This window comes from Anabrus simplex, chromosome 6, assembly GCF_040414725.1.
Source record: "Anabrus simplex isolate iqAnaSimp1 chromosome 6, ASM4041472v1, whole genome shotgun sequence".
NCBI lineage: Eukaryota > Metazoa > Arthropoda > Insecta > Orthoptera > Tettigoniidae > Anabrus > Anabrus simplex.
In genome coordinates this window covers 149554681-149626769 of record NC_090270.1, presented here as the reverse complement: position 1 = coordinate 149626769, position 72089 = coordinate 149554681, and the positions used below count along the sequence as shown (strand labels likewise).

The following is a 72089-nucleotide window of genomic DNA, read 5'->3' as shown; positions in this document are numbered from 1 at the left end:
AATATATTTTCTAAGATTCCGTCACTTAAACCAGCTAAATATTTTCACTTTTCAATACATTTAGAAAGCGAATAGTCTAGTTTACCAGTTTACCGTATTACATAGAACTGCACTTGCCATCCTGCTCAAGGGTTCTTGAAAGATTCTAGAAACTGAAAGATAGGTCTATTTTTAGAGAGAAGAAAAGAATAAGACGCCATTTGTTGGATTCGGTGTAGTCTTCAGGTCGATCCCCACAGAGTCAATATTCAGGAGCTCTGGATTATTTTAAATACGAGATCGTAAGACAAATGTAAAGTTATAATGAACACGAATGACCAAGTTACTTATTTGGGGAAGAAACATTGGAGAATGAAGACTTAAATCGGTATCCGATTTTTGAGGCGTACACATTCTTTTGAAGCGAATTTGTTTCGTGTAAAAGGTGTGTAGAAAAATTGGCTGTCCGAAGAAGGAATTTTAAAAAAATGATTTAAGGTTTTCAATCTTTGGAAGAAAAGTTTACTTTGTTTTCAACCATTTTAAACTGACGTGTAAAACGTACAAGGTCATACGCCATTGCAGGTGATGACTATCATTATGACACAAATTTGAACAAAAAAAGTACCAGGTTAAGCATGCGGTTACGGAACATCTCGCTTCTACTACCACTTTAACTTCCTAATAGCTAGAAAAAGCTTTCGCGCTTGTTCTCGATAGCTGAATTGATGCCAATCGGAGCGAGTTCTTTACTAGCGATAGAGTTCTCTGTAGGTGAAGAGTTATTCTCATAGGCTATGCAAATAGTTTTCTGAACCCTAGATATTTACATAGACTGAAGTATTCAGCGCACCCAGTTTATGAAAATCGTTGCGAACTCTGTGAATTGCATCATTTGCATAGAATGCTTAAAGACGACGAACACAAATTTTTCGAATATTATCGAATGGGGCCAGTTACACTTTACTATGTTTTATATAATATACCTACCTTATTATAAGGCACGTAAATCACTCCATTTCAGCAGAGAAGAAACTTGCAGTAACACTGAAGTAAAAGAATGGATGAAATTAAAGTACAGTGTTTGTAATATAATGTGTTTTCTTTCATATTTGAAATATACGTTCTAAAATGTTAAGATCTTAGTCGAATGTAGTGAAATCAAATTGTCTTCGTTTATTCATTTTTCGCAATCCATGATTACCACTCTGCTGACAAGCGCTGGCGCTTGGAGACTGACAGAGGACCGTTTCACTCGCTTTACTAGCGCTAGATTGCGACAGCTCGAACAAAATGTAAATGAGAATTTTGAACGTTTCAACACTGAGCAATGTTCATAAAATGTAGCGCTAGCTCGAGCGGGTACCCGCTAGTTGTTCCGTAACCGCAGCCTAATACCGAACAGGTTAGCTCAGTGCGTTGCGGTATGGTCTGTTGTTGCTACCTCTGTACTCGGGAGACAGGCGGGTTCGAATCTTCCGTCGACTATCCTCGAAATTGTTCTTCGTGGTGTCCCACTTCATCTGCTGGGAAAATGCCACTTTCACCCACAGTCAACACGTACACAGCGTCGTATATACCTCAACCCCATTGGGTGTGCCAAGAAGAGCAGCTATAATCTTGGCGAGCCGAACATATTCTCGGACAATCCCGGCACTAACCGCCTTACGAACTAACTTATTTCAGTTCTGAAAGTACCTACCAATATGAGTAACTGTTCTAATTACAGTAATTTAAGGAAACGTGTTCCCTAATCCAGGTTGATAGACATACATCATGTCTGATATCGAGAATACAACATTAATCAGTATTACTGTTGTTCTCTCTAGCAAACAGTATTATTTATTTATTTTATTTATTTTTCCATTACGCATTGTTAGTTGGGATTGTGTATTTATGTTGTCTTTTATGTAACCTCTAAATTGAGGAAATGTTACTATATAATAAATATTGCTCGTGCCTTACAAATTAAATGACACCTTTGCGAATTAAACGACCTAAAACCCACATTATTCGGCCCAAAAGGGGTTTTGAGTTTGACATCCCTGCTGTACATGGATACTTAAGCGACTTTCCAGATTATCCTCATGTCGGAGCTGATAGTACCGCACCAGCTTGTTCGTGACCTACCTCTTCTTCCCTCTCCAAGTGGAATGTAACAGTCATACAGTAGAGTAATCACCCTACGTAACATGGACACACCAGCGTAATCACGACTCGCAGACCTTTTCACTTACAGGTGTCACGTTTAACTTACTCCTTATGGTTTCATTTCATATACACTGACTGACAGAGCAAATGCAACACCAAGAAGGAGTGGCCAGAACTTTATGCCAATTGCAGGGTAGACTGACGTCACTGAGGTATGCTCATGATGTGAAATGCGCCGCTGTGCTGCGCACGTAGCGAACGATAAATGGGACACGGCGTTGGCGAATGGCCCACTTCGTACCGTGATTTCTCAGCCGACAGTCATTGTAGAACGTGTTGTCGTGTGCCACAGGACACGTGTATAGCTAAGAATGCCAGGCCGCCGTCAACGGAGACATTTCCAGCAGACAGACGACTTTACGAGGGGTATGGTGATCGGGCTGAGAAGGGCAGGTTGGTCGCTTCGTCAAATCGCAGCCGATACCCATAGGGATGTGTCCACGGTGCAGCGCCTGTGGCGAAGATGGTTGGCGCAGGGACATGTGGCACGTGCGAGGGGTCCAGGCGCAGCCCGAGTGACGTCAGCACGCGAGGATCGGCGCATCCGCCGCCAAGCGGTGGCAGCCCCGCACGCCACGTCACCCGCCATTCTTCAGCATGTGCAAGACACCCTGGCTGTTCCAATATCGACCAGAACAATTTCCCGTCGATTGGTTGAAGGAGGCCTGCACTCCCGGCGTCCGCTCAGAAGACTACCATTGACTCCACAGCATAGACGTGCACGCCTGTCATGGTGCCGGGCTAGAGCGACTTGGATGAGGGAATGGCGGAACGTCGTGTTCTCCGATGAGTCACGCTTCTGTTCTGTCAGTGATAGTCACCGCAGACGAGTGTGGCGTCGGCGTGGAGAAAAGTCAAATCCGGCAGTAACTGTGGAGCACCCTACCGCTAGACAACGCGGCATCATGGTTTGGGGCGCTATTGCGTATGATTCCACGTCACCTCTAGTGCGTATTCAAGGCACGTTAAATGCCCACCGCTACGTGCAGCATGTGCTGCGGCCGGTGGCACTCCCGTACCTTCAGGGGCTGCCCAATGCTCTGTTTCAGCAGGATAATGCCCGCCCACACACTGCTCGCATCTCCCAACAGGCTCTACGAGGTGTACAGATGCTTCCGTGGCCAGCGTACTCTCCGGATCTCTCACCAATCGAACACGTGTGGGATCTCATTGGACGCCGTTTGCAAACTCTGCCCCAGCCTCGTACGGACGACCAACTGTGGCAAATGGTTGACAGAGAATGGAGAACCATCCCTCAGGACACCATCCGCACTCTTATTGACTCTGTACCTCGACGTGTTTCTGCGTGCATCGCCGCTCGCGGTAGTCCTACATCCTACTGAGTCGATGCCTTGCGCATTGTGTAACCTGCATATCGGTTTGAAATAAACATCAATTATTCTTCCGTGCCGACTCTGTTTTTCCCCCAACTTTCATCCCTTTCGAACCACTCCTCCTTGGTGTTGCATTTGCTCTGTCAGTCAGTGTATTTTCTAGTCTTGTCAGACGGAGTGCCTAAGGTAGCATTTTCATTTCTGCGACCTTTAGTTTTTTTCCCCAGCCTTTGGTCATTGGAAATGTTTCTAAAGAAAAAGATAATCAAGATCAGATCAACTCCGTACTGACCAAGGAGGTCGTGGGAGGGGTGGAAGGTAAAGGTTTCCATCATCCGTAACCTCGGCACTTGGTGGGGTAGAGTGGCTAATTACTCACGGCCGCCTTCAACTCCAGGAGTTAACCAGGTACTAGTTTTTGGCGTAGGCTGTGTGAACCTGAATGACTTTATTGCCTCGACCAGGCAGCCACTGGAACTGTTTCTAAAGCATACGGTAAAGCTGGATAAACAGTCTTCTTATAGACTATGCCTTTCAGGTCCGCACAGAACTCCAGTTACCTCTTTCTGTTCTAAGTAGACTGAAACCTCTGATTCATTTTTTATGTGGTTTCTCCATCGTTCTGAATGACAAAATAAGTATTTGAATTGTTTTGATCTTCCCTTGTAAATGTACAATATTTGGCCAGCTACATGGTAGATGCCAACAGAGTATTCGGTCTTATTTCTACATAACACTAAATGTTTAATTTTAATAACATGCAGTCATAAGTGCATTAAATCATAAATTTAAAAGCAGTTTATTGATAGACAATATATAGGTATTTGGGCTTATGCCATGTTAAGAAAATAAAGTGAAATTCTTTGCGTTTCGCAGAGAACTGTGCTCTGCGTCATCAGAAGAAAATCTCGACTATCGACGAGAAAGTCTTCTTGAACAATGAGCTTTTGAATGTAGACGTTATATCAGAAGTGGAAATGGTACGTTCATTCGTCACCAGATGGCTCCCCGGACGCGGTACAACGCTAGCGGAAGCTGATGGAACCATCAGAATCAGTCTAAGAGGGTCACATAACATGTGTACGTAACACATATGACACAGACAGGTGTATGACATTGACACAAGCCTGGAATGAAACATCTGGCGATGAGGAACGTACGAATTCGGAAAAAAACACCGAGACGAAATAACAATAGTGAAGAGACAGGGACACCTTATTGTCTTGATACGAGATAAGCTCAAAAGCCTATATCGTGTCTATAACTACGGGCTGTGAATTATCAATGGCAATTTATTGATTTTTAAAAACTGTGTTTCCAATAAATATGCTACAAACATATTAAACTAATCAACCAGACCCCACTGATATACAATTAGTGCTATCAACGAGGTGGCAGATTCCCTGTCGGTTGTTTATATAGCCTTTTTCTTAAATGATTTCAAATGAAATGGACATTTGTCGAACTCCTCGAAACTTCTCGATAGACCTACATAGACTAACGAAAGCGGGGCTGAGTGGCTCAGATGGTTGAGGCGCTGGCCTTCTGACCCCAAGTTGGCAAACTCCTTCGCTCAGTCCGGTGATATTTGAAGGTGGTCAAATACGTCAGCTTCGTGTCGGTAGACTTACTGGCAAGTAAAAGAACTCTTCCGGGACAAAATTCGGACACCTTGGCGTCTCCAAAATCCTTCCGAAGTAGTTAGTGGGACGTAAAAGTATTATTATTATTATTATTATTATTATTATTATTATTATTATTATTATTATTATTATTAGACTAACGGAACACGAAGTATATGTATACATTTCTTTCATTCTTCCGTTCTAATGACATGACGAATGCGGAACTGAAATGTACACACTTATTGAGGGGCCATTCACTTCTGATAACCTTCGACTGCCCTCTACCCTTCAAGCTTTCCCGCTTAATACTTCCAGTTCGATGTAATATTTTGTTCTGGTATGGGCTAGAGCAATTTTGTTACTTTCATTGATCTGTCTCAGCTTTATCTTTGGCTTTGACAAAATGAAAGTGACCGAGGTATGAGTGATGCTAGTAATGCCATTCCTTCTGCAGCCAGTCCCTGCTATGAATGGTGTGAAAATATTGCTCATAGGGTCGGTTGGTGCATGCATTTCAGTGGGCTTGGCAGACTGACATGTAATAGCAACACCTGGCTCGGTGAGGAAAGCAACGGGAAACTACCTCACTCCTTATTTCCCTAGTACGCCTCTTCAGTGATGCCCAGGCCATCTATGACAGCTGATGGCGGAGCTGTTGAGGATCCAACCAGCCTTCGGGCTGAGGACTAAACACACAACATACAACCATTTCGTACAAGAACCTGTGTACAGGAATGACTTCTTCTTTGACCGAGCTTTCTCTTTCATCACACCAGGGTCGTCCGTATCTCCCGCGGTGTCAACAAGGGTCGCTCTGTTGTGCTTAGCGACCTCATTCTTAGTGATTGCCATTTACGTGTATGATGTGAACCTGGTGAGCATCATTTTCAGTGTATTCACCCTCAACATACCAACCCAAATCCTAGAATCATGGTATGGGGCCGCAAAGAACTACATTGCCCCTCACCTTTGGTTTTTGTGCCCACTAGATCCCAGATATTGCTCGATCCGTACTACCGCCATTTTCGCCTTATTGACATACTGCTGCTGCTACTACGCGACGTATTATCGTGCTGTTGGAGAACTGCCGTAATCAGCACAATCCCCAGACCTCTTTTCCTTCGAACATAGTTGGACCATGATGGTGTGGTACCTGACCCAGTATCTACGGCCAGCTACTCACCTTGCACAATTACGATATCAGATGGAAGATGCGTGTACCACTATACTACAGGATGATACAGTATTTGTTGCCTGTAAGATCGTCTACATGCGAGAATACAAGCCCATGTGGTTACCTGAGGGGAATACACTGTAATTCATTCTATGCTAAACACCTTCACTACTTGGCACCTAATGCTTGGTTTTTTCTGTATTGTCCTTCATGTAATGTCATCAAGCCATATTATCTCTGGGTTGAATCTTGAATAGCATGGTATGTACAGTCATGATGTTAGAATTTTTTTTTTCCACCAATGTCGATTTATAAGAGAAGCGTCTTTTAATTAAGTACGGACAATTATTTTTACAAAGAAACACCGCATTATTTTAAAGATATTTTCTTTTGTCGCTGGCTTTACGTCGCATCGACACGCAGAGGTTTTGTGGCTTCGATAGGATAGGAAAGAGCTAGGAGTGGCAAGGAAGCGACCGTGGCCTTAATTAAGGTACATCTCCAGCATTTGCTTGGTATGTAAATGAGAAACCACCGAAAAACCATGTTCAGTGGGGTTCGAATCCACTATCTCCTGAATGCAAGCTCACAGCTGCGCGTCCCTAACCGCACGGCCAACTCGCTCGGTCATTTTCTTTTCTTTGGATTATACACACCTTCTCCACACAGTTAGCACTATAGTTAAGGAAGTTGTTACACGGGGCACCAATTTTTGTATGCCTTCATCATAGAAAGACGCCCAAAGCAGAGAGAGAGTGACGAAATAAAGTACCGTCCGTCCTCGCGAACTTTTGCTACAACCGCACACACTAAATTATCCGTGACGACAGACGGTCGGTCACTTTACGGGATCTCATACACCTGTTGACGACCTTCATTGAACATTTGAACCTATTTTCTCAACGTTCCGTCCATAGTTGAACTTTCACCATACACCTCACACACTTGTTGATGAATATAAGCTGGTTTAATGCTTCGTCCAACAAGAAACCAATCACGGAAAGTATCTCACCGTCAGCGTGTTGCTCTATAGTCTTGAACATTTTCACTCTCGCCTCGGCTGGGCTTATCTTGACGATGGATTGCATTCATCGAAAATTGCAACGTGAGGTTGAAATTTTCCAAAATTCAACCAGAACTGATGATCTACTAATCTACTAAGGCTAGATTATCTCACGCACTTCTAAGACCACTTGAACCGTTCTGACTCGTTGATATTCGCAGGATGTTTGCCTTCATTTACACCACACTACTATTCAGAAAAAAAAAGCATGCGAACCATTTTCGGCTACCTGAGGTGAGAGATGTCGAGTTCTTGCGTGGGAACTGACACAGTCCCTCAACATTATTCTTTGCTACTTAAAGTTGCCGACACTCGGGAACCAACCCAAAAGCGAAGAGAATGCAAGGCACTCGTCAGCTCCAGTAGAACAAGAAACCAGAAAGTAGAAGAAATGAAAAGATACAGGGGAGCCAACTAGGAGGTTAAGAAGAATGTGCGGATAGATAAACGTGTTTATAGACCAATTGGCAACACAAACAGAAGAAGCTGCAAGAGTCGGTAACAGCAAAGAAGTATATGCCATTGCGAGAAAGCTTTCCAGGCGGGCCTTTACAGGGAAGAAACTGGTTAGAGATATAAATAGTGTAGCCTTGACATCAGAGACAAAACCATTAAAAACATGTAAGCAGCACTTCATGGAATTAATAATCTTAGTGAGGAAACAAGAACTGCAGAAGTTGAAACCATTTTGGAAGATGCAGATACCCCGGCAGAACCACAAACACGACAAGAGATTACACAAGTAGTGAAAAAAATGGAGAGTGGCAAAGCATACGGTGTAGATAACATTTTCCTAGAAATCCTAAAGGTAGATCCAGATTTATCAGCAGAAATTACGGAACTGATTTTAACACTAATATGGAACGAACACCATCTCCCTGAGGAATGGAAGGAGGGTGTCTTCATCAAGGTACCGAAGAATGGTAATCCTTCATATTGTAATAACTGGAGGGGGATAACGTTGCTGCCATATGGGGGAAAAGTGTTGTCAAGGGTCCTACTGAACAGAATACGCAGTGTTGTTGATGGGAAATTACGTCACGAACAAGCAGCTTTCAGAGAAGGTCGGTCTACTGTGGATCAGATTAACATATTAAGGCTAATCATTGAACAATTTGCTCACTATCAGTCATTTTTGTATATACGTTTCGTTGATTTTGAAGAGGCCTTTGATTCCGTCAACCAGAGGAAAATGTGAAGGACTATGGGAAAGTTTGTAATCCCACAAAATATAGTCTGTCTTACACAGGCAATGTATGATGGATACACAGTACTTGTCAAGTAGAATATAAAGGGAAACTGTCTAAACCTTTCACTGTAAAATCTGGATTAAGACAAGGGTGTCCCCTCTCACTAATCTTGTTTATCATGACGCTGGATTCTATGTTGAGAGAGGCAACGAATAGAAAGCATGGCATTCAGTGTGGGTTAAATAACCGATTGGAAGAACTGGATTACACGGAGGATCTCTGTCTTCTTACAGAATGTCTTCGGGACACGGAAATCAAACTGAATGACTTAAAAGTAGAAACTAAAGAAGTATACATAAGATAAATAAAAAGACTAAGAAAATGAACATAAACCATCGTAAAAATTATAGCTTGACTCTAGGTGGAATGGATGTAGAAATGGCAGATGCGTTTTGTTACTTAGGAAGCATGGTAAGCCAGGATGAGATGTGGTGAGTTGTATAAATAAAGCCAAAGGAGCTTTTGAACAGTTGCGGCCAATATGGAGATCCCCTCACATTCGCATAAAAACGAAGCTAGTGACTCAAATGTTAAATCGGTGTTTCTGCATGGAAGTGAGACCTGTAATGTGACCAAATACATTACCGCAAGGTTACAGACTTTTGTAAATCGTTGTTTGAGGTGTATTATGAGAATATGGTGGGCGAAGACTATCTCAAACCAAGACCTTTTGGAGGCCACAAGTGAAACTCCTATACAGTAAGATATAATGAAAAACGAATTGAGATCGATTGGGCACAGCCTGAGAAGACCAAAAGAAAGTACCACAAGACAGGCTATGACCTGGAATCTACAAGGTAGTGGCAGGCAAGGCAGACCGATGATTTCCTCGACAGAACCATAGACAGGGAGTTTGCTGGAGTCGACAAGACAAGCAGGGAGGTGAAGGCATTAGCAGCAGGCAGAACAAGGTGGAGAAATTTCGTCCAGGCCCTATGTTACACATAGGAATTGAAGGAATTAAGTCAAATCAAGAGTTGCCCAGTTCGAGTCCACCCTACTTATTACGCTGTACTACTCGTAATAAAGCATTTTAAGTGATAATTTGTAACTGCGAGAGAATGATTGTATAGAAGTTAAATTACAGTAGATATTAGGGAATAATTTCAGTTATTTTCTGTAATTTGTTCACGAATATCTATGCAGTTGCTTGTACTTATTATTTTGTACTACTCGTAAGTAATATTTAAGTGTCATGTACCTTGTTTCTTTTTTAATGTACTTCTTTTGTTTATTCTTCTCGTTCAGTTATCACGCATTTCATTTTAATGTAATTGGTTGTAATATTTTGTTCTCATGTAATTGTATGCTATATATTTAGTAGTATGTTCTCAGCGACGCAAGGATGGAAATGGGCTAGGATCGGGAAGGTAGCGAACGCAGTGTTAATTAAGATACAGGCCTAACATTTCTCTGAAGATGATCTTCGGTAGTTTACCCATTTTGAAACCAAGCAAATGCTGTGGCTGTAACTTAGTTAAGGCCTTCCTACTCCTAACCCTTTCCTATCCCATCGTCATCGTAAGACCTTGAACCCATAATTCTACGGTGAGAAAAATATTTTTTTCTCAATATTTATTTGGTATCAACAAGCTACTTTTATTTTTGAGGGCAGCCATGTTGCGCTCCTAAGAGCCTCGATGTCGCGTGGGTAGGATCTCACTCACGGCAAGCTCGTGAAATACCGTGACACCTCGGCGAACCTCGAGTGCCCGATAATTCTTTAAATTCATGGAATTCTATATAACGAGGGATTTTGGCAATACAGCAAATAAAGAAATAAATAAGTTAAATTATTCGTAAACCCTACGTGAAGACAAAGCCCCCAGGGAAAAACATAAATGCAGTTAAGCCTAAATACATGTCAGCGTAAGATCAGTGAACTAGCTCCACGTGCCAAGGTCAATGGATGAAGAAAACGCGCGAAACGCACGGGCAGAAATAATTTATTTCCCCTGTTGTGAGTTTGGTAAAATTATAAGATTAACATCTAAAATAATTACAAGCCTGTCCGGAAGTCTGGGACAAGTCTCATCAAAATCGGTCTATTGGACGCAAAATTGGCAGATTACGCAATCAAGCTTAATAGTGTGGGTAGCGTCCCTCCTGAGATTATAAAGGGAACCCCCCACCGTATATTTTTCAGTGTCGATCTGGATCTTGAAGCCGCGGGAGCTTCCGCCCGTCGTCAGTGGAAAATTGCGCCAGATTGATCTACAAATAACTAAATACATGTCCATGGCTGAGGTCCACATGAAAAAAATGACTGAAAAAGTTCTGAACGTTTGCCGACGAACTATGAAAGTGTAGGCGTTGGTTAAATTATACACAGCAGATTTTATTATATCATCTCATGTACGTTTGAAAGCGGTAAGAGAGTTGGGGAAGCTATTCAGAGTAGTTCTGCTCCCTTTATCTGTTGAACACCTGTTTTATTGGAGTAACAGAGAGAGACAACTCTGGGAACGAGCCAGACAGTCGCAGTTGACTGCAGAACGAGGGAAGTTCGTGGTGTAATTTATAGAGAAAAGTGCGTGATTTGTGTGGTAATTTTTATATCGTGTGAAAAAGGCAGTGTTTGTAAGAGTGAGATGTTGGAAATGAAAATGTTATTTGTGAAAATGTACGGCTAAAGTACGAGGTCAGCTGGCGACGATGTAGCCAGAATACTGGGAATGACTCCATTGTGCAGGTCTGTCTATATTTGTATTATATCGTAGTTAGATGTTATTGTTCTGTCCCAACAAATTTTTCAAGATGATTGTCGGGTTGATATTGGTAATTATCAGGCGAAAGGCGTTGTAATTTTTGGTCAGCATGTGAAAATTTTAGTGTGTAAATTTCACGTCAAGAAACTGTAAAATGCGACGTTTAAATTTGGTGTTAATGTTCGATGAGATATTGTCCAAAGCGTGGAATTTTTGGAAAGTTATAAGTGTAAATTAGTCGTGACGAATATCTAAATTTCAAATATTAGTTGAATTCGGAAATGTTTAATAATAATAATAATAATAATAATAATAATAATAATATCTACCGCGGGATAAAGAAATTTTTCTATGTTAAAAGTGCATTTAACCTGTATATTTTTACAAGGATCGCAGGCATTTAGGAAATTTCAGTGAAATTCGATAGAGTTACATTTATTCATGGGAAGTAAAATTTCGAGGCATCGTGTATATCAATGATACGAAAAATCGCGGTGTGGTCTTGGATTCTCGAGGTCCGAAAGTCATAATAACCGTAAATTATGCAGAGATGTGTTTTATAATGGTTGTTGTTTTCACCGGAGGATTGAATGATGAAAAAGGGTCTAGGAAATATAAGAAAAGGATTGAGAGCGAAGAATTTATATGTATGTGGAGATGAGAGGGATAGGAATATTGAAGATGAAATGAAGCCTGGATTTTAAGTGATACCGCTGGAATAAGGCGAGGAGAATGAGTTTGAGACAGGCTATATTTTACAGAGGAAGTATTTAGGAAACAGGCTGTATTGAGACAGGCTGTAGTGTTTTAGGCTACCAATCCGAAATTTGAGACGACTACTGTGTGAAGCACCGTAGATTTCTAGTAGGATCCCAAGTGGAAACGACTCTAGAAAAGGTTAAAAATCTTGGTAGTAAACGTCCAATGATTTGTTACTTAAAGCCCGTATGGATATTAAGATAATGTGACCTCAAGGATAAAAGAGCATTTAGGACACATGGTGGGTGTTGTATTGAATTTCGTTCACTGGATATGTCATTGATATAAATAGTTGGAATTGACGATAGGCGATTTGTGAGTTTCTAATGCGGTAGTGATGATTATTATTTTGAAGGCATCCACTATGGTAGACGTGTGTTGGGAATTATCATTGTTTCCCTAAAACTTCAGTGCACAGGCTGAGATTGTGTTTGAGGTGGAGATTTGTTCGTCACGTATATTTATTTTCGAGTTCACGTATTGTAACGATATAGAGACTTACTGTATTTTTCGACTTGCATTCGTTTAATAGTAAGAGACGTTGTTCCGTTGTGTGTTATTAGTCTGACCAGGTTTAGTTTTGAAATGTCAGAGTTTGTTTGAAATTGCTAGTTCGCCTGATATGTTAAGGGATGCGTAGTACGACCCATTTTTGACGCCCGACGATAGATTTAGGACGTCACATGTTATCCTTGGAGTTACTGATGATGGGACGTCCTAGTTCACGCCCGACGATAGAATTTGGAAGGTATCATGTACATAGAGATTAGTGTTAGGATGTACAGATTTTAAGTGAGCCCGACGATAGGTCTGGGAAGTCAGCTGTACAAACTCAAGTCTCAGATTAGATGTTTCTTTTGTTTTTGCGAAGTGGTCTGGACGAAGGTAGCACCTACAGTAAAATATAAATTATGATGAGGGTTGCCCTAATGTTGGAAATCGACCTGATGGAGATTAAATATTTTTACTGTAATTCTCCGTGCGTGTTGAGCTTTAATGACTTCGATATGTTAATTTATTTTACGGACTTAATTGTTTGTCGTTTTGACGTCCGTTTCGTTTTGATAGTGTGCATATTGACACTCAGTGTATTAGTGTGAGACTTGAGTTGCGAATGCGGTTTCGATTCGTCAGCCAGTAACACTATTTTATTTTCAATCTTTGTCGTACTTTCATTTTTTCGTAGTTGAATTTAAGTAAGTAATCACTTTATAAGTAGTGTGTTGGGACAGACAATAAATAGATAGATCTGTAATGGTAGCATTGTTTTCCAAGGGAAAGAATTCCTTAAAGTTGTGATATTTTAATGTGGACTGGTAATTTTATTAAGCGTAACAAAACCATTTCTAACCTGAAAATCGGTTCGATAATAATACTTTTCAAGTGACTTTCCACTTTTTAATTAACTTCAGTGTTTGGCATTTCTTCTAAATGCATGATGAATAAGTGTTTCCTGCATTTCGCAGTTTTCTTCCTTTAGAACGACATAACGTAAGATCCTCACGGATCATGTTGTTGTTGGTTCCTTCCGAACAGCTGTTTTGGGTGATGCACATTTAGCATCGGGATTACCTTATCACTTAAGGGTGTCATGAATGACAAATACATGGTGGAATTTTATTTCAATTGTGAATGATGCTGTTAACTCGTAGTGAACACCATGCTTTCCCATAATATTTCGCAACTTATCCAAAGCAACTGATAGTCAGTTTGGTTCGATTAAGGGTCCATTCGGCGGGTGTTCCGTATCCGTAAAGGCTATTCGACTGGTGGATAACCTTAATTGAGAGAAAATCAGGCGTTCTACTTGTTGAACGTCAGATTTTTCACGGATCGTGTGGATTAACTCTCAGTTCTCGTTTGGAATAATAGGTGCCCGGTTTTCAGATCTTCCCTTTTTCAGTTTTTCTGTTTCGCTGTCCACTAATGTACTCACTTCTCCGAAGCAACTCTTCGATATTGTAAGAAATAAAACAACGCTATGCAATGTGACCGTGTTTGAAACATTCAAAAATAAATAATTCATTTTTATAATTTCAAGAATGTATATAAAATTAATAACGTTGTCGTGCTATTTCGATTTAATAAAAGTTAGTTAGCACATTTTGCTCCTCATTTCAAGTAGTTAGGCTCTCTTCTGAACCCCATCGTTTGGTTAAGATCGTGACCGAATTTATTCTCGCAACTACCCATGATTTAAGAGTTCTAGATTGTTCTACTGTAGCAGCCGTGGTCGACCAACGATGGAATGGTAAGTTCAAGGGTTCAACCTATCAGTGTCGGTGCGACATCAGGCGAGTTGTAAATTATATATATATGGGATACACAATTCATAAATGCTCTTCTCTTCCCAGTCAGCTTCATTGATCTGAGATAAGTCTCTTTCCAGCCGGATGGTGACACCACGTTGATGTATCGTTAATAGAAATCCGTTCACTGTCAATATGGCCACCTGCACACGGCCAGTTTAACTTCTTCCCCTAAACGTAAGCGTTGAACTCCAACGAATATCTTCAGTGGCCTGGAGAGGTAAAAGCAGGATGGTGCAAGGTGTGTACAGCTTGGTGGACGATTGAGTACCACCCTGTCAAGCATCTCAAGTTCTGCACGAACACCAAGCTGCTACGTGCGGATGAGCATTGTCATGATGTCTGGCACACTTGGTATCACTATCAGTTAAGATGATCAAGTGCAATTTTAGTGGTCGTATGCAGGTGGTTATTTATTTATAAATAAAGAGCAGGCATTTATTTATTTATTTATTTATTTATTTATTTATTTATTTATTTATTTATTTATTTATTTATTTATTTATTTATTTATTTATTTATTTATTTATTTATTTCTGTTAGTGCGAGGATCAGTCTCTTATGCTTTTATGCCGAACCATACAACTACATAAAGTGAATACATTATGCTCTGTAACTACTTAACATTAAAATTTGATTTAATTAATCTTCCATGCAATTTTTTAGGATGTTTCGTAGCTTCCTTAAACTCAATGTAGGTATAACTTCCAACTTTTGAATAGCCACAATTCAGGCGCTGATAAGCGATAACATAAAAATATTGTTAAAAAGAGAAAACACTGAACGATTATCCTTTAGAAATAGCATAAGTGATGCTTCGAAATAAACGCCGAATCTTTTGAAATGCCCACTATATATTTATATCCATCGTTGTGTGCTGAATTCCAAGCATTTTCAGGATGTATCATGTATTCTTGGATACATTACCTCTGCTTCCGAATAGCAGACCTGTCACCGACCAGTTTTCTAGCGAATGTTAGTCTCTCACTCAGATATGGGAAGACCGAGCTCGTTGGCCGTGCGGGTAGAGTTGCGTAGCTGTGAGGAGTTTCCATTCGGGAGATGATGGGTTCAAATCCCACTATCGGCAGCCCTGAAGGTGTTTTCCATGGTTTCCCGTTTTCATACCAGCCAAATGGTTGGCCTATACGTTAATTAATGCAACGGCCACTACCTTACCGATCATAGCACTTTCCGATTGTTGCATCGCCAAAAAATTTGGATGTGTGGGTACTACGTTTAATACTAGCAAAAATATATATTTCACTACCTTTACATGACACTCCCAGGCAACAGAGTTCTACGAATATGTAAAAATGGAAGAACCTACCATCTCCCGGATTCAAGCTCACAGCTGCGCGCCCAGTGATACTATTATTATTATTATTATTATTATTATTATTATTATTATTATTATTATTATTATTTGAAGAATGCAGGGATTATATTATTTGAGTTATGGGTAGGAGAAGGCTTCTTCTCTTATATTTTGTTCACATCAAAACTGGGCTGACATAAGGAGAGGGTTAATTGTCTGTAATAATACAACGTGAGCTCAAAAATTAGGCTGCCTTGAGATAATCTGGGGCTCCAATTTTTATTACGTTTGACTATTAAGCTAATACCTTTTGCTAGTAGCTTTACGTCGCACTGACACAGACAGGTCTTACAGCGACGGTAAAGCTAATGATAACCACAAAATTAAATAAGTTAGTAATGTTAATAGAAGAAATTTTGTTATGTTATGCTCTGGCTGTAACCTATTGAGAAAACAAGATTTTCAGCTCTAAAATACCTAATGTTCCAGTTTTCCATTTAATCAGTGTGGCCAGCAGCCTGACAAATTCTCAGCTGTCGGCTTCATCAGGTTAATACAGTTACGTCCTGAAGAAGATCCAGTACGCTGCTGTGATGAATTTACGAAAAGGCAAGTGCACGTGCTGTAGGTGTGATGAAATGAATGTGACAACACGAAGAGGATATTGTGGCTGAATTTCTTATATCGCATTTATCAATGTTTCATAAGGTAATGATTAATACTGTACACCTGGGATATTGACTATTCTTTATTTACCATAGAATGTGCAGGACAAAAACAAATCAATAAGCAGCATTCATTCACATCGTTTCCCTCTTTTTATTATTTGTATAAAACAAGTTGCGAATGATAAAAATACTATATTGTGTTACACGGAATACATCAGCAGTTGTTTACAATTATTCTCTTCATGGTTTCTCACAAAAGAAAGGTAGTAAATGAGAACAGCCAACATCATGTAGTAATCCATCTCTGTCTATACCTCCGCAGTCCTCATGAAAGTTAAGGTTTGGGTTTCCAGGACACCATTTGGCATAACCACTTTCTTCTAATTTCTGTCCTGGAAGAGAAAGATAAATTCATTTAAAAGGGGATACACTTGATATTATTGAAAATTTAGTCCCCGATTAAGGAGTCATTTAATTAGATTAGGTCAGCACTTTCAGGGCTTTATCTCTAGGAAGGATTTTTTTAAAAAGATTTTTCTCTAGGTAGATGTCCGTAATTTCCCTACTGACCTACACTAAGATCTGTTTCATCCCCAATTATAATCATAATTAGGAACACGAATCAAAAAACGCTGAAAAATCACCGAATGACATTTTGTTTGTGTTTGACATTGACTCACAGACTTACCGTCCTCAACGTGCTCCAAATGTGTGTAACTATACTGTTAATAGTAAGAGTTGGCGTCTGACATTTCTTAGAGGGAGGTCCGTTTACTGCCTGCTGAGGCGGGATAAAGGGAGTGGCTGTGTGGTTGCCATGGAAACGAGGGTGGGGCGACTGCGGTTGCCATGGAGATAAAACTTCAGGGCAGCTCGTCTTGCTGGGAGTTGCCAAACCTGTCACTGTCACTGATAAGAACCTGATTGTTTGTATAAGAGTGATCGCAAATGGGACGACACCGCCTGACCAGGTAGTCTACAACAGATCACAGCGGTCAGAATGAAGGAGGGAACAAGTGAGCCGGAAGCGAGGGGTAAGAGTATGTGGAAAGGAATGCTGGAATGTGGCAACATCGTGAAATGGCACGTGCAGTGCTCCTCCCTCCGACCTTACCTGTCAGACGCCAACTTTAGTTAAGTCTAGTATATCTACGGGGAGAACAAGGTCAATGTTAATCAGGGCGTCCGTAATGTATCGCTGCAGCAGTGCTCATCTTCGTGGTTCTATACTCCTTCAGTTCGGTCTTAGAGCGTAGAACTTCCCTCCACACCCTATTCAGTGCCATTAAATTATGGCTCGCCATCCACCGCATGGCAAGCCATGATTTTATGTTATTTCTTCTGATAAAAGGATGACACCTCGTTATTTACAGTAATATAACTCTAGAGTTGATATTGTACCCGAAATGTCGGTACAGCAATCATAATGTTAAAGTTACGAAGTACAGTGGAAATTGCTTATTACGACATTGCTTTTAACGATGCTTTGGATATAACGTCGAAAACGTGATCCCGTCTAAATAATTTATACACTGTGTATTTAAAAAATCTCCTAGTACGACGTCACTTATTACGACATATCGTAAGCTTACCGCCTATTCTAAAAACAACCACTTAATCCTAAAACCTCGTTAAACACAAAGTATTATCATGGGAAACTCTAAATTATTACATGTAATAAGCAATATCAACACTCCTCCAATCACAATCAATGGCAATGCTGTACCGTACCTTAAAAATGTAACTAATCATTGAATCTCCATCAATGAGAATCTGACCGGGAATGAACACGTAACAAAAGTATGCAGAAAGGTTCATGCAGCTCTATATCCCTTGATACGTCACAAGATTTCTTTTCCTCAAAAACTTAAATTAAAATGAATCCAAGCACTACTATTCCCAATTACAGACTACTGTGATACGGTACTATGTACGTTTGTTTAGTCCGTCAGCGCTTCCGCTGGTGGGATCCTCAACAGCTCTGCCATCAGCTGTCACAGATGGCCTAGGCATCACTGAAGAGGCGTACTAGGGAAATGAGAAGTGAGGTAGTTTACCGTTGCTTTCCTCACCGAGCCAGAGTTGCTATTACATATAAGTCTGCGAAGCCCACTGAAATGCATCAACCGATCCTATGAGTAACATTTCCACACCATTCATAACAGGGACTGGCTGCATATTGATTGGCATTACTAGCATCGCTCATACCTCAGTCACTTTCATATTGTCAAAGCCAAGGATAAGACAGAGACAGATCTATGAAAGTAACAAAATTGCTCTAGCCTATACCAGAATACATAATGCGGTGTAAACACTAGGTCCTGCCAGCAAAGGCATGATACGGTCCTAGTCAATCTAAATGTTGAACAAGCTTAGAGACTTCAACGAGCACAAAACTCATGTATACGATATGCCTTTCAACTGCGACATGACGCTCATGTTACACCATACTTCAAAACAATGGGATGACTACGCATTAATGAACGAAAGAATTTTCACCTAATGACACTTGTTTACCAAGTGCTCTCGACGAATCCTTCTACTTATCTATACTCTAATTTCCGTTTCCTTTCCTCATTCCATGGAATTAGTACCCGTTCTGGTTCCCTACTAGAAATTCCACTAAATCGAACGAATTCCTACACAAATTCATTTTTAGTTACTGCATCGAGGCACTTGAATATACTCCCAATGGACATTCGGCACCTTTCTTCCTCTTATAAATTCAAATCTTCCTGCCGGAAGTTTTTTCTGGGAACATAGAACTGAGTTGAGTGAGTCATTGTATGTATGTTGTGTTAATAGATTTTCTTCATCTATTCACTCATTATTCTTATTACTATAGTTCCTATTTTTAGTATTATTATCAGTATTGTCACACTAATTGCCGTACTGATATGTAACTTATTCTTATAATTATCTGTCCGTAGTATTATTCCTTTGTAGAATTTCTATGTATTACTTTTATGTTTATAATTTTAAAATTTATTGTTTATAGTGGTTAAGTGTAAGAGAGGGCCGTCAGCCCTAACTTCACCACAAATGTAAGTCAGAAATAAATAAATAAATAAAGAAGTAAATAAAATGACGTACGTTTATCACAATTTCGGAGAAATGTATCGGGTATAACGTCGAATATTGGTATTTTTGTTACGTATTTGGAAATTGCTGACAATAATGCGAAGCTTATTTTCAAATTCTTATTTTCAGTGAAGGGTAGATTTCAAATCAGTCTGTTAAATAGTCAACACAAGTATCGCTGTGAGTATGTCGCAAAAGACATGTAAAGTGTTTAATAAAGAAAAATCACACACAATATGGCAAGTAGAAGATAGGAAAACAAACGTTAGCATCGCCAAGGAATTCGGTGTATCGTACTCAACGATTTCTTCGATTTTGAAGGACAAAGTGAACTTCCCATTTATTAACCGACACCGTACGCGACATTATTGATAAGTTTACCATTGTCGCTATTTTATTCCACACTTTTCTTGCATATTGTTGTTGTGCGTGCTGTTTAAACATTACAAGAAAAAGTCCTCTCAGTCACAGTCCACAAATACTGTACTGCAAATATAGTACTTATTTCACTTACATTTGTTTTAAGTTTGAACTTTATTCTGTTCATTAATCGTGCAAGTGTGCAGGCTAACACTTACGGTTTTTAGCAAAAAGGAAGAAAAAGACCGGCTTGTACGACTATCGCAAATAACGTTCGTTAATTGACGGTCCTTTCGAAGTCGTTGTAACCGGTTTCGACAGTATTTCACCGCTTGACTACACGTCAGTGTTCTATTCAGGTCGACGTGGAGCTTATGATGGAGGTCTTCCCGCTTCCGGCCAAGGTTGGAACACGTCACCTAGGATCAGCTGATAATCTAACCTATTTTATATCTTCATTAATAATTTAAATTCGAGGAAGTAGACAACGCCAAAGCGTGCGCCTCTATAAAGTCTATAAAACTCGAAGTTTGATGACAATAGCAACATTACTCTAGAAGTTATTAAATTATTAAAAATCTGATGCAATCGGGATGACGTACCTCGCTGGCTGCAGTTCCCAGCTATTTAAGCTGGCTCCGTATCACATTATCCAGGCTACGATCCACAGCTATATCATGCTGGTCAGCTGTTGGACCTGATACGAAGTTCTGCCTTAGGATGTAAGTTAATTATCTTCTGCGTGAAACATTACTACGGACTCAGTTATTTTCTTCATTGAAAATAGTACTTTAACATTAAGCTATATAATACCTAATAAACACTTTGATAAAAGTTATCGTGTTATGAGACATAGTGATTTTGGTTGGAATAGTACTTGAATACAATCTTCGTGTAGAGTAGACTTAGCTTATTCCACATTGCAAATATATTTGACTCTCTACAACCATTTAACTTGAAGTGATATTAATATAAATACTTCATTGGGACATCTTTTATCGTTAATTCTGATTAACTGCTTTCTTCGTGATGGAACTTTTACAGTCAGAATCAGTGTTTACATGTGTGAATACATTGTAATAATATTACCCTGTAAGTACTGACTAATTCTCAAAAATGTATTGGACTTCTGGCGCGACAAGTGATCGCTGATTCGATTTTAAGTCAACATTCTAACTTTATTTATTTTCACCTGAAAAATTATCTTCAATAGAAACGTCAGCAAGACAGTATTTTACTTCTTGCGAATGAACTTGTAATAGACATAACGAACTTATCAGTTCTGGTTGAATTTTGGGAACTTTCAACCTCACGTTGCAATTTTCGAATGAGTAGCCTACAATCCGTCGTCAAGAATATTGGGATTGGGAACGTCCGTCGAGGGAACCTCTACAGAATATGTCGTGCCATTTGAATGACTGCAAGACGTGGTTCTATGGTGCTGACACGGGTGCTATGGGGAGGACATCGCCAAAGGACCTTGAAGAATTCAGCAACCAAGAACGCAAGAACTTATAATAAGTGTTATGGATCTGGAGTTTGAAAATGAAGCCAGAACTTTAAAAGTAAATGGCAATTTCTGAACAAGATCCCATCACTGTGCCCACTCCACATACGCTGCGTTAAAAACTAATGCTCATCAAGATAGCGCCTAAGTGCGGGCATTTTTTAGTACAGTATATGTGTTTGGTAAGTATTTGTTTGTATGCACTGCCATTGCAATACGACACCCAAAGAGACCCAGCAAGTGATCGTATGGCTTGGTCATGTAGATGTCAGCTTGCATTCGGGAGAAGTGGATTCGAACCCCACTGCCGGTAGCCCTGAAGATGGTTTTCCGTGGTTTCCCATTTTCAAACCTGGCAAATGCTGGGGCTGTACCTTAATTAAACCCACGGCCACTTCCTTCCCAGTCCTAGCCCTTCCCTGTCCCATCGTCGTGATAAGACTTATCTGTGTCGGTGCGACGTAAAGCAACTAGCAAAGAAAAATAAAGAGGTTGTGATTATAATGACTTGTGCCTTGGCACCCCAGTTCATACTTAACTTCCGCAGGATATTATTTCTAGCCTATACCTTCAGCTTGGTGTTTTTGCAATATGTTCTAAAGGCAAGAGAACGGTCCAACGTGACTAACTTAAATTTTGGAGTGAAGCAGTACTCATGTGGGGACACTTTCAAAAAACTCTTTTATTTCCTGGATGCCTCCTCATTCTTGAGACGGAAAACATAAGATGAAAGCTACTATTTACTTTCAAATAAAATAATATGAAAATATTGTGATTACATGAATTCCTCCGATGAACTCGCACATCATTTTCTTTCGTCTGAGTCAATGTTGGAATTTATAATAACGCTGTATTGCCTTTCTTACCTCCCTATATATAACAAACACGAATGACTGAATGAGATACCGTCTTGTTCCTAGGATTACCTCGTTCTCACCCTTGACAGAAATCTTTATTTCTACCTTAATCTCAGTCCCTGCACTTCGCGACAATGTAAGCTCCTGGCAGTGGGATAAAAATCTGCTAATCTGGATTGTGTGTAAAACAGTACCTACGCTAATAACAATTGCATTGAATAATGTAACAAAGTCATTAATATGTAAGCATTCCAATTGAAATTTCTGTCATGTACATAGTGAAGTTTAATAGGCATTTTACCATACACAGGCATAGCGAATAGGTATTAAGAAAATGGTCAGTAAATACAGTATAATTTATACACGTCTGAAAAATGGTTTTGGAAAAAAGTTATAGGTGAAGTGCAACCCAGAAATGTCTCAAATGCCCTGAATCGTAATCCCCACAATTCACAATCCAAATAAACCATTACTAGGCCAACGTCAATTTGAGGTACCTGTAAATGTGCCGTTCTTTTATCTCTGGAATATTTTTGTTGACAATATTTGTCATCACTACATGATGTATTCAAAATGTTCATTTTTACTGGAAGTTTAAAGGAATTAAATCTCGTTGGTGATGGTATTCAGGGTATTTCTCTGTTATCATACACCCAGGCCTCAGAAATTCTTCTCTGTTGATCTTGTCTTATTAGAGTGAAATTCCATTCCCAGGATAAGAATCACTGTTCCTCAAAGGTAGAAAGTCCTCATAGAATATTCATCATCTGGTATTAGACACATTTTTATTCAGTTGATGGTGAACATTTTCCCATCAGCTCAGAAGATAGTGCAGGCTTTCTTTCTGCGCGTGGAGGCTGGTAGAATATTTCTCTGGTATGAGTCAGGCATTGTTTCCTATTAAACTATGTATGGCTCTTTAATTTTAAATTTTCTACATGACCGCCACTAGAGAAGATTTTTTCTCTTCCGAAATTGTCGACGTTAGATTTGCGATACCTAGGAGTCTTCAATTTTCGTGTCATTCTGACCCTTCTTACTCTTTTGTGCAATACCTTCATTCTTCGAAGTGCCATCCGCTTCTTTACCCTTCTGAGTAAAGCGAAGAGAAGATAGTTCCCTACTTCTACTTCCCTTTGAAACTGTGATCACCACCAATAAAGAATCATGACTCATAGGCCATTAAGACATTAAGATGCTGACCTGCCAAGACGACTGAGGGCTAGCCAAATGACCTTCAAGTATTGGAGTGACAAGATGTCAGCGTGACATCAAACTCAATAAACTGTTTCGTTTCCAAAACATAGTCTACTTCCTCTCGTTTCGAACAGCGCCTTAGTTGGTCTCGCCCGGCTAAGTGATCCGTGTTCCAGCAATACTTCAAGAATTAGAATTCCTAGGTTGATCAGGAATTGAACCCAGGCACTCCAGGTTAAAGGCAGGTATACATTGCGAGGCTGCCCAGTAATGCCTACCATTCCGGAAATATCAAATGGAATTCAGAGGAAATATAACTTATATATGTATGTATATTGAACCCACGATGGACCTAAAAGGGTTCAGTATACATAATGAAATACTAATAACACTGTTATCAGCCCTCTTCGTAGCAGTGATCCTTAAGGCGTCAAGTCTATTTGATATGACACCGTGCTTGGCCGGTTCGAGACCCGTTGGTCGAAAACATGCTTACCATCAGAATGTTGGCCGGCAAAGCATGAGAGATGGAGGTGTATAATTTCTAATCACTAAATTGCTTGGAAAAAAAACCAAACCAAACCCTACGGCACTACAGCCCTTGAAGGGCCTTGGCCTACCAAGCGACCGCTGCTCAGCCCGAAGGCCTGCAGATTGCGAGGTGTCGTGTGGTCAGCACGACGATTCCTCTTGGCCGTTATTCTTGGCTTTCGAGACCGGGACCTCCAGCTCACCGTCAGAAAGGTTCTCAGCCCTAATCACGTAGGCTGAGTGGACCTCGAACCAGCCCTCAGGACCAGGTAAAAATCCCTGTCCTGGCCGAGAATCGAACCCAGAGCATCTGGGTAAGAGGCAGGCACGCTGCCCCTACATCACGGGGCCGGCTGCTTGGAAAAAGCTTGGGTTTATTTCCAAAGCACTCCGCAGTGTCATATTGGGCGATGGTATATGGCGCAGTTGATGGAGATTCGTCTATCGGGCGGGGACGTTAACCTTTGAGCAGAAAGGTTGGTGCTATTCGGCAGGTGTAGGCTATGTGCCGGCACCGGGTTTTACCCTTCCCGACCTACTATAATATGCCAAGTCATTCAATTCTTTTCATTGACTCCTTTGATGGGGTTGACGTCAGGAAGTGCATCCGGTCGTAAAAACTCGCTACACAAGTTCATCTCTAATGACACAGTACACAAATGGGAGAAGATTGGATATACATACATATTAACTCTCTCCTGAATTTATCTGCTCTGGTGGGAAATAATAATTAACTTTTAAAACAATAACTGAACGTTACATCCCGAATGTGAAAGTGTCAATACTTCCTTGTTCTCCCAATTCTGTACTCTAAGGCCCTAAAGCGTACTAAAATCCACTTGATTCCAGTAAGTTTGTTGAGCAGCGAACCAACGACCGACTGAAAGTGACACGGACTAGAAACTCAAATTACCTGTCACAGTCACATATACTCCCTCCGTTTCCAAATCGTTGAAACCGATGTGTGCGGTGTTGTGGAGGTAGTGATCATCCTTCGGTGGCTCTTCATTCATGATGGCTGCCAGAGTTGCTGCCTCTTTGGCCGAGTTGGGGACTGCGAGATGCATTTCTCGTTCTGCACATATGTTGCGAGCATTGAGCCAGGTAGTGGGTTCCATGTAGTATAGGTACTCCCCAACACCAAGAACCTTTCTCATCTTAATCCTCTTCTGAGAGGTGGAGTTTATCAGAGGAGCTGAAAGCAAATAAATTGCTTGCTAGATCGACCAAGTATGTAAATGATTATCTCCTATTACCTAAGCTGAATAATAAAATGTCAGATCCCTCTTTGTGTAGAACGTTCATATATCTGTGGAAACGCTCAGAACATGCTATATTACCCGATGAAACAAATTCTGAAAACTAGCTATGTTAATTCACTGAAAAAAATGTGTTAAGAAAATAATTTCAACAGTAAACAGGAAGTCTACTTAGGTTTTATAAGAAAATAAGAAAGGAAATTAGAAACCCAGAACTTGATTGCTGCTACAAGTCTTAGAAATGTTGAACTTTACGAACTCCCACTAAACGCTAATTGTTAACAGTAGATGTGTATTCCACATACAAGTGAGTTGACTACGTGATATGCTTCATATAGCCGTAAACATTCACTCGGAAGATGTCGTTAAGAACCCTACCCTCAGCAGCCCTAAAGAATGTTTTTTTTTTTTTCCCCATTCACACCAGGCAGATGTTATGACTGTACGTAATATGACATCCCGACCGCTGTCTTCCCGAAACTAGACCAAGCACCACCAAAGGGTTGCTTTGGGGCGCCAATAAACGTCTTGAAAGAAAAGACAAGACACATTCATCAGCTGCATAGGAGTAGCGTATGCACAATTAGGAAATGAGAGAAATGAAAATGATAAGTATAAATATATCTACTTTTGAATTATTAAAGTAAATATTGTATCAAGTTCTGAGGTTCGGTTCAGTTTTGTAAGTATAATCCAAGTTACCTCTGGAGGAGCACTATGTGGAGAAATGAGATCCACTCCTAATTTGATACAACTTAGTGTGTTTTGCCAGCAACTATGCAGTTTTCTGCTGTAGTTCTGTTCTTCCCTACGGCTGAATATTTTGAGCCAGTTTTGTTGAACAGTCTTCATATTAAGTTAGTCAACACCCAGCTTATGAATTTTGTGAGACTAATCAATGGCCTAACCAGATCGATTCCCAAGTATTGGCTTCCAATTCTCAGTAACATCATTCCTTCTCATCTGCACAGGAAATTTGGCCTGATTCGAAAATACAAGAAATCTTAGGAAAACTGGAGTTAAGATATTGTTGATCTCAACAGGAACAGGCTAAGTCTAAATATACGCCAACCAGTTATGCCCAGATATCAACAGAGAGCCATTTTAAAGCAAATGTCCAGAATAGAGGAAAATGTAGGTCGAACATAGGTTTCAGATTTGGTCTTACGTAAAAGAAGAACAGGCCTACATATAGTTTTGATCTACGAAAGAAAGCTTTAACTGTTCTTTATAGGATTCGGACTACCATGAAGTCCACGCCAAATCTCCTTTTACTGTAAATGGGGCTAAGTTCCATCTCGTCAGTGTGACTGTGGTGCTCCCATATATTCTACTCGGAATATTGTGTCCTAATTCAAGACAAGAGCATACCAAAGAGGCTTGTTGGATTTCTACCCGGCAACACATGTAGCTGTGGAATGGATCAGCACAATATGGCATGTAAATAGTCGTAAATGCAAACTATTCGTTCATATTGCTGTGCGATACATACGTAAATGAATAAAGGAGTAAATAAATAAATAAATAAATAAATAAATAAATAAATAAATAAATAAATAATACAAACGGCAGAGTTAATAACTGATTTAATTTTTTGGATGTAAGAACAAGAATAATATGACAACAGATTCCTTAAAATCTTACTCCAAAAACTACGTTTTTATGTTCAAAATTACTATAAAACAAACATAGCTCTTTCATTCTAAACTATTTTCATAAGAATCATTTTTTAAATTACCATTCCTGATTTAAAATAAGAATTCATGCCATATATCATATCATTAAAATACATATTTTCCTTAATTGTATCTATTAAAATTGTGATACCATTTCAGGAATGACTCTAGCCGGGTTGCGTAGCTCGGGCTGTAGAGCGCTGGCCTTCTTAGCTTTAGTTGGCGGGTTCGATCTTGGCTCAGTCCGGTGGTTTTTGAAGCTGCTTAAATACGTCAGCCTCGTGTCGGTAGTTTTACTGGCACATTAAGAAACTCCTGCGGAAAACATTTCTGGCACCTCTGTGTGTCCATAAACCGCAAGTAGTTTAGTGAGACGTAAAGTCAACAAAAACCAAACCCCATGGTGCAACAGCCCGGAAGGGCCTTGCCTACCAAGCGACCGCTGTTCAGACCGAAGGCCTGCAGATTACAAGGTATCGTGTGTTCTGCACGACGAATCCTCTCGACCGTTATACTTGACTTTCTAGACCAGGCCCACCGCCCCAACGTCAGATGGCTCCTCAATTGTTATCACGTAGAGTGAGTGAACCTCGAGCCAGCCCTCATAACTAGGTAAAAATCGCTGACTTGGCCGGGAACCCGTGGCCTCCCGGTAAGAGGTAGGTACGCTACCCGTACACTGTGGGACCAGCTGCAATATAAATAACATTATAATTGAGGGTTGACTGCCAGGTAGGACGCCACTGTCACCGTCTGATTCATTTCCCCCTTCCCCTGCTGCGCATATGTCTTTTGATAAACTACAGGCCTCTGTAGGTGAAAATCTCAAACCCGCTTGACAGAACACTGACTCGATGATACTTCTAATATAACAAATATCTCAAATTTACTTCATTAATTACAATTTTAATGATTTATTCCAACGTCCGTTGTGTTCAAGGCTTACTTTTCCTAATAATAATATAAGAGAATTTATTGGACTCCAACCTATTCAATACATTACAGGATGTTAACATTTTTAGTTAAACATCGTTAAAATGGAGACATGTTTCGCCCTCCATGTGGGGCATCATCAGTCATATCAAAGCACCTCAAAATTAAACCAGACGTCTGGTTGGAAATTATGAACATAATATGTAAGAAATAATACACTAAAAACACGTACAAAGTCCTATCCTAAACGAAATAACAATAGACTAGTTACACATAGTAAAATATGTTAGTGGTTTCTTAATATTAAAATGAGGCCATCATATGCACAGTATAAAAATGGAAGTAATCAAAGTCCATATGGTATTGAGTTCGATGGTAGTTCTACGTAGTATATACAAATGTTGGCAAAATAAAAACACAATTTATAATTACTGTACACTTATTTATAATTGTTAAAATTGATGAGGTAAAACATTCCAATTTGTCTATTTGTAATTTGGCTCCAACCAAAATAATTTGCACTAGGATTCATGAGGTAGTCAACTCCGTTGGTCACTCTCTATTTGAATGGAGTGCACAGTGCAAGTGAACAGCTTTTGTTGATTATAAACTGAGGTTGTGCTAAGACAGAGTTAAAACAACACCGGCTTCAAATGAAGATATTTAAAAACATCATTAGGTTCTTCCTAGTTGACTAAAGGTTTGCGTATATTTTGTTGTTGAAGTGTGCTGAATGTAACAGTTCATATATCGGTCAAACTGGTAGAAGCTTTGCAATTAGACATGCAGAACATTTCAATGCCCAAAAGCACATTAAACACTCAGCCATGAGCATCCATATGAAAGACACCGGACATAGCTTTACCACAATCGAACAGGATCTCCAAAATTTAAAAGGACTAGATAAAGGCAGGCTCATGACCGAGTTCGAAAATTTATACATTTTTTTGGACCAAAAATATAATAAGAATAAAAATTTAAATGGTCCAATAGACAACCGAAGCCCTCTTTACGAACAATTAATAGTTTCACTCAATAGTTTAAATCAGAAAGACAAAAGACTTGTTAACGTCCTCAAAACAAGCTCTCCAAGCACCCTCACTAAGTCGCTCAACTCGTCACGCCCCTATTCTCCCTCCAATACACACAACTCCTCCCCAAGCGCCAATCACATACCCACAGCCCCGCCTTCTCAAATCCACTCCCCTCCTCTAAGACGTCACACGTACAACACGAGGAGTAGGACATTAGCGACAGCCAGTGCTCCACAAACCTCCTAACAATTAGGTAACAGCTCAACATGTTTCAAGGTAAACTTTTAACTTTCACATTTTTCATTTCTCAATGATTTCCCCTTTTCTTCTCTTTTTCCGTTATTTCACTTAACTAATTAAGACAAATCCTCCATTTTCAGATTTCCCTCACATGTAGGACAGCTCAAACACCGATTGCACTGCACAACATTTTCGACCGTTGCCCATTCAACCAACAACTAACTTTCCCACACTTCAACAACAAAATATACGCAAACCTTTAGTCAACTAGGAAGAACCTAATGATGTTTTTAACTATCTTCATTTGAAGCCGGTGTTGTTTTAACTCTGTCTTAGCACAACCTCAGGTTATAATCAACAAAAGCTGTTCACTTGCACTGTGCACTCCATTCAAATAGAGAGTGACCAACGGAGTTGACTACCTCATGAATCCTAGTGCGAATTATTTTGGTTGGAGCCAAATTACAAATAGACAAATTGGAATGTTTTACCTCATCAATTTTAACAATTATAAATAAGTGTACAGTAATTATAAATTGTGTTTTTATTTTGCCAACATTTGTATATACTACGTAGAACTACCATCGAACTCAATATCATATGGACTTTGATTACTTCCATTTTTATACTGTGCATATGATGGCCTCATTTTAATATTAGGAAACCACTAACGTATTTTACTATGTGTAACTAGTCTATTGATATTTCGTTTAGGATAGGACTTTGTACGTGTTTTTAATGTATTATTTCTTACATATTATGTTCATAATTTCCAACCAGACGTCTGGTTTAATTTTGAGGTGCTTTGATATGACTGATGATGCCCCACATGGAGGGCGAAACATGTCTCCATTTTAACGATGTTTAACTAAAAATGTTAACATCCTGTAATGTATTGAATAGGTTGGAGTCCAATAAATTCTCTTAAATTATTATTGAGATTCTTTCAATACGGAAAATAAAATGATTTTCATTACTTGTAATTACTTTTCCTAGCCATATATAAGTTTTCTATGATTTTATATAAAAACAAATAATGATTTTCAACCTATTTCCCGTATTAAAATTAATGTCTTCATTATATGAAATACAATCACGTTGAAAATATCAGTATTTGTTCGTAAAGTTAATATTTCTGTAATAAACTGAACTAAATTTAGTACTGGCTTTAATTGTACATGTATTACAGTACTTCACTAGATCATTTTCAACTGCTTTTTGAATGAATCCTCAGAAACTAATGTTGTTATCAATTGCTGAAAACGACCTGTCTATAAACAGCTGGAGGTGCTTCAAGTAGGTATTTCGGCAGTGAAATAAACTTCTTATAAATGTCACCACTACCAGGTAACGAATTCAACATTGGAGAAAGTACTTGTTTGCATTACAATAAAGGTTTTGCCCTGTGAAGGAAGAAATGAATTGCAGTAACTTACAGGTCAGAACAGCTTCAACTACGACAAATCCCTTGTCCTCACAGCCTGCTGTCTTCTGCTCCACATCAACGGTCCAAGGATCCCCTTTAACTTCTCCTTCGTCACTGTGCTTCAGCTGAACCTAAAGATAAACAGTCTTGGTTGTTGTTATTGCTAACTCTTGATATAATTTCATATTAGTACGTTGGTATATATTTGGACATACTTCCGTAAGAGATAAAATTGTACCCGTAGTCTTAAAAAAGAGTTGTCAAATTCTGAATCAACAGTTTTATCGACACCTCTGTATGTTGTTCAACAATATATTTGTATCATGTTCTTGTATTTCTTTAAATACTGTAATTGCAGTTTTAATTATTGATGTATGAATAACAAGAACAATAATAATAATAAGAAGAAGAATGAGAATGGTGTGTGACCTCCGGAGAGGCCTGGTGCAGGTCTTCCGAGTTGACGCCGTATAGGACCTGCGCGGCTGTTAGTATGGGGCCTTACCTAGGATGAAATCTAATGCTGAAAACGTCACAGACACAGAGCCCCCGAGCCATAGGAATTAACTTATGAAAGTTAAAATCCTCCATACGGCCGGGAATCTAAACCGAGTCCCCCTGAACCAAAAGCCAGCATGCTAACCATTCAGTCATGGCGCCAGATATTACTGTATTGTCTTAGGTACACTGTGTCGTTTACGGCTACATGCATTGGGAGGCATTTATGTCAATAAATAAATAAATAAATAAATAAATAAATAAATAAATAAATAAATAAATAAATAAATGTGGGATCTGTGGTATATTTACAGTTATAATAATGATTTGCATCAACTATTGGTTTAAGAGCTATTTATCACACAAGGCACGAAATCATGTGAATTGAAATACTGTAATCAATTTAGAACCATAGACACAATATCTTGTATCTTATAAGAACTTAAAGTAAAATGTAATTTATATTATTGTTACCACTGTTATTATTATTATTATTATTATTATTATTATTATTATTATTATCCAATTCAATCAATATCAAACCTACAAAACTCTTTGAGTTACTTTTTAATTCAGTAGATGTGTATTATGATGGAATATCATACGTTTGATAATAGAAAATAACTTGTATCTTGTATTGCAGGAATATCCTAAGAAATGCGTTACTTGTATTACCATTATAATAATTGAAATAAAATGCACATCGCGCTAATATTTAACAATATAGTGAGCTGGTCTCAGAGAACGGTGGAACAATCTCTATCACTGTCATATTTCAAAATATTAATTAAATATCTGAAGCCTGCAATTCATACAATAAATATATGAGGAGTTACTGTTCAAAAGGCGCCAAGGAACTTATGGAAGAACGCGAGGGAACGTATTACGCATGATCATGTACCAACTTCTGCTTAATGGAAAACCAAAGCTTTCCATGAAAGTAGGGAAGAATCCTATAGTCAGACAACCAGACGAGAGCAATGAGTTATCTAAGCATTTCACACTAACTGAACTGGAATTAGCTCTCAGTAAGTGTAAGATTGGGAAGTCAGCAGGACTCGATGACCTTCGAATGGAACAAATTAAGAACTTTGGTCCTACTGCGAAGTGCTGGTTGCTAGAACTCATGAATAACTGCATTCAGTCTTCCATGATACCTAAAATATGGAGGAAGGCTAGGGTCATAGCCATTCTAAAACCAGGCAAAGATAAAAATGACCCTAGGAGCTACAGGCCAATCTCCTCATTATGCCATCTTTTTAAGATTCTGGAGAGACTATTCCTCAATAGGTTGACTGATAAAATCGAGCCACTTCTGATTCCACAGCAAGCTGGATTCAGGAGAGGGAAAAGCTGCACATCGCAGGTGTTGAAATTAAGTCAACACATAGAAGATGGCTTTGAAAGCCAGAAAATCACAGGACCATCTGACTTGTGCCATTAGAAACCTACTTCAAAATCGAAGATTCTTCGTTGAGTTCCAGGGGAAAAGAAGCAGGTGGAGGATACAGAAGAACAGACTACCTCAGGGAAGCGTGTTGGCACCAATGCTTTTCAATATTTACACAAATGATCAGCCTCTTCCTGCCGGGACGAATAGTTTCATCTATGCTGATGATTGTGTCATCACATCTCAGGGGGATAACTTCGAGGCGATTGAACAAACATTGTCCACAGCTCTAGACACTCTTGCTGGCTATTACAAGAAGAATCAACTAACACCAAACCCAACTAAGACGCAAACCTGTGTTTTCCATCTAAACAGCAGAGAAGCTTCCCGAACTCTGAAGGTCACTTGGCAAGGCATAGCATTACAACACAATCCTACCCCGAAGTACCTCGGAGTCACTTTGGATCGTGCCTTAACCTACAGAAAACGTTGTTTGAACATCAAGCAGAAAGTGGCTGCTAGAAACAATATTGTGCGGAAGCTAACTGGAACATCTTGGGGAGCACAACCAGACACAGTGAGGACATCTGCCCTTTCGCTCTGCTATTCCGCAGCTGAATACGCATGCCCGGTGTGGTACAAATCTTGCCATACCAAAGCAGTTGATGTAACACTCAACGAAACCTGCCGCATTATTACTGGATGTTTGAGACCTACACCTTTGGAAAAAGTGTATTGCCTTGCAGGGATAGCACCTCCCGATATTCGCCGTGAAGTGGCAGCCAAGAAAGAAAAGAGAAAGGTGTTGACATCGAAAGCCCACCCTTTGTTTGGATATGAGCCACCACGCCAGCGACTTAAGTCTAGGAAAAGCTTCTTGAGAGTAACCGAAACACTTGCAGGAACAGCGCAGCAAGCAAGAATTCAAGAATGGCGCGTCAGGAGTCAACATACGAGGATCAGTCAATGGATGACCCCAAAAGAGGAACTCCCTCCTGGCCATGTCACAGATTGGGTGAATTGGAGAGCACTGAACAGACTGCGCTCTGGTGTTACGCGGTGCAGGGTAAACCAGAAGAAATGGGGTTTCGAAGTGAACAGTACCTTGTGTGTATGTGGAGAAGAGCAGACCACAGCCCATTTGCTGCAATGCAGTTCATGCCCATTCAGCTGCACAACAGAAGACCTGGTTAAAGCGAAGCCAAATGCACTTGATGTTGCAAGGTTTTGGGCTCACATAGTTTAATGTGGCTCTTCGCCATTGGAGTATTTATATTATGTTTTTCCTTATCTTTAATTTTAAACTTATGTATGCTTCTGACACGATATGAATAAAATGTACGGTATTAGTTTTAAGGCATTAAATTTTTTTGGTCTGTATTGCTCTTAGCAGTAGATGGTATTCAATAACATCAATGCATGGGGACGAAATACTAAGGAAAGAAAAAGTGGGAGTAGCACCTTTTGAATAGACACTCCTTACATGGAAATGATCGTACCGACTGAATTGTTGTAAACGTGACATGTCAGACTAAAACATAGTGATGAGGAAGATTTATATAAAATTAACTACTTTACTTCTATACTATATAAATCTTACATCAGTAACAGATTTCATTCCTTCTCTCACAGGACCGTTGAGACTAAATACATGTATCCCATTCATTAAAACAGTAATAAACAAAAATAAATATCATATTCATGATATTCCTCTACACAGTGTCGCGACACAATGCATGATAATTTCAATCCAACCTGGTTTTTGTTACTGTTCCTCCATGCATTTTTGAACAAAATCGCGTGTTACACCGTGGTCCATAGAAATGTAAAGCCGATTTCGAAATTTTATTAATGTTACTGAGTTGGTTTGAATAAACCTGGTCGTATATTCTGATTTCGTGTCCTTTTAAAAAGAGAACATTATTCTTGGGTCAACAATGAAACGGCGCATGTGTCATCGTCGTCATAATTGTCATTATCTTCATCAACATCGAAATATTTTTGGTGGTTACTTAAGGTATTTCGTCACCGTAAATTCATTTTCTTCACACGATACCTTCATTTAGATCTGAAGCTTCTGATGGCATCAACTATATCACTTCTTAATCGAATCGTTGCGTTGCGGTCTAGTCTTGCTTTTCTAGCTAGTGGTAATATACTTCATTTCTGCTGCTTGGATGCGGTTCTTATCTCGTTCTGTAAGGATAGTTGCTTTGCTGAAATTTCCCTGGAAACCACCACCACCGCTGACACCATCTCGTTCAGCCCATAACCATGTTTCTCTGCCAAATCTTGGGATTGGCTTGGATGTTTCATAATTTAAGATGATTTATTTTAGCTTATTCATTATGTATTGTTTACTGATAATTCTGTCAATTCTTAGCGTCGTTAGAAAACCGTTTCCGCATTATTCCTTGTTTTCCAACCGCCTTCATGGGAAGGAGGAAAAATAATTGACTTTCGGGATATAATAAAAGTTAATTTCAAAGTTTCGCTAAATGCGGGACTGAGATGTCTTAGTTAGTATGGTTGATGCATGTAATGCTCTTGTATGGAGTTCTTTTCGTTGCGTAAAACCTATTACCGGTGATGTAGAAGTCGTAGCATATCATCTACTGCTTTGGTCGACGGTTAGAATACAGTGGTCTGTGTCTAACAAATTTCAGGAATAGTTCTGAATCGAATAACACGTAATACTTTTTTCATCCTAGAGAAATAGTCAGCACCACAAGGGGTTCAATAAGCGTCTAATGTGGATGGTAGAATACTTTTAAGCTGCATCTCGACCGAGTAACTCAACCATACAGCTTGTGCAAAATGTAGGCCTACTCAAGCTTTGTCTTTCCAAATTATAGTGAGCATTATATTAAAATACTGCAACACACCCTGCGACTGGTATCGCAGTGAAGACCGAACTCACTTTCTGTGCAAACATACCTATCACTTTGGATGATGATAATCCAGCACGTGTTGCAGAAACTGTAGTTGAGTTATTCACACGGTATAGCTGTGAAATAATTTACCACTCGCATTACTTTCCTGGATTAAACATTAGTGACTTCGACCTCATTCCCTTGCTGTAGGACCCACTTCGTTCAGAACTATTCTCAATATTATAGTGTGGAAGCTCGGAACTATTTGTCAGTGCGCAGTTCTATTCACGTGACGAATAAAAAAAAGCAGACTGATTTTCACTATCGGCACCGTAGACATTCATTGCGTGAAATCTCTCCTTGTGAGTCGGGGATGTGCAACTCGCATCTCGTCGTGTATGAACTTCTGACACTTCAGTATCCATCGTACTCGAACCGCTGTCAGTCTTAGAAGTTGTGCCACCATCACCGTCGTTTTCCATTACTTGCATACTTGTGTAATAGGCACTGACTCGGCTGTCACTTCGAGTTCATATCACTTTCCAAATTTTTCTGCAATGATTTCAGCTTCTTAGGTTCATAATGTGATGCTATTTTATCCTGTGACCTCTTTCTGTAGTCATTCACTCCCTTACTTTAGAGATATTTCGCCTCTTGCCCTGAAATGCTACAATTCTTCGATATTAGTTTAATATCTATATTTTTTTTACGTTTAGAAATACAATCTGTTTCGTGATTTTCTGAGCTGTGAAGATCTACATTCTTTAAAATTAACCCACCTGTGACTTCTCGACAGTTTTCATTTAACGTCACTAATTTTACCTTGGCTGCGGCACGTGATTTGATATCGTTATTCTTTCAGCCATCTTCTTTTGTATGAGGTCGCCCTTAACAGAAAGATAGCCGTATATGTTACTCTCTCATTTTTCTTCTTTCCGATGACATATGGCTTGTTTGGATATGTCCTTAGAGCTATAAAGAACTGTTTGGTGTACATAACATTTCGTTCCATTGCCGCCACTTACAGGCAACTGCCCAACTCCCGTAACGATTTATAAGACGTTTCACGTCAATAACCAGCGTTACGACTTTTACATCTCTGGCAACGGGTGTCACACAACCTTGGTGACTCCACCGAAGGACAATAAAGCTTTGGAACTTCTGCATCTCTACTGTAGTAACTAAAGAGTTTTCGCTAATAAAATTTTAACCTATATACAGTATATTCTTCACAACTTTTCCAGGGGAATTTTCTGTATAAAATGAGAGATGATAATAGATCAAACTAATTTCTTCGACTTACCTTAGACACCCAGTGGCCTGTCTGGTTTCGCCTGTTGTCGATGCTGAGTTTCATGCCGAGAGTCTCCTTGGGGATACACTCGTCAGCTGCTTGTGTGTGAATGAACACTGCAGATACAATGAGAGCCAGGCCTATCATGCTTCGAACAAAAGATAGTTATTAGGACTCGAATTTGAATTCTACATCTATTACACGAAAAAATTATTATTAAAACAAGTGTGTCCCAAAATCTCCAGAAATGTTGAAAAATACCTTTTTGTAAATATCATGTCTTTGTTTTACCCGGGTTTACAATATAGCTTACGTCGGTGATGATAACGATTATGTCTTCTGGGGAAACGTAGCGATATCGTTATCCGTTGTAATTATATGCCCACTATCAAGGGAGGCTTGGATACATTCACAGAATTTTCTACCTGTCGAAGGAAGTGACTAAGGGCCGGTTGCATAAAAATCGCTAACTGTAGTTCAGTTTTGATCGAAGATCGGAAATGAACTTCGTTCTTTTCTCTATGTGAGTTGTATAACACTAATCTGAGATCACTGAACCAAGTTCAATTTTGATCTAAGTTTGACGAAACAGAGTTGACAACATCGCTAAACAAGAGAGATAATTGCGATTGTATCGAATGGAGTTGTATCGAACATGCGATTTGGATAGAAACGATCGACAATTCTCGACGCCATTCGACATTCATTTGTCTGCGATACGTAAACAAAGCCGCAAAATGGAGAAGAAAGATGAGTAACAAGAAGACGCGTACTGCAAATTTTAAGAAAGAGGAAAAAGATATGTCCTTCTTACTTCACCCTCCTCAGCAGGCATCTTGATGAATTGAGGTATAAGAGCTGCAATCTCTCTAGTGACTTTGTGTATAGTCCTACTTGCAGTTCCTTTATTTACATTGAATATATCTCCAATTACTATTTGGAAGCTTCCAGTTGGGTAAAATCTTAGTGTGAGAAGGATCATGAACATTGGATTTAGTGCATGATTTCGTTTAGCTTGTGTCCTTAATTGTGGATGTAATCTTTGTTCTAGTTCTTCAACTACACGTTTTCCTAATCGAAACCTATTTTAAATTGTCGATCATTTAGTTCTAACAAGGGATTCCTTCTATGTTGAAACACGCGAGGAGCTCTTTGGAGTTCAAACTCTCCATTCTCGGATGAAACGTCAGAGTAATCTGAAATCTGAAAATAGCATAACCTATAGGCCCTAAGCATAAAACAGTGGAGAACAAACAACTTGTTAATAGTAGGATTATTGTTCAAATAATTACAATTAGCATTACTTACCATTTTACTTTAATCAACAGTAGGCCTATTTATTATTTTTCTTTGTTATTATGTTATAGACACCTAAACAGATTTATTTCTCACAAAAATAATAATTATATTCCTTCTGCTGAACTTAGTTCAACCAGGTTAATTTGAGAAAATTCACCAGTCAGATTTGATCTTCCATCAAGAAGACATGATCTTGGATTAATGTTTATACAACCAAAATTCTAAGTTCAGGTTGACTGGAGATCAGTTTCAGGTGGTTGAACTTAGATTAACTTTTATGCAACCGGCCCTAAGTTGTCGACTCGCTGCGGGCTCTCAATTTGGGAGAATGGCTTGGTAACCACAAAGCCCTAGCTGAGTCTGTCATCGTTGCCAAATAGCCTACTTGTACCAGACTCCTCAACTTAGATTTGCCTATCTAGTCTTATGTTTGCGAGATCTACGGAGTCATTGCTATCGCTCGCTTCACAACCCTTTCCTATCTTGCTGCCTTTACCCTTCGATGTGTCAAATCACTTCAATTTCCTCTTTTGGAGTTGAGCGCAGAAACGAGTTCTACTTTCCTTTCAAACAATGATCACCACAAAACACACGAATATTCATATTAAGAGAGAAACCAGGAATGGTATGATATTCCCAAAAATTAACGTATCGGGAAATAAAATAATTGAACACGGTATGTGTTAACAATAAGTTTTTAAACCTGAAACCTAATATTGTCATCCATTTTCTTAACTTTGCACTAACATATACAATATATTCGGCGCAACGAGATTGTGAAATGTGGGATTGTACAGCCCCAGCATTTGCCTGATTTGAAATGGGGATACTACAGAAAACTACGGACGGCTGTCAACCGTGGGATTAGAATTCGTCACCTCCCGAATGCAAGATTACAGAAACGTTACTCGATACACGCAGCAAATCTTCACAGAAGAGAACAATAATTGGCCAATAGGGGTCTGATTGAAAGATGAATATAGTGAACTTGCATAAATAAATAAATAAATAAATAAATAAATAAATAAATAAATAAATAAATAAATAAATAAATAAATTTATACAACTTAGTCTGTTACACCTCTCGGCGTTAAATCTGTAAAACCTCTGTGGATGTACTAAGCTTCTCCAACTCCTTATGTGCCACTTAACTTTTCACTTCTCTCTCTGTACGAATATGAGTATCCTAGTAGAAAATCAGGTAAAAATTGACCACGGCATTAAAGAATTAACGCCGGGCTGAGAGGCTCAGACGGTTAAGGCGCTGGCCTTCTGACCCCAACTTGGCAGGTTCGTTACTGGCTCAGTCCGGTGGTATTTGAAGGTGCTCAAATACATCAGCCTCGTGTCGGTAGATTTACTGGCACGTAAAAGAACTCCTGCGAAAATTTCGGCACCTCGGCGCCTCCGAAAACCGTAAAAGCGGTTAGTGGGTCGTTAAGCAAATAACATTATTATTAAATAATAATTAACACCTGCATATCCTATGCATAATATGTAACTTCTTACTTCAAAGTAATTCAAAACTGAGTCGATCCTGTTTACTCCATTTCTCCCTTTTACTTCTCTTACCTTTGATGGTTGAGTCCATTATTATCCTAGCCTGACTTACTATCCGGTATTCTCCTCACTATTTCTCACCACCGAAGGCCGGCCATACCCAGAGCTTCATGTGTCGAATCCATTGCTTACTGGAAGCTTATCTCCTCATTGAGAATTCTTTCCTAGTTGGAACTTTACACCAATAATACGAAGCAATACGGGACCCAACTAGGAGCACTGCGGTGATCATTCCATCGCACAGGTTGAGAAACTATGTCACAAATAACAAATTAAGCCCAAAGTTGTCGGTTGTATTTGCTAAATTATCTCTTAAGGACGTACCTACTTCTAACAAATAAGCTCACTACTTCACTGCAACGTTCAAGACGCAGAATATCTGCGAATGAACTATTTTACAAAAGTCCATTGTATATCAGTCCTATACAGAGAATTACTCAGATAACCTTTGAGTTGTCTCCAGGGACGAAAATGTAATACAATATAATTTAGAAACGACTAAGTGGCAGTGATTAATGCAGCAGCTTAGCTACTGTCTTCCCAAAGTAATGGCCGGGGCAGATCCTAGGGTGCAATTCCATCTGAATAATTGTGCGGCATTGGGAAGGGCATGCTATCTCAGATGTTCGGCAAGAATCTAGGATGAGATAGGGTCAGAAACAACCAAGACACTCTGAAGAAGTAACGAAAAAGAGGTGTAGGAGTTTAATCTTTTATAAAAGAAAGAAATAATTAATATTTCTTCTTTTATTGTGAATATTAATTGTTAAACAATTATTAAATCTATTAAATGGCCTTAATGCACCTCAAAACACACAAAAATTAATAGAGCTAAGAACAGATGAGTTTGTGTCACTCAACACGAGAGAAGTGAAGTGGTGAGAAGTGATGAGAATACACGTTATAAATTTAATTCAGTATAATTCTATTTACAAGTAGATAGTCGATGATAATTACAGAAGAAACGAATGGCAAAATAGTGGGAAAGAAAATTCTTGCAAATGTAACGTAAATGGCAGTGTTGTTAAGTGTCATTGAAGGTAATCATACGATTACGACCAAATGCATCGTCCAAGAATTTGAAGAACCGGGCGTTCTCTAAGTTACCGCTACGGTGAAGTCGCAAGATATGAAGTTACGCCTGTCGGTGTGAGGCTGGTCACCTAAGCGATATGGATGGCTAATTATTTAGTTCTAACCAATCCCTGTGGTTCCGTGCCAGTCTTACGATTACATGCGGTTATAACTTGTGAAGTTGAATTATGAGAAGAGTTTTGATGGCATAGTCAAATTGAGTGACTCTTTCCAACTGTATCGAACACCGTATCTTTTGGAAACATTAGAATAGTTTCAAAATTTCGTGCACCTTAGACTTTACTTTCTGCCTTAATTTTCCTAAGCTGACTGCAAAGGTATCGTATGTCGAGCGTACGTTTCTCTCATCAATGACACGATAAAGGTCGGAAATTACATTTTGAATTTCTTATTTTTCCTTCTTCGTCTTCTTATTATTCTTCCCCTTGTGGTCTTTTTCACTAGGTTTAGCACTTGGTATGGATTTGGCCGAGTTTAAAGTTCGGATGCCCTTCTTGACGCCAACTACACCACGAGGGATATATTTACTACCGTTTGTTACTTTGGTAGTTCGTAGTGTAGACTGTTGTATACAGACAGAGGCAAGAGTATTAAACAATATAAACACCCAGTCACCGAGCTAACAGAAATAACTACATGCAGTTAAAATCCACAGCCTAGCCGATAATGGACAACTTCGTAACATCACTATGAGGCGTTAAATGCTCTATAGCTTTACGAATTGACCACCTTCAAATGTATTTTGGTTTCAGAGCAATTAAATCGCTTGTCCGAGTTCTTATAATTTGAAAACAAGTAGATACATTTTTACCAAACTTGATATTTAGAATCCACTTGTCCTTGGGTAGGTTTTAGGGCCAATATTATTTCTGAGTACCTAAATATACTGGGGGTTTATCCGAAAATGAAAGCATGATTTTTTAACTCCCACAAAATATGCACAAACAAAATTAATGGAAATCTACCATCCTTCCCTCATTTCTACAGAAGGATTGATAAGAGAAATATCATTAACGGATGGTTTTCAGTACAAGTGCCAACGGACTTAACTCAAAAGCGGGTGCGTGTAAAGCATATTTCTTATAACTTGAAAACTACCGGTACTGAAGATATTTCAGCCAAACTTTATAGAGAGTGTCCCGAAAATACACTGACACCACTTCGTATGTTGTGCGGGAAGAGGATAGCCTGTATTTAGCATCCACCTGTCCAAATATAGGTTTCAAAGTCCATACCATTTCAAATTCCCGGAATGGACTGGGGGTTGATAGGGAACCGAAACAGTTGTTTTACTCTCCCACAATATATACAAGATCAACCTGACTGGAAATCGAGCAACCTTTTTCTTCCATTGGAGGATGAATAAGAGAGATATCATGAATGGTCGGTTTTGCAGCCTAAGTCCAGCGGATATAGCCCAAAAGTGTTGTACGTGGAGCAGATTCCTTATCTATCTATATAAATAAAATCGTAACGACCGTGTTTCTGTACATTGACTATTTTGGCAAAATTTTCGTACAGCTGTCCATTTAAGTTTTAATTTCCTGAAAGTCTTAATTTTAATCTCCCTTCCCAAAATGAAGATTGCGGCACAGTCTGCATACGAGCCAGAAAATTGAAATTAGGCAAAATTATACGTTTAAACCTGTAACCGACGGAAAAAATCCAAGATCTTTGAATTTTTCACTTTTATCCCCAAAACATATCGAAATAAGGAGGCAATTTTAATGATGGCGCAGACCTCCGTTTCGAGGTCATCCGTGGCTAAACGGTACGTCTTGTCATAAAACGAATGTTGCACAATCTGAGTTCAATTTGGAGTGATCTACAACGTTGGTCCTATGACTTTTTGTCGTATCTCTATCCCTTATACGGTAGATTTGTCTCTATTTCTCAACTATTAGTAAATTTTGCAATTTTTTCACGCATAATTCATATTTTGAATCACTTATTGGAAAGATAGAATAATTTTACACTAATTTCACACTATTCAACGTTTCTAACTCAATCTGAACCATGAATAGGTGAGATACGAGAGAATATCATAGGGCCAGCCATGTCGACCCATAAATACGGCTACTTGTGGTATAATCCGTTTGTCGATACAACGTACCGTTTAGCTGTAGTTAATCTGTAAATGAAGGTCTGCAATATAGTAAACATGCATATATTTTCGTATGTTGATCTATATGTATTGATTGATATCGATTTGTAGCGACCGAGAAAGGGGTGTCTGCTATTGTAATCAGTACTCCTCACACCGACTTTGACAGGCAGTAGGAACGAGGTCCTTTTCCGATTCCTGTGTAACTGGCATTAATAAGGATGACCTACCATTGTAATGCATAGATCACTTCTAGATTTGACTTCCAGAATGTAAGGGAGCATGCAGTTTTGTTCAGAACTTCCCTACCCGTTTGTGTTTGGCTGTCGGCAAGGATGCCCACCATTATAAAAAATGTACTCATCTAATATGTGACTGGCAATAGGCACAGTGGCCTGCTATTTTAATAGAAACTCACCAACTCGGTGTGACTGGCAATATGCTGGGTGGCAGTAGGAAAATGGGCCTGTCATTATAATGATAACAGCACAGCTAACTTTTGACTGGCAGTACGGAAGTTGCCTGCCATTATAATACAAACTCCTCAACTGCAGTATGTCTGGAATTAGGAAAGGGGGTCTGGAATTGTAACGAAAACTCCCAAAATCGATATTGACCGCGCAGTAGGCAATGGGGCTACCATTATAATGTAAACTTCCAAACTCGATTATGAATGGCAATAGGCAAGTGAGGCTGCCGTTATCATCACAACTCTGCAGCTCACACTTTACATTGGAAACAACGTATGGCGACCTGCCCATGCTGTTTCTCGGATAATGTTAAAGGATATGCTATTTTAAAAAATGGTATTCACTGCATGCACAGTAATTTACGTGGATATCCGTAACCAAAGTTGAATACCGTAGCGAAGCACGGGTACATTCGTTAGTAGTAAAAGGCTGAATACTACTGGTAATGAAAATGAAAACCTACAACCTGTTTTCTAGTCACTGACAGGTCAGGGATGTAATGAATGAATCATATATAGGCTATTAGTACGACGGGGTCGCCACTCCCAAAGTGATTTTATTAATGACTGATAGATGCTATTAAATGAGAATGGATAGTGTTGCTGGAATGAAAGATGACAGGAAAAACCGGAGTACCCGGAGAAAAATCTGTCCCGCCTTCGCTTTGTCCAGCACATATCTCACATGGAGTGACCGGGATTTGAACCATGGTATCCAGCGGTGAGAGGCCGACGTGCTGCCGACTGAGCCACGCAGGCTACACTACTGGTAATATAAGTGTAATTTATCAATTGTGAATTACCACTACTGAAATTTTTCTCACATATTGTATTTCCTTTGTTTCAGGTATGTGTACTGCTAACCTCTCGTTCGACCTGTTCACACAACTATAAATTTTGCCAGGCAAGTACGTAAAAATAATATTACACGCTCTCCTTTGAACTATCACAGTTGCTTCGTATGTTATAATAATGATTAATATTCAAATATGTAATAAATGTGATCTGTGTTATTTATTATTTAATTTTAAAGAGGCATCGATAGTCCGACTCGTTGGCTGAATGGTCAGCGTACTGGCCTTCGGTTCAGAGGGTCCCGGATTCGATTCCAGGCTGAGTCGAGGATTTTAATCGCTTCTGATTAATTCTTCTGGCTCGGGGACTGGATGTTTGTGTCCGTCCCAACACTTTCCTCTTCATATACACACAACACACTACACTACCAACCACCACAGAAACACGCAATAGTGATTACATCCCTCCATATAGTGTTGGTGGCAGGAAGGGCATCTGGCCGTAAATCAGGGTCAAATCCAAATGTGCTACGCAGTTCGCACCCGCGACCCCCACACGTGTGGGAAAAGAAGAAGTGAGGCATCGATAGTGTTTGTTGGATGGAAGCAGATCAGTGAAGGAATAATTATAGCCCTTTTTACTCATGAACATGAAAAAAGTATGACTATGCCCGAACGGATACCTCAAATGATACGGCAAAATCTATTTTAAACGGACAATTTAAAACACCCTAGAAGGCATTCCAAACCACGATTCCATGCTGTTATTCGGTGACTTAAATACACAACTTGGAACAGAACGACATGATACAGAGAATGTGATCGGATTCCATATACATTCTGCTCAAATGTAGTGTATACTTTTCATTTTAGGTTCTGTATTGATCTATAACGTTAATTAACTGAATTGTTAAAAACACTGTATTATATAGGTCCACGTATTCAATATTTGGTCATAATAATTATAATATATTTTATTACAAGTAATTATCTTAAACATCTAGGTATGTTTCGGCTTTTTTGCCACCCTCTTCAGCTAAAACCGAGATTAGCCTATTTAATCACTTAGAATTTTTCTTTTTTTAGAATTAGCTTTACGCCGCACAGATACAGATAGGTATTATGGGGACGATGGGATAGGAAAGGCCTAGGAATGGGAAGAAAGCAGCTGTGGCCTTAATTAAGGTACAGCCTCAGCATTTGCCTGGTATGACAATAGGAAACCACGGAAAAACTTATTCAGGGCTGCCAACAGGGGGGTTCGAGCCCACTATCTTCCGGATAAAAGCTCACTGCTGCGCGCCACTAAGTGAAGTATTGTTAATGTAAAGACGCCAGTGTTGGAAGCAGTTTACCCATACAATCACATCACATGACATCAACACCAGAGTTCGGAAGGCAGGACATTTTTGGCAACTTCTGCAATTAAGTTGTTCCTTCTTCATGTTTATACTGTTACCATATGCTTTATTTTTCAGGTAGTTGATAAATTTGTACTCAAAATTTGTTTTGGCAGGCTGAATAACCTAATAGTTATTTTTTTAATGTTCGATTATTTAATAGGTGGAACTTATATGATAAGTTATTTTTAATGTTTGAGTTCATTAACGTAATATTCTGCTCAATTAACTGTTAATGGAAATTATCACCGATGCTTGTTTATGAATGTCAAGAGTGGTATTGTCACAGGTGACTTGATTGGCACAATCTTACTTTCTGCTCGCACAACGCTGCAGTCTACCGACCAGATCTCAATGTAAATATCCCAACTTGACTCGAGGGTGTTCCCTTGGTAGTGGAACGACACAGTTAGATTCCATCCCTGTAGCTGGAGGAGAACGAGGTGCTGAGGAGAACGTGAACGGAGCCCATGCATCTTCTGCTCGACTCCGTGACAGGTGTGAACACAACGGATTATATTTCGAAATACATATTTATAACATCGGTATATTCACAAGGCAGCCTAGTGGTCACCGATTGATTTTATTTGTATCAGCCAGAAATGACGATCGCCACTACGGTACGTGATGTAAGGGCCAATAGAGGAGCGGACATTGGTTCAGACCATTACTTAGTTCGAGCAGAAATTAAGCTAAAGCTTCGAAAACAGGCAGTATTTACAAAAAACGTGCAAAAAAATCCATCGCAGTAAACACCTCAGTATGCAAACAACTGCAGATATATTTGCTCAAGAATTACTAAATCATTTCAAAATAGTGAACATTGAAGAAAATACAAAATACCACTTGGAATAATCCCACGGATACGATACCATTGGATGATGACGACATGCTAAATGAAAGGATCAATGGATCAAGAAATGAACATGGAACTTCATTGATGGAAAAAAAAGGCTACAAATCTCAAACGAGATCAAGATAAAGAATCAAAGAAAATGTGCAGAATATATATGCAGAGCTCGAAAGATTAGTGAAAAAAGAGTCGGAATAACAAGAAGGAAAGAGGTGGGTGGGGGGGGGGGGGGAGGCTGAAGCGCAAGGACTAACTGACCGGATTCCATATATGATGTTAAAAAATGTTTGAAGGGCAGTTTTGTTCCCGTAAGCGAGCTAGAATACTAGGGTGCCATGCATTGTCGAAAGCACCTACAAAATCTAGAGCAAGAAGACCTTTCTAGTAAACCAGCCCACCACAGGAAACTGTCATATACAGGGTTGATGAAGAGAACGCTTTAGGAGAACTCATAGTGGGGAGATCACCATTGAAAAACAAATATTGCAACTTAAACTGTGAAATATATCAGAGCAGTATGATTAGACGAGATAACGTATCTGCAGAGATCTTCAAGTGTGGTGTCTCGAAAGATATAATAACGGTACACAACAGGTGCTGGCAAGATCGACTGGTTGAGGGAAACTAGCGAAGAGGTGCCTCGTCAAACTTCCTAAGAAAAGAATAATCTCGCAGTGTACAATTGGCGAGATATTACCTGCTCTCAGAGTCTAATAAGGTATGTTTCAGTGATTCTGAAATTCTCTTGAATAGTGGCTGCAAGAATAAGCTGGATTCAACTGTGAAAGTCCCTAAAATCAGAAGACCTTCACTTTACGTAACATCATAAAACAGTGAGTTAAATACAGACATCTACTTACCATCAATTTTGTAGGTTTGGAAAAAGGTTTCGAGAACATCCACATAGAATCCCTTCGAAAGATTTTGTGCATGTATGGAGTACCAGCAATATTTCATTAACATCTTTTAGAACTTATAAAAACAGGTTATAGTAATAAATAGTACTAACAACGGACACATGTGATTCTTCGAGATTACCACAGGGGTCAGAGAAGGCTCAGTATAATCTCCACTCTTATTACTTGTTGTCCTCTACTTCATCATCTGGCGCACAAAGGAATGTACCGGCTTCGGTATGCACTGGTCAGATAAAGGCCGCCTTGCACACTTATATTTCGCCAATGATATCGCTCTGCTTGAAGAAGATGAACCCAAGTTTCTATTTACAACGGAAGATCTGGTAAAGAAGCAAGCAAAGTGGACCTCAGGATAAACGCCGAGAAGTCAAAGATCATGCACGCGAAACCCAAGGCTCCTGTGCTGGGAATCCTATTCAGATCACAGCAACTGGACGCAATAAAGAGATTTACCTACCTGATTAGTGTTATTTACTATTTACTGGCACGTAAAATAACTCCTGCGGGACAAAATTCCGACACCTGGGCGTCTCCGAAAGCCATAAACCTAGTTAGTGGGACGTAAACAAATAACATTATTATTGCATGTATTAGTGTTATCTACCAGAATGGAGATGCTGGGGTGGATGTTAGTGGTTGTATTGGAAAGGCGATAGCGGTTTTGTAGAAAGTGAACAAGATCTGGTTCTCACCATCCACATCTCTGAAAATCAAATTACGTTTTATCATCTGTGTTGTTATTACAACATATATTTACGCCTGCGAGTCTTGGAAGAAGTCAACAAGCATGAGTAATCAACTTGATGTCCTCCAAAAGTGGTCTGTCCGTCGAATCTTGAAGATTGAATCTTTCGGTCATGCGGAGAAGTGGATTATTTACAATTCATAACATGTTGCACAGAGATGACTCCAATGTTTGGACACATTCTGCGCGAGGAAGACAGCAGAATTGCATCGGTAGCAATGAGGTGGATTTCACCAAAGTGTAAATGGCAGGGAGGCCGTCTTCAAATCACATGGTGGAGAGCATTTGCTTCAGATAGTGTTCTGACGAGTTCCTCATGGGAATACGCCAAAGGACTAGCTCCGTGTAGGAGGAAATTGAGAAAACTTGTGTCTCTATATGAGAGGGTCTACGTCTTGACGAACTTTCTTTTTGTCACGTAACATAGGATACAGGTACCTTCAAGTTGTTTTCAAGAATACAAAACCTGTCCAGAATAGGGAGAATGTACAGATTTCTGTTCATCGCACTTAAATTCGGGAAGCCATTCTCCCACATAACAATATGACTGCGATGTATATCGTCGCTTCACCTGTAAAACGTTGTATCCCACAAAGTTCTTCCGATCCATTATTCTCCTTAATACTGGTCACGCCTCCCAGCCACATATGGATACGCAGTCCATCAGAACAATGTCCGTTGTGTTCGTTTTCCTATGCCGGCGCGTAAACGAAAATGAAACTTACATGCATTATACACTAGGAGTGCGTAAATACGTAATGCAAACGTACATTCCTAGAGTACGGTACAGTAAGGATCATTTTCCTTTACACATGGGCATAGGAAAATGAACACAACGAAATTTGTTCTGACGGACTGCATTTCCATACGTGGTTGGGAGGCGTGACCAGTCTTAAGAAGAATTATCGATAGGAAGAGATTTGTGGAATACAACGTTTTACCGGTGAAGTGACGATATAGCTTATGATATATCGTGGGAAAATTTTACCAACCAGCTTTTGGTGTGTGTGAGGTGTATGTTCTTATTTACTGAAGATTTATCGCCATTTTACACGAAATACATAGAAGCTATCGCTACCATAGCTAGTGGCTTGGATGTCCTCCAGTGGGTAAATGTGTATTATTCTATGTACTTTAAAGATGTGTCGGTATCTGTGGTACACTGTGTGACGGGATAGCATGTGTTGTGTGTCACAACGGTTCTCTTTTATGTATGCGACTTCAACTGACGTTGACGTGAAAATACATTGCTGTAAATCTCACACACACCCTTAAAGCAATCCGCTAAGAACACAAAATTGTTTATTCCAAGTTTTCCTTTGATGTGACCTGTATTGAAGTTAGAAAACATTTTCTTGCAGTTTAATAACGAGTAATTGATAAACTGTGTAATAAACGCTTACTATATGTATAAAACCGATTCATTCTTGAAACATAATAACTGAACATCAATTGAAAAATATGCGTATTAAAGTCGGAGTACGGTAGCTGAATTAGATTTTCTTTGTAACAAAAATGTATGTGTGAACATAAAACAACTAACCTTCCTTCTTCTTTTTCTTCCTCTTCTTATTATTATTATTCAAATTTATGTCTATGCACATCTGTCTTTAATGAGTTTCCTGGCTTCTTATCTGGCAGCCTACTAGTCTCCGTTTGGGAGGGCCTCATGTTCGATTTTTGGGAATTTTAACTGCATATTGTTAAATCAATCAATCAATCAATCAATCAATCAATCAATCAATCAATCAATCAATCAATCAATCAATCAATCAATCAATCAATCAATCAATCAATCAATCAATCAATCAATCAATCAATCAATCAATCAATCAATCAATCAATCAATCAATCAATCAATCAATCAATCAATCAATCAATCAATCAATCAATCAATCAATCAATCAATCAATCAATCAATCAATCAATCAATCAATCAATCAATCAATCAATCAATCAATCAATCAATCAATCAATCAATCAATCAATCAATCAATCAATCAATCAATCAATCGATACTGATCTGCATTTAGGGCAGTCGCCCAGGTGGCAGATTCCCTATCTGTTGCTTTCCTAGCCTTCTCCTAAATGATTTCAAAGAAATTGGAAATTTATTGAACATCTCCCTTGGTAAGTCATTCCAATCCCTAACTCCCCTTCCTATAAATGAATATTTGCCCCAGTTTGTCCTCTTGAATTCCAACTTTACCTTCATATTGTGATCTTTCCTACTTTTATAAACGCCATTCAAACTTATTCGTCTACTAATGTCATTCCACGCCATCTCTCCGCTGACAGCTCGGAACATACCACTTAGTCGAGCAGCTCTTCTTCTTTCTCTCAATTCTTCCCAACCCAAACATTGCAACATTTTTGTAACGCTACTCTTTTGTCGGAAATCACCCAGAACAAATCGAGCTGCTTTTTTTTTTTTTGTTGGATTTTTTCCAGTTCTTGAATCAGGTAATCCTGGTAAGGGTCCCATACACTGGAACCATACTCTAGTTGGGGTCTTACCAGAGATTTATATGCCCTCTCCTTTACATCCTTACTAGAACCCCTAAACACCCTCATAACCATGGGCAGAGATCTGTACCATGTATTTACAATCCCATTTATGTGATTACCCCAATGAAGATCTTTTCTTATATTAACACCTAGATACTTACAATGATCCCCAAAAGGAACTTTCACCCAATCAACACAGTAATTAAAACTGAGAGGACTTTTCCTATTTGTGAAACTCACAACCTGACTTTTAACCCCGTTTATCAACATACCATTGCCTGCTGTCCATCTCACAACATTATCGAGGTCCTCTGCGTTGGGGACGAGGTGCTTATTTTTATCTTAATACATTCTCGTGCATAGACTCTAAATAACTCTATAAACTTAAGAAAAAAGAAGAAGATTACGGAAAATAAAAAAAAGTGGAAAAGCAGAAGACTGTGACAGTAAAATATATACAGGTTTCACACAGTTTGTCAAAAAGCAAAGGCACTCTGTTTGGGTCGCAGGTGCGAAATGTTTCATACATGAGGACATACCCTTGTTTTACACCCGGACGCGCGTCCTAACATCAACGATATGTGGAGGAATGTATTCTGTATTGTGTGCTTCTGTGGTCATTTGTGGTGTTTTATCGACATTAATTGCTTTACGTCGCACCGACACAGATACTGTAGGTCTTTCGGCGACGATGGTTTGGAAAGGGCTGAGCGTTGGAAGGAAGCGACCGTGTTCTTGATTAAGGTGGCATTTTCTGATGTTAAAATGGAAAACGACTGTAAACCATCTTCAGGTCTGCCGACAGTGGGCTTCAAACCCATTATCTCCAGAATGCAAGCTGGAAAGTACGTGATCGAAACCACGCAGCCACCCGCTCGGTGGTTTTGTAGTGAGTGTATCGGGACGAACACAAACATTCACTCTACGAGTCTGAGGAAGTAACTAGACGAGTTTAAAATCCTCAAAGTGTCCGGAGATGTAAGCCAAGGCTTTCTGTACCGAAGCCTTTGACTCTGACCATTCAGTCAATCAGGCGTTAGCTACTCTACAATTTTAACAGTGATGGAACTTACATGAATATAATGTCTCATTAAAGTTTGCTGCTTGAACCGAAATATTTCCTTTGAAGTGTGATCATTTGCTACTTTAATATACCGGTGCATGCTATTCAGATAAATTCTGTGTGCTGAGAATACTTAGGCCTACCTGCCTTCCATGTTACTCCTGGGATGTCTGTTCTTGTTGTTGTCACTAATCAACCGCCGATATTATACTTCTACCAAGCGAGAAGATGCATTGCATCCAAATCCGCTTAAGACAGCTCAGGGGACTCATTCGAATTAACATTTGATGAGTCATCCTACCAGGTGGTATAGGTGAAAAACAGATTTCTGGGATGTTATTTCTATCTTCCTTCTACGCTTGTAACCGAGTGAAGGACAGATAAATTAGGGCGAGTAAAGTACGATTCAATCTGAACCAGTCGCCATACCTGTCATTACGAGTTATTTTGATGAGAATAGGAGAACTGTGACAGTAGAACGACTCGCCTTGTGAAGATCGTACACTTCATAACAAAATAGTAATCTTTAAAGTCTTTACAATATTTTTTGAGATTGGAATGGACTGCCTAATGTCGGAATTATGTTCTGCCGCACATTCTAAATTACTCGTCTTCCACCAACCCCATCTAATATCAAACCGATTTTCTTGGACATAGAAGAGAAATGATTGCGCTACTGAGATAAATAGAAGTTTCTCTTAGTAATTCAAAACCGTTAACAGCAATCGTTCTCAGAGGAGAAGGCTATCCATACCGATCTTATAATAACCCAGGTCACGATAAGAATTCTTCAAGCCAATCCAATAAACCAGCCATCATCCAGGCAATCAAAACATTTCTTTATAGCTTATTTCACACACTTGTAAGGCCACTTGAGCCCCCCTGACTCATTGACTTTCGCAGGACTTTTGCCCAACTTTACACCACACCAGTTTTCAGACCAAAATGGAGCTCATGCGTGGAATTAACTGATACATTTTCTTAACACTACTGCTTGCTACTTAGAGTTTTCGGGTTGGAGTCCGCCATCATTATTATGCTGTAATACAAGTATTATATATATTTTAACCATATTTTGTAAACTGCGAGAGATTGATTGCGTCCCAGTTACATTGCGATAGACCTACATATTAAGGAATAATTTCAGTTATTTCTTGAGGATGTAAACAGGCATTATAATGAAAACTGTCCAGCTAGATTATAACTGACTGTCTGCCATTACAATGAAAACTCCTTAACCCGATCTTCACATGAGAAATGACTTATGGCGACATCCCCGTCCAGTATCTGTGCAATTGATTACAATCTTACTTACAACGTGTTCACTACTTTACCTCGAATTCTGCACACAATGTATAATCCCGTAGCGAAGCACGGGTACATCAACTAGAATTCATATAAGAATGTCATTTTTGAGGATGAGCTTCCTTAAACTCAATGTAGATACAACTTCCAGTATTTTCTTTTGTATAGCCACCGAGTGAGTTGGCCTTGCGTCTTGGGTCGCGTAGCTTTGGAGATGGTGGGTCGAATCTCACCGTCGGCAGCCCTGAAAATGGCTTTCGTGGTTTCCTATTTTAAATCCAGTCAAATGTTGCGGCTGTACTTTAACACGCGAGAGGTCGCGCCCGCGGCAGTTTTATGCACTTTTTAAATATTCGTTAATAATTTCGTTGCTAGCCGCTATAGGGCTTAGGGCTCTCGTTTCGTCCCTCCCCTCCCTCTCTCTCGCCTGACGTTAATAATGGTCAGTGTATTGCCTGCTGCGTTCCGGTGTATTCTAAGTTTTCTTTCACTTTCGCATCTGCCGCGGAAAATTGCCTTCATGCGACCCCTCGCGGAGTGCATTCTTACATGACTGCATTTCCAAGAAAGTTTCTTAAGTAAAGTTCATAAGGTTTATGGTGGCTTCCAGTGAAGTGTGGTGCTGTAGTTTCGTGTTGAACTATGACCAAATCATTCATTGAAATGTACAAATGCAAATGTTGAGGCAATTTGCTAACGCGCGACCTCTCGCGCTCTTTAAAAACTCATGAAATTTTACCAGATTTTGCAAAAATTTCATAATTTTTTCACATTGAGAAAATATTGTTACTGGGTAATTATGCTAGTACTAGTTGAAAGGCAGTTAAACAGGGTACATATCTATATTTTTATCAGAGAATTCACTGCAAAAGGAAAATAGCAGCTCATTAAAATGTTAAGCGTGAGCAATTTGCCTTCGCGCGACCTCTCCCGTTGTAAAACGGGCGCGACCTCTCCCGTTGTAAAACGGGCGCGACCTCTCGCGTGTTCATTAAAGCCGCGGCCAGTACCTTCCCCATCCTATCTATCCCTTTCCCATCCTTGCGTCGCAGAAAACTTTCGATGCGTGTGGCGTTAAACCATCAGCAAAAAATAAGATATATTTGAATAGGTTTAGGAGTTCTACGAATGAGATATATTTAGCTTTGTATAAAAATGGGAGAAATATATCGAGAGAACTGGTCTGTGTCTTGCAATTAGGTAAATGTGCAGTTCTTTGTGCATGAATGTTTGTCCTTTCTGCTCATTATTTCGTTAAAAAGTTGTAGTAGTATAATTGGATGGTTCGGCCGCCACCACCTCCTCCGGCTCCCAGGGGCCTCCTCCTCCTCCTCCTCCCGAGGGTCCTTCCCAGGGGCCTCCTCCTCCTCCTCCCGGGAGCCATCCCAGGGGCCTCCTCCTCCTCCTCCTCCCGAGGGGCCTTCCCAGGGGCCCATGCCTCCTCCTCCAGGGAGGCCTTCCCAAGGGCCTGCTCCTCCTCCCGCGGGAAATTTGAATTGGTAAACAAAGCCACGTGCCTTTTTGACAGCTATTATCGACAACAATGCATCGCTAACCTCACTGCTGCCATCTTAACGGGCCTAAACTTTAGTGGTACCAACCTAACCTAACTAGCGCGAGATTTGAATTGGTAAACAAATCCCTGTGCTTTTTGACAGCCACGTGCTTTTTGACAGACATCAACGCATCGCTAACCTCCGTACTGCCATCTTGACGGGCCTAAACCTTAATGCTACCAACTTAACCTAACTAGCGCGAGATTTGAATCGGTAAACAAATCCACGTGCTTTTTGACAGCTGTCATCCGCCATCTTTAAACCACAGGGCACCGTGCTGCCCTCTTAATCGCAGTAGCTGCAAATTCGTCACCTGTCATCCGCAGTGCTGCCATCTTAACGGGCCTAAACCTTAGTGCTACCAACTTAACCTCACTAGCGCGAGATCTGAATCGGTAAACAAATCCACGTTTTTTTGACAGCTGTCATCCGCCATCTTTAATCCATAGGGCACAGTGCTGCCCTCTTTAGCTACTTACCTTTGAAATGTGGTGGCAGATAATTTGAAAAAATGCTTTTGTGACAGCAGCCACCTTTAATCCAGAGAGCACTGCGCTGCCCTCTTTAGCTAGATACCTTTGAAATGTGGTGGCAAGCAATTCCACGTGACAGCAGCCATCCTTAATCAAGAGAGCACCGTGCTGCCCTCTTTGTGGTGGCGGCAAATTCCACGTGCTCTTACGTGCTTTTTTCTGACAGCTGTCATCCGCCAACTTGCATCAAAAACCTCAGTGCTGCACTCTTTAGCTAGATACCTTTGAAATGTGGTGGCGGCAAATTGAAAAATTCCACGTGCTCTTGTTTAGTAAACAAACTCACGCGCTTTTTGTCAGCTGTCATCCGCCATCTTACATCGCAAACCTCAGTGCTACACTCTTTAGGTACATACCTTTGAAATATGGTGGCGGATAATTTAAAAAGAAAAATTCAACAGCAGCCATCTCTCGACGCTAATTGCACAAGATGGTGGCTATACATGACTCCTTAAAGGTGCTTATGCAAGATGCCCGCTATACATAGGTTCTTATGAGACGCCCTTGGGATGCTTGCGCAAGATGGCGGTTATACAAGGCTCCTTATGAGACTCCCTAGGGATGCTTGCGCAAGATGGCGGTTGCTCTTATAAGGCGGCTTAAGGGTCTTTGCACAAGATGACTAGAGACTCTCTAAGGATGCTTGCGCAAGATGGCGGACACAAGACGCGGCTATAAACGAATCCTTATGGGACGCTTTAAGGGTGCTTGCGCAAGATGGCTGCCACTCTTATGAAGAAAGCTAGCTTAGAGGCTAACGTGTCGTGCTAGTTCGATTCATTAAATTTGGGGCTTAAATGCAAAATGTTAAATATCACGAAAACGGTGCACCGTAGAGCAAAACGGACAAAATTTGTCTGCCCAATACTTCGGTTCGCAGTATGAGAAACATGATAGCATAAGAAAAACATAGTCTAATGATGGTATCAACGGTTCGGTTCCTACTTAGGCCCTTTGGCATTTGCTCTGTTTTAGCTTGTATTGAAGCGAGTCTTCGTAACATGATCAGGTCTAGCTATGGTAGAGAGTATAACGTACCGTGCTGGTTCGATTCATTAAATTTGGGGCTTAAATGCAAAATGTTAAGTATCTCGACAACGGTGCACCGTAGAGCAAAACGGACAAAATTTTTCTGCCTATTACCGAGGTTCGCAGTATGAGGAACATGATAGCATAAGAAAAACATAGTCTAATGATGGTATCAACGGTTCGGTTCCTACTTAGGCCCTTTGGCATTTGCTCTGTTTTAGCTTGTATTGAAACGAGTCTTCGTAACATGATCAGGTCTAGCTTTGGTAGAGAGTATAACGTACCGTGCTGGTTCGATTCATTAAATTTGGAGCTTAAATACAAAATGTTAAATATCTAGAAAACGGTGCATCGTAGAGCAAAACGGACAAAATTTTCCCGCCCAATACCTAGGTTCGCAATGTCAGGAACAAGAAAAACATAGTCTAATGATGAGATCAACGGTTCGATTCCTATTTAAGCCCTTTGGCATTGGCAGCTATCTAATTCTACAAGATGGTGGCTGCTCTTATGAGACACAAGATGGCTTGAGACGTCCTAGGGATGCTTACGCAAGATGGCGGACACAAAATGGTGACTATACATAGCTCCTTATGAGACAGCCTAGGGGTGCTCGCACAAGATGGCGGCTACTCTTATGAAGAAAGCTAGCTTAGCGGCTACTGCGCAAGATAACGGCTGATGTTATGCATACGGTGGAGGGCAATTTGAAATTCTATGTATTTAATCAACAGAGCACCCTGCTGCCCTCTTAAGCTGAAATGTGGTGGCGGATAATTTGAAAAATTCTTTTGACAGCTGTCATCTTTAGACAATGGCGGATGACAGGTGACGAATTTGCAGCTACTGCGATTAAGAGGGCAGCGCAGTTCTCTGTGGTTTAAAGATGGCGGATGACAGCTGTCAAAAAGCACGTGGATTTGTTTACCGATTCAAATCACGCGCTAGTTAGGTTAAGTTGGTAGCATTAAGGTTAACCCCCGTCAAGATGGTAGTACTGAGGTTAGCAATGCGTTGTTGTCTGTAAAAAACATGTGGCTGTCAAAAAGCACATGGATTTGTTTACCAATTCAAATCTCGCGCTAGTTAGGTTAAGTTGGTACCAATGAGGTTTAGGCCCGTTAAGATGGCAGCAGTGAGGTTAGCGATGCGTTGTTGTCGATGATAGCTGTCAAAAAAGCACGTGACTTTGTTTACCAATTCAAATTTCCCGCGGGAGGAGGATCAGGCCCCTGGGAAGGCCTCCCGGGAGGAGGAGGAGGTATGGGCCTCTGGGATGGCTTCCGGGAGGAGGAGGAGGAGGAGGAGGAGGAGGAGGAGGAGGAGGAGGCCCCTGGGAAGGCCCCTTGGGAGGAGGAGGAGGAGGAGGAGGAGGAGGAGGAGGAGGCCCCTGGGAGCCGGAAGAGGTGGTGGCGGCCGAACCATCCAATTATACTACTAGTTGTGTTTTCTAAATCCCCCTCGTATTTATTTTTTGTAAACCATGCGATACGTGCAAGGAGTTATTTTAATTTGAAGTATAAAATATATCCCAAATACAATGCAGGTTAAAGAATAATTCTAAACTATACCCAAGGAGTCCTTCCCGAAAATTCATCATTTTACTCCTCTTGCCAGAACCTGTAACTCTAATTTCTTCGACAGAGGTTTTATTTTCGGCTTGCTCCACATATTATAATGTATCTTTCTTGTCTGACTGAATGGTTAACGTCGTAGTCATCGGTTCAAAGGTCACTGGGTTCGAATGCCGTCGGGGTGGGAGATTTTAAAGTCATCTGATTAATTACTCTCGTTGAGGCGTGGTTGCATGTTCTTATCTTAATACATATTTGGATGCCGTCAGGAGGGACATCCAGCCGTAAACCGTATACCGGCAACGCGGTTCTCTGAAAACCATAAGAAACGTTAAGCAGGAGGTAAATTGGTAACATTCTTATTAAAATGCTCTTAAAAGATCACCCTCTTTCAAGAAGGAGATTAATGAAATAATAGTGTATACGACATTCAACCAGATCCTCGCTGTTCTACAGGATAGTCAAATTTCATATCTCGTTAGACTGGATGTGTAATTTGGAGTCGAGTTCCTTTGTTTGCAGAGGGAAATGGACTCCGTAATTGTAGCGCGGAGGAAATCACAGCGTGTGACCATTACTTCAAACTCTGCCTCAGACGTTCTGTTAGAATATTGTAGCACATTACTGTTCGGTCTTTCAGTACTTCCTCAATGTTATTGTTTTAGTGTACCATGTTCCTCTTGTGTGTATTAATGAATCAAAGACTTTTTTGAACTCTTTGTTTGTTTGTCCGACCCTTGTCCCGTTTCCTTACGGGGTCAGGTATGAGGTGAGATGAATCTGTCGTGGCGGAGATTTTATGACCGGATGCCATTCCTGGCGTGAACCTCATTAGGGAAGTTAATGAGATGAAATGAATGACGTGATATATGATAGTAGGGAGAGGGTGATACCCGGTGTCGGCACATAGCCTACTCCTGTCGAATAGCACCAAGGGGTCTGTTCAAGGCTTAACATTCCCATCCGACGGACGAATCACCATCAACGGCGTCATATGCCCTCACTCCATATGAGCACTGCGGAGAGGTTTGGAATTTAATCCAGGCTTTATGATTAGAAATTTTATACCACCACCTCCCCTACCCCGCCGGCCAACATTCTGATGGTGATTTTTCTTCGACCAACGGTACTCGAACCGGCTAACTTCGGTGTCAGACCATTTAGACTTCAACGCCTTAACGATCATGGCCACCACTTTTGTATTATTATTATTATTATTATTATTATTATTATTATTATTATTATTATTATTATTATTATTAATAACTGCATGCCCAATCTTCGCACGGAATATTGTACTTTTTATTTCTGCAACAAATGCGGAATGTTTGTTGTAGGCTTAAGAGCATGGTTTTTATGCCTTGCCGAGGAACACCGCATGGTGGTGATTATGTATCGGCGTTTATTATGGGGAGTTTTATTTATGGCAGAACCCCCTTGCCTACTGTCGTTTTTTTTTTTTTTTGAAGCTTAATTGCATGGTTATTAGCGATATCTACAACCGGGCCAGTTGACCGTGCGGTTAGGGACACGCAGCTCTAAGCTTGCATCCGAGATTGCCGGGCTGAGTGGCTCAGACGGTTGAGGCACTGGCCTTCTGACCCAAAATTTGCAGGTTCGATTCTGGCTCAATCCGGTGGTATTTGAAGGTGCTGAAATACGTCGACCTCGTGTAGGTAGATTTACTGGCACGTATAAGAAGTCCTGCGGGACAGAATTCTGGCACCTCGGCGTCTCCGAAATCGAACAAAGTAGTTAGTGGGACGTAAAGCCAATAACATTATTATTATTGCATCCGGGAGATAGTGGGTTCGAACCCCAGTGTTTTCCGTGGTTTTCCATTTTCACGTCAGGAAAATGCCGGGGCCGTTCCCTAAGACCACGACCGTTCCTTCCCACTTTTTGGCCTTTCCCGTCCCATCGTCGCCATAAGACCTATCTCTGTCGGTGCGATGTAAAGCAAAACTGTAAAACGATCCTACCTCACAAGAACAGCGACGAGCTGATTACGTACCGTTTCCCATGCGGAGTTTAATTTTCGTCAGGTTCCGTTGCCTACTGCCTGGGGAATTTTATTTTCGGCAGGACCCCTTGCTTACTGCCGTTTTTGTTTGAAGCTCAGTAGCATGGTTCTTAGCGATAATCTAGAAAACCCGCGAGGAGGTGGCCACTTATCGTTCTTCATGGAGAGTTTTATTTTCGGCAGGTCCCCATGCCTTCAACCTAGGAAATTCTAATTTCTGGAGGGTCCCTTGAAATGAGCGACGGCATTTGGTAGAATGGGTACATTATCAGCTGAGCACGGCTGGTCAAGTTGCCCATATCCCACCTCCACACCTCCCCGGGCGATACACTTAAACACACCACAAAACTCAGCAAAATATAAACTACAGTTTGTATCGTCTCTCGGAGATGTTTATTAAAACGTATTTCAATGTATTTTCTCTATACGCTTTTGCATCCCTTGGAAACATTCACGGAGTTAAAAATGTTTGCTGTAGTATTCCGTGGGCAGTGTTAGAACAAACTTACCGTAATATCACCATCTAAACGCTTGTAGACTTTATCAAGCAATGCCACAAAACATCGGAATGGGACGTCTGAAACAACTGTGCCAACTCTCCCTTAATAACAAAATTTCGGAATGAATTATGTTTAGCCTACTTTTTCTTATTAGCCTATAAGGAACACCTATACAAAATTGTAGCCCTCTACCTTGCTGACAAGCGCGAGAATGAGTGATATTGTTGTGTAAGGTAATACATCCCAGTTTAATCCTTTAAATCACAAAATGTCACACGATCATCAAGGAGTACCTGTGCCATATTTCAGCTGTGTAGCTTCGTGAGAAATGGGATAATCAGTGATACAGTGATCAGCATATTTACCTAGATTTCACCCCTTAAGTCACAATGAATCTGTACCAGTCCTCTAGCTTCGATTAAAGTGTGCGGATTAGTGATAATGTATAAGGGTTAGTTACCCCAATTTCGCGTTTTTAATCACAAAGCATCAGAACGAAACATGTTTGCTTTTTGCAATCATACATACATACATACTTGCAAATTCGTTATGGACTGTATGCCTTTCATCGTTCAGTCAGTAAGACTCTGTGAAATTATAAATGCCGCATGCTGTCACAATCCTCTATTTATAACTAGAATTGTGGCATCGTTAATTTACCTCTTATCTTTAAATTAGGACGTCTCAAACGTCGAATATCTCACGTGTGCAAAACCGAGGATCAGAGGTTCTCTGCACCGTGCATCGGTCCTACTCGGCTCGGTTTGGACCAGTGTTTTGTCTCGGCTCAACACAGCTCGGATTGTGGAGTGTTGCAGAAGTAGTAAGGAAGGAGGATGCAGGCGTAGGGAAAGAGAGAGACAGCGATATTGCTCAAAATCGAGGAGTGGAGGTCTGTAATCTGGTCAACTTAGTGAAGTCGTGTTCTGCACCTTGCGCCGCGCAATGCACCGTTGCATGCACCCTGAGAGGCCCAGCTTTAAATCATTAGAAACTAAGTCTAACCATTCGCTTGTTAAGAAGGAAGCCATAGTTTCCAGTGTCGACTCAGTTAAATCCTTCCGTCGAATACACAGTTTCAGTATCCATATTACACTATAACACCCCTGTAAATAAACACGTTAACCGGGAGATAGTGGGCTCGAATCCCACTGTCGGCAGCCTTGAATTCCGTGGTTTCCTATTTTCAAACGAGGCAAATGCTGGGTCTGTACCTTAATTAAGGCCACGGCCACTTCCTTTGCACTCCTAGGCCTTTCCTATCCCATTGTCGCCATAAGACCTATCTGTGTCGGTACGACGTAAAACAAATAGCAAAATGATACACGCTGTTGGACAAGGAACAAAAGTACACACTATCAAACAAAGAATGACATGTTTCGTTTTTAAAAAAAAACATTATCAGATTATATCAAGCTTCACGTAATGAGTCGCATCCAGGAGATAGTCGGTTCGAACCCCACTGTTGGCAGTCCTGAAGATGGTTTTCCGTGGTTTCCCATTTTCACACCAGGCAAATGCTGGGGCTGTACCTTAATTAAGGCCACGGCCGCTTCCTTCCCATACCTAGGCCTTTCCCGTCCCATCGTCGCCATAAGACCTATCTATGTCGGTGCGACGTAAAACAAAATAGCAAGAAAAAAATCACCTAATGAAAGTTAAAACGAAGTCAAGTACCAGAATGAAGCCTTTGTTAGTCGATTACTTGACGCAGTGGGAAGCCGCTTTCAAGCATCGTGAGCTTAGCTGAACGGAATATAAATTCATTTACTTTCTGGAAACATGAATCGACACTTTAAACAAACTCATGTTGGTTTCTCACAAATGAAACCTAGTAGACCAAGACATTCATGACTGCGTAAATATCCTTGTCTGTCCATACATCCACAATCCTCGTTCAATTTAGTAGATGGGTTGTCTCGTCTCCAGTTAGAATAACCAGCATCCTTCTGTGTTCCGCCACCTGAGAAAGTAAATCAACATTAGGAAATGCTCCAATTCAGTAAACTTAAAATATGTAGAAGCAGAACCTTATTTCGTATTACTTTGATACTGGTTTCACTTCGCAGCACGGATTCAGAGGATAAGTCTTACGGCCAGGATGTGATAACACGAGGCTGGAACTGGGAAGGGAGCGTTCGTGGTTCTTATTAAGATAAAGCTCCATCATTTGCCTGAAAAACCACCTTCAAGTCTGCCGACCATGGAGTTCGTACTCACCATATCCCGAATGCAAGGTAACAGCTACACGGCACTAAATGCGCATCTAATTATTTTATAAAGACAATGAGCCATATTAGACTCTTGAAGTTAGGGTAGGTATAGCACGATGGTTAGCTACTTACTCTACCCTCGGACAACTGAGGTTTCAATCTCGGACAACCCGGGGCATCCGGAAAGGCGTTCAGCCTTCAACCGCGCTATTTGGGTCACATAGCTATTAGCTCACATCCGTGAAAGAGAGTACGATCAAAGCCCACCGTCGGCAGACCTGAAGATGGTTTTCTAAGTTTTCCTATCTACATATCAGGCAAATGCTGGTGTTATAATGCCAGCATCAAATAATGCACAGTACCATCGCATTTCATTCGTATCTTGCAATACTCACTGCCTGTTTCATCCAATTGTAACCTATTTTCATATATGTACTGTGATGAATGCATATGTAGGCTACACATGGAGAGCTGATGTGCGTTACAAAATTCAAGGGGATATATTATCTTGTCATTAGCTACACTACATTCAGTGAACCTCTGCATTTCCATATATTATCAGTCAGCATTTAAGACTTATATATGTCGATTTCACCTGTTTCCACAAGGATACTTCGGTTTTTACTTTTTAGTGTTTATAATATACATACCTGTGAGGTCAATTCCAAGAAGAAATGTTCACGAACATATGTCACACTAGTGATCCTACCCGTACCCAGGCTCGTCGAAGACATAACTCTAAAAACAAGAAAAGGTACTAAATGTTAAATAAGGATAAGAAATGTTTAATTATAAAATTGAAGGGACTAGTGCCTTCGTTTACATTTGTTTGCGTATGCATTCACAACCACATTGGAACGGTACAGCTGAATGACTTAAGTCTTTCTGGAATGCAGTGGTAACCAGAAAACAACGCATACTGTGGATTACTGCTGATTAACAAAATACCTTATATTTGACCACTGTGCAAATTGCAACTATGAGGAGAAAGTATGTATTTTAATGACGAAAAGAGTCTTTTGACACTTAGGCCTACTTGTGCGGCTGGTTCAGCTCAGAATGTCGTGACTACCTCATCCAACTGGGGCATTGCTTGTTTGTTCTTCGGTTAATATTCAATACGTTTTCTCCCAATTGCAGCCACGGAAGTTCACATAATTTCGTGAGGTTGGCTCGAAAGTCGAATAAATGGCTGGAAGAGTGAGGTCTTATGTAATTTGCTCTTTCTAAAGCTTTCGTCATGCTTTCAACTTCGTCAGCATCAGACACTGCATCGTCGTTACTGTTTGGTAAATGTCACTAGCACCGGGTGAGTAGTCGGTGCGGTTAGGGGCGCGCAGCTGTGAGCTCGCATCCGGCAGATAGTGGGTTCGAATCCCAATGTCAGCAGCCCTGAAGATGGTTTTCCGTGCTTTCCCATTTTCACACCCGGCAAATGCCGCTTCCTTCCCATTCCTAGGCCTTTCTCGTCCCATCGTCGCCATAAGACCTATCTGTGTCCGTGCGACGTAAAGCAAATAGCAATAATAATAATAATAATAATAATAATAATAATAATAATAATAATAATAATAATAATAATAATAATAATAATAATAATAATAAGTGACCAGCAGTGCTTGTAGTGGTAGTGTGCGATGATACCATTTCCACAACATGTGCCCATGTCTTAAACAAAAGCTGCTTAGCCCGTTCAGCTTCCCCCAGAGAAAGCACCACGTTACCTAAAATGTAAGATCAACGGTTATTCATGCCAAGAAGATATCATTGTCATCTATCTTTTTCTCGTCTTCATTATATTCACAAGACTTACAGATGTGTCTATTTAGGATATCTCCAAAATACAGTGGAAACATATACAGTCGAAGTCGTCAGTATTTAACTGTTTCTCTTGCGATCGTTCGGTAGCGACACGGGCTGGTATTAGCGTGTTTACGATCTATTAATGTCACTCCGATTCTCCGATGATATAAGTAAATCTTGATTAGTGCGAGTGCAACACGGCCTTAGTTCTGTCAAAAGCTGAAACAAGTCCACCGTTGAATGCCATCTAGTAGCACAGTGAAGTATGGGTTTCCGTTATTTCATTGTTAGCAACACATCGCTTACTGTCGGAGAAGGCATTGTTTGTTTTAACACACTTTAATTTGATTGGCTGCGGGATTCTTCAGTGCGTTATTTACAGCCAACTGCAGCGTACGAGCTACACGTCTCACAGATCTGTGTGTCTAGGACGTTCTGACTGTCAAATTTCCTTTTAAGTTCCTCCCTGATTCGCTCTGAAATTATAGTCCAGAAACTAAAGTAATATAATTTAGGAAACTTCTGCGTGAATAAAATCATTTTGAAATTTCTCCAGCTCAAACCAGAAGTTTTTGGAGCCATCGCGGTCCATTTTGTGTTCTGAACGTGTTGTCCTTCCTGATGATTCTAACCCTGGATTCGTCATGAGTCGAATTTCAGCGGGATTTCCAGGTAGAAAACTACAAACTAGGCCCCAAGTCCAACTCCAGACTTTTCCTTGAACGAATATTGGACAGTAAATTTATTTTAATTTACCAAATTCCATAGGTTTGTCACGTAAAAATAAACAAAAGCTATCCACTTCAAGCAGTGTGTGTGCTCTCAACCTGTGATTTGGCATCTTATTCTGAGTAAAATGTGATGCATTCACAGTTTTAATTAATAGAATCGTTTACGTCACATAACCTGAACATCTCACCCCCAGCACAAATATTATGTGAACATAATTAGAAGATTATTCCGGAATATTCTGATGTTAGAACAACTACCAACACTTTCTAGAAGCAATTTTGTGAAACACTAGATCTTTTGGATTCAGTCATTTGAGTCTGTTTTTGTAGCTTTGCAGTTGGATTACAGATAAAGTGACTTAACCGTGTTCCTAACATTACTTGTTCGGTCAGGCTGAAGTTGTCAGCTTTCGAAGTACGGTATAGTAACTTGGAATTTAACGTAGTACTGTTGTGTTAAACAGGTCTGCCACAGGTGTCACACCATATGACAAGTTAATTCAGAATTAAAAATTGCTAGACCCTAAGTATAATTACACTTGTTTCAAGACGGCACGTATTTATTCTGGAAAATTCTGTTCAGTGAACTTCAGTCACTTTCCGATCATCCTGGTACAACAAATCATCCAGAATTTTCTTCGTTGATGCCTACCATTTTAATTTGTGAGTAACTCTTAAAGATAAGCTACATTACCTGTAAACCGTGTTCGATGCTTACCTCCCATTTCAATGACTGGATTAGACTTTGATGGTCCTCTATTAAGCATGAAAATATAGACCAGAAAATTTATATCTGCCAAACTCACCTTGACATCACCTCAGAGATGAACTTGTGATTATTTCTTCTAACCTTTCAAAGGTTTAACAATATTAGAGGAATTTTAAAATTCTTGATTCCTCTCACAGTTCTCCTTCTTCTTCTTCAGCGTTATTAATCGCAGATATCTGTGCACGTCCTCCATGTCGCTCTGTCCTCAACCATCTCCTCCACAAGCCCCCACTTTCATGCCTTCTTGATTGCTCTCAATCCATCCCCTTGTGAGTCGTCTTCGACTTCTTGTGGAATCAGTTCAGTCATCTTATTTCCTACATAATCTTAACTTCTTCTATTAACGTGATCATACAATCTGAACTCAGCTTCTTCGACTTTTCAGGAACTTTCACACGTTTGGTATTCTCCTAATCACTTCATTTCTCACTTTATCCTCCACGAACCTACCACGCTGGCGTAGCAGGGAGAGAGGCGATACTCCCACGTGGCCCGCCCCACGTGGCCCGCCCCACGTGGCCCGCCCCACGTGGCCCGCCCCACGTGGCGGATAGGGGGTTCCTAACCGGCTTGCCGGCGAACTTGAGCGAAATAAAATAGCTCTCGCGGACCATACGTACAATCCCCTATGAGTGGGGGACGCAAACGAAGAATACACCCACGTTATCTCCTGCCTGTTATAAGAGGCGACTAAAAGGTGCGAAAAAGGCATGATTGAATTAGAACCATTAGACTACTTGTAATTAGTACCATCTCGCGAGGAACACCTTGGGTCGCCTTTCCTTTCGAGTAATACCACTATGTTAAGTACACAATAGGTTTGTGATTAGTAGCAACAGTGGGTGAATAGGTATGGGTCATACAGTGCCCCTGATTAGTACCGCTATATGCGTAAGACCACGGGCTTACGTTGCCTATGATTAGTACCATTGTGAGAGACATCACGGGTTGCCTGAGATTAGTACCGCTATATGAGCAACACCGTGGGTCTGCGTTGCCTGTGATTAGTACCCACTATGTGAGGTATTGAGATCTTTACTCTGGGCATCTCCGAACCTGCTTCAGCTTCCTCCAGGTTCAGTAACTCTGCTTTACTCAGATAATGTTAATTCATTCATGCAATCGATACGAAACACATAGAATTATGTGCTGTTTTCCAGAGTACAGAATTACTTGTAATTAGTACCATCACGCGAGGAACACCACGGCATAGTACGAGTCCCCGTAATTAGTACACATATGGGTTTGCGTTGCCTATGAGTGGCTCCATAATGCGAGAAACACCACAGGTCTGCGTTAACTGTGCATATTACATGAAAGAGTGATGCACGAATGATGTTTTTCTCCCAGGTAAAATATTTTGGAGGTAAAATAGGTCCCTCATTCGGATCCGCGAGTCGAAGCGTGAAAAGTTGCAGGTTAGAGAATCTGAAAAAGTGAAATAGATGGAATAAAATTAGATGTAGTTGCTATAAGTGAAGCATGATGATAGGAAAAGCAGGAGTTTGATCAGGCGGCTACAGAACCAAAAACACTGGGAAAATACAGAAGTTAGTATAATAATGAATGAGAAAATAGGGCAGTGGGTAACATGCTATAACTATCATATTTCGGACTAGCAAGATACCCGTGCTTCGCTACGGTATTATACTGAAATTTATAATTGAATGCTTATTGTCTTAGATATATAATCCGCTGAAATTCGCGATCTGACTCGTTTTCTGCGAAAATCCACCAAAATTCCCGATCTGACCCGTTTTCTATTAGATTACGGCACGTTTCCTCCCATTTTTCAATCTTCCTTTCCAGCAATCGATTTCGTACTTCCCGGGCTAGGCTCAGGTAGGCCTATTCCTCCCGGTCAGTTGGGTCCGTAAATCTCTGCCATCTTTTCCTATAACTTTTTTAATATGGATAAAATCCTTCAGGAGATCCGGCGTGGTGTCATATTGGGTGCCTTGGCGGCACTGAACCCGCGGCCGGACTGCATTCTTAGTCATTACCCGTCCAGGAGCCGTTTCCAGCGCGGTGCGCACATTTGACGACGGTCCGGAACATTATTATTATTATTATTATTATTATTATTATTATTATTATTATGTGTTGCTGGAATGGCTGATAGCAGGGAAAACCGGAGTATCCGGAGAAAAACCTGTCCCGCCTCCGTTTTGTCCAGCACGAATGTCACATGGAGTTACCGGGATTTGAACCACGGAACCCAGCTGTGAGAGGCCGGCGCGCTGCCGCCTGAGCAACGGAGGATCCTTATAAAAACATTAAGAACAGTAAAATCAATTGGTCTCACCTCCTTCTACACCCCACAGCCGTTAAGTTTATTTACCGCCACCCTCCCCCCCAAAAAAATATTAAAAGAAGGCTTGTTTCTTTATGTTTAAGGGAGATTCTAAACACCAATGTTCACGTCTATTACCATCAGTTTTGAGATATAAGTATCCCCATAAAAATAATTTACTTTTTTCCCTTCATTTCACACTACCCTTCCCCCTAAGTGAACTTTCCCGCAAAAAATAGATGTTTCTTTAATAGTAAAGGATCTTCTATTTACCAATTATCACGACTCTAACTTCTTCAGTTTTTGATTTATGTGTCCTCATGAAAGGAATTCAACTCCTTTACACTTCCGCCCTCCAAGATGGTTTCCCTCCAAAACGCGTTTTTTTTTTTGTTTTTAAAGGAGATCCAAATACGAATTTTCACGTCTGTAACAACTTTAGTTTTTATTAGATGTATGTATTCTCATAAAATTAAGTCAATTTTTTAATTCTTCCACCCCCCTCCCCCCCCCCTTTGTTGGATTTTCCGTGAATGAGTGTTTCTTTACTTTTAAAGCAGATTGCAAATATCAAATTTCACGTCTGTAACACCTTCATTTTTGAGATATCAGTAGCCTAATTAAAAGAATTCAACACCATTTTCAGTCACTTTTACCCCCCCCCCGCTCCACCCAAGTGGTATTTCAGAAAACTAAAAATACACGTTTCTTTATGTTTAATACAGAAATAAATACCATTTTCCACTTCTGTAACATGTTAAGTTTTTTAAATATACTGTAAAAATTCTCATTTTAAAATTTCACCCCTTTCGAGTTCCCCTTAAGTGGAGTTTCCAAAAACAAATCACCTATGTTTCTTTACATTTACAGGAGATTTCAAACACCCACTTTTTATGTCTGTAACATTTTACGTTTAAGATATTCTGTAGATATAGTCTTTCAAAAAATTCACCCCAATTTGTCACTCCTGTTTAACCACCATTAATTGGATTTTCCAAAAACTAAAAAATACGTGTTTCTTCATTTTTAAAGGAGATCCCATATACATATTTTCAGTTCTGTAATATCTTTCGTTTCTGAGATATATGTATCCTCATTAAAGGCAGTCAACAAATTTTTCACCCTTTTACACCCCTCCCATTGGGATTTAGAGGAAACAAAAAAATACGTGTTCCTTTATTTTTAGAGGAGATTCAGGTCTGTAATTTACATCTGTAAATTTTAAAGTTTTAAGATGTAGACACACTCGTTTTAAAAAATTCAGCCCCCCTCCTTTTCACCCCCCAATATTTGCATTTTCCAAAAACGAAAAAATAAGTATTTCTTTACTTTTAAAGTACATCCCAAATACCAATTTTCAGGTCTGTAATATCTTCAGGTTCTGAAATATAAGTAGCCTCATTAAAGGCATTCAACCCATTATTCACCCTTTTACACCCTTCCTATTGGGATTTTCCGAAAACAAAAGAATACGTGTTTCTTTATTTTCAAAGAAGATTCTAAATACCAATTTTTACGTCTATAAACTTTAAAAGTTTTGAGATATAGATACACTCATTTCAAAAAATCACCCCCTTTTCACCCCCACCATTAATTGGATTTTCCAAAAACAAAAAATACTTGTTTCTTTATTTTTAAAGGACATCCCAAACACAAATTTTCAGGTCTGTAATATCTTCAGGTTCTGAAATATAAGTAGACTCATGAAAGGCATTCGACCCCTTTTTCAACCTTTTCCACCCTTCCTATTAGGATTTTCCGAAAACAAAATACACGTGTTTCTTTATTTTTAAAGGAGATTCTAAATAACAATTTTCACATCTATAACCTTTAAAAGTTTTGAGATATAGATACACTCATTTTAAAATATTACCCCCTTTTCACCCCCCCTTAATTGGATTTTCCAGAAAAAGAAAACACGTGTTTCTTTATTTTTAAAGGAGATCCCAAACACCAACTTTCAGTTCTGTAATATCTTCAGTTTCTGAGATATAAGTAGCCTCATTAAAGGCATTCAACCCCTTTTTCACCCCTTTTCACTCCTCCTATTGCGATTTTCCGGAAACAAAAAAAGACGTGTTTCTTTATTTTTAATGAAGATTTTAAATACCAATTTTCACATCTGCAAACTTTAAAAGTTTGGAAATACAGATTCACTCATTTAAAAATTTCACCCCCTTTTCACCCTCCCATTAATTGGATTTTCCAAAAACAAAAAGATACGTGTTTCCTTATTTTTAAAAGAGATCAAAAGTACAAATTTTCAGGTCTGTAATATCTTCAGTTTCTGAGATATAAGTACCGGTATCCTGAAAAACGCATTCAACCCATTTTTCCCCATTTTCACCCTTTTTCACCCCTCCTATTGGGATTTTCTGAAAACAACAAAATACGTATTTCCTTATTTTTAAGGAAGATTCTAAATACCAATTTTTACATCTGTAAACTTTTAAAGTTTTGAGATATAGATACACTCATTTTAAAATTTCACCCCCCCTTTTCACCCCCTTAGCGACGGAATATCCAAAAATCCTCTCTTAGCGAGCACCTACATCTTAATATGAATATATCCCCAAAACTTCATTTCTTTATGTCCAGTAGTTTTGGCTCGGCGATGATGAATCAGTCAGTCAGTCAGGACAAGTTATTTTATATATATATAGATTATTGTTGTCAAGGTATACACCAAGCCAATTACCACCACAATACAGTAGCTCTATATGCTTACTATGTAGTTTAGCACATCCTGCAATGGTAGGCCAAGCAAGAGAAACAATGTGGTTCGTGAATTCGGGCTGGGACAAAAAATGAAAGAGGAAGTCGGCTGATAAATTTCTGCACCGGTCATAATTTTGTCCTTGGTAATGCTAGGTTCAAACAAAACAAACGACATATATGTACGTGGACATGACCTGGAGACACTGGAATGTATCAAATATACTTCAATATGATTAGATAGAGATTCAGAAACGAGGTGCTTGATAGCAAGACATTCCCAGGAAGAAGACGTGGACTCAGACCACAACTTGGTGGTCATGAATTGCGTCTAAAATTGAAGAAATTAACGAATGCAATGTGATGGGATCCAGATACGTTGAAGGAAAATGGAGTGAGGGATTGTTTCAAGGAACTTGTTACAAAAGGATTACACGGAAAGGCTGAAGGAACACAATAGATCAAAAGTGGACAGTCCAGAAAAGGGTTCAGTAGGTCTACTGAAAAAGGGTGAGGAAGAAGGGCAAGATCAAGGAAGAATTGGTGGATAATTCAAGGAGACACTAAACCTCACTGGCGAACGGCGAAAATACAAGGGTACATAAAATGAAAGGGGCAGAAAAGAATACAGGCGAATAAAGAATTAAATAGGTAGAAAGTGTAGGACAGCTAAGGGAAAATGATTGAAAGGAAAGTGCAAGGATGTTTAAGGCTCTAGTTTGAGGGAAAAGTAGATAATGCACATAGAAACAACAAGTAAACCTTTGTAGGAAGGAAAACTAGGTGTAAGAATATTAAGAACTCGTCAGACTATATTATGAAATGTGCTGACGGCAGATCCTTTCAAATCCAGAAGCAATTGTAGAGATTATCAATTCTCGTACACAAAGTCTTTTTCAAGACCAACTTTGAACATTGTATCAGTAAATATAGGAGGAATATCTGAATCGAAAGAGGAACTCCTCCATAATCTGTGTCAAGAATACCAAACCTCATGGCGCAACAGCCTCAAAGGGCCATGGCCTACCATGCGACCGCTGCTCAGCCCGGAGGCCTGCAGATTACGAGGTGTCGTGTGGCCAGCACGACGGATCCTCTCGGCTGTTATTCTTGGCTTTCTAGACCGGGTATATCAAGAATATCAGTATGATATATTGTGTGTCCAGGAGACCTATAAGGACACATATCATAGAAGACCTAGAGTACAATGCTAGTGGCTTTACGTCGCACCGACACAGATAGGTCTTATGGCGACGATGGGATAGGAAAAGCCTAGGAGTGGGAAGGAAGCGGCCGTGGCCTGAATTAAGGTACAGCCCCAGCATTTGCCTGGTGTGAAAATGGGAAACCACGGAAAACCATCTTCAGGGCTGCCGACAATGGGATTCGAACCCACTATCTCCCGGATGCAAGCTCACAGCCGCGCGCCCCTAACCGCACGGCCAACTCGCCCGGTAGAGTACAATGCATGAACCTTGTAAATGAAAGACCCGATCGGCAATATGGTAGTATTGCAGCATGTACTAAGGAGGATAATATTGAAATCCTGTGTGTTGAACTGAACTGTGTAGTCACCTCGGTATACAAATCACCTAATGCAAAATTCGTATATAAGGAACCAACTAATATCCACAATCAGAAAACTAAGTTCATCTTAGGAGATTTCAATAGTCATAGCAATGTT

General features: G+C 40.0%; 1 protein-coding gene across 2 annotated transcripts; it reads right to left on the bottom strand.

Annotated features, from left to right (window-relative positions):
- Positions 1-16460: 16460 nt before the first annotated feature.
- Positions 16461-51603, bottom strand: LOC136875588 (hemolymph lipopolysaccharide-binding protein). Of its 2 annotated transcripts, none has more exons than XM_067149130.2 (5): positions 51505-51603; positions 36564-36702; positions 30510-30630; positions 24845-25126; positions 16461-16790 (listed from the first exon to the last, which is right to left on the bottom strand). In XM_067149130.2, the coding sequence occupies exons 1-5, from the start codon at positions 51513-51515 to the stop codon at positions 16639-16641; spliced, it is 705 nt and encodes a 234-aa protein (XP_067005231.2). In that variant the 5' UTR covers positions 51516-51603; the 3' UTR covers positions 16461-16638. The 2 variants fall into 2 exon arrangements, with proteins under 2 accessions (XP_067005231.2, XP_068084449.1); XM_068228348.1 differs by having other exon boundaries at positions 51509-51531.
- Positions 51604-72089: the final 20486 nt, after the last annotated feature.

Excerpts from the sequence above, each read along its gene's own strand:
- LOC136875588 (XM_067149130.2), bottom strand. Across the intron at positions 25,127-30,509 it reads AGTTGAAGCTGTTCTGACCT|CTCCTCTGATAAACTCCACC; the intron begins GTAAGTTACTGC and ends ATTTGCTTTCAG. Across the intron at positions 16,791-24,844 it reads AGTATATGTGACTGTGACAG|GACAGAAATTAGAAGAAAGT; the intron begins GTAATTTGAGTT and ends TTTCTCTTCCAG.